The following is a 72,089-nucleotide window of genomic DNA, read 5'->3' as shown; positions in this document are numbered from 1 at the left end:
ATGCTCTAAACAACACATATTTCCCCAGAAAATGGAAAAAAGCCAAATTGATAGCTATTACAAAAAAAGACAAAGACGGCTCATCGCCCGCAAACCTACGACCCATAAGTCTCCTCCCCAACATAAGCAAAGTACTTGAAATAATCATAAACAACCCCCTAACTTCCATCTGCACAAAAAATGACATAATCGCAGAAAATCAATTTGGCTTCAGGCACAACCACTCCACAATCCACGCAATAAACAAACTTACGTCGGACATCTGCTGGGCCCTAAACGCAAAACAACGAGTAGCCGCCTGCTTAATAGACCTCGAAAAAGCTTTTGACACAGTCTGGATCCCAGATCTCATATACAAATTGATCAAGATAAACCTTCCTAAACATCTAATTAAAATAGTCTGGGACATGATCACAAGCAGAACATTCGTAATGACCGAAGGTTCAAACACATCAAGCAAAGAATTCTCCATAACAAATGGTCTGCAACAAGGTACAGTAAATTCCCCGCTACTTTTCAGTATTTACAATAGTGACTTTCTAAACCTCTTTAATTTCAATACATCCACCCACAAGCGCTCCATAGCCTTCGCAGATGATCTAATCATCTACGTAACAGGCCGCAAAACTAAGACAATAAAAACTGAACTGCAAGAACTTTTCGAAAAAATAAACGACTATTACCACGCGTGGAAACTAAAAATCAACACAAGCAAATGCGAAACCATACTATTCAGACCCAAGTTAAGTGAAATCGACCCAACAGAAAGAGAACACTGCCGAAAATTCCAAGTAAGAGAAAAAGCAAACAAAGGGGCACTCATACCACACAAAAACTGCTCATCCTTACGGCGTACTCTCAATAGCCTTAAGCACCCGTCATAAATCCGAGTAATTTGCTTGCTAAGGTCCTTCCGACTCAACAAATGTATTTTTCTCAATCACTTTTAGACTGTTATCTACCACGGCTTGCCAAGGGAGAGTTGGGTTTTTCCACGTACGATGCTTCCTAATAACAACTTTCTATCGAGGGCAGCTAAGACCCTTCTTAGTCCGCCAACCTTCGTTTAACCAATTAACAACGAAGCCTATTTCCCTCACTCTCTTAGCCAAAATCGTCATCAACAAATCCGATGGTCCCGTGCGCTAGACACACCCATCACTAGCTTTCCTCCGACACAGCATCGTCACTCAACTTCACTTCTTCTACACCGTTGGAAAAGTCACCTCGTTCTCTTACGACATCGGGAGAGTCAAGTCAACTAGTCAGTTTAACGCTAACGCCTAACGTGGCAGTCTAAGCATAACGCTAGAGTAGCATAATTCACGTAAACTATTTTAGTCGGTTCTCGGTATTGTCGAACATACATCTCCTCTACTAAATATATTATAGTGCTACGTCCACTAATACACTAAATCCAATTATAAGAGCCCTGCTCTAACGTACACATCTATCTTATCTTCGTGCGATAAGTGATTATCTATTTATCTATGCTCAACAGTGTAATCTAAGTGTTGGAAATATATAATTTACAATTCTGTGAATCACAGTGTTATACAAACTAAATCATCCCTATTATCTCAACGGAAATCAGGGGATCGGTCAATTCGTGGCGTCGATTGCTATAATCGTAACGGGAATTTACGACTCTCGTTGACGTCTCTCCTCGCGATTACGTCTCCCCGCGATTGGTCGAAACTACATAAAGAATGGTTTCCATCACGTAAGGGTTTCAAAATCATCTATTAAATATACATCTTTTGTACAGTTCGCACACCTGAAATTGCCTTTAGAGCTTACTAATGCCCCGCGTGTTTTTCAATGATATATTAATTTTGTATTTACCAATCTCGTTAAAAAGAATAAAGTCGTACTATATTTAGATGATATTTTAGTCGCTACAGAAACGCTTAAAGAACATATTTTGATTTTTTGAATGTTTGAAGAAATTTTTCATTTAGCTGTATAAAACGATTTACAATTCCATTTAGACAGATTTTCTTTTTTCATACCGCGAAGTTACATATCTTGGCTAACTAATTTTAATGAATCTAGTATTCGTTCCAGTCGAGACGGCATTGAATATGTCCGAGACTATCCACTGCCACGAACGGCGAAAGACGTACTGCATTTTGTGAACCCCGCAAGCTATTTTAGGTATTTTATTCCAAATTTTTCTATTTTAACGAAATCCCTATATGAATTATTAAGAAACGATGCGAATTTCCAGTTTGGCGCGAAAGAAAATACGGCCTTTACGTGTTTAAAAAGGTAAATTAGCTGATAAACCGGTTTTGATTATCTATTCCCCGATTTTAAAACAGAGTTGCATTGTGATGCCATCGCAAGTGATTTCGGCGCGGTATTAATTAAAAAACAAACGGACGGTTTCTTTCGACTTATATTTTATTTTAGTAAACGAACCACTATCGTAGAGTCAAAATATTGCAGCTTCGAGCTGGAACGTTTAGCCGTTATTCATGCCATCAATAGGTTCCATATTGATATTTATGGGATTCATTTTAAGATCGTTACCCATTACGATAGTTCGCGTCTCACGTTAAGCAAACAAACGGTCGACCCACGCATTGCGCAATGGGTGATCTTACAAAATTGAATGTGAAAATGTCACATGTTGACGCATTAAGCTATTGCTGCAGTGACCTTATCTTAGATCCAAACTCAAACAAATTGTTAAATCAGGAAATCCAACAGACAACTTTCGTTAAATACATCTGGAGTTACATCTGGGTCATAAGTTGAACTGGAAGAAACACATACAAGAAAAAACTAAACACTTACATCTAATCAGAAATTCCATGTAGCTCGTAGCAAGAAAATCTAAATCAGACATATGCAGCCTGGTCTTATGAACTACAAAAATGGGGCATGGTTGCCAAATCAAATATGAAGAAAACAGAAACCTTCCAATCAACTATACTAACATCGATACTAAGTACACACAAAATTCTCTAAAGCATATCACGACAAAATGGACAATTACATAAACTCGCTTGCCAAAAATAGTAATCCTTACTTGGGCTTTCGGTTCGGTTCGGGCCGAGGGTAACACACGGACGGAGATCTCTGTGGAAAAAGTGAAGTGTGAAGGGAAAAAGGAACAGGAAGCATAAAGAGGCATGAAGAAGGGAAAATAAAGAGTGAGCATACGAGGAGAAGGCAAAAGAAAAGCGAAAAAGGAGACAAGAACGAGAGAAAGTTACAAATAAGAAAAACTAGAAAAGAAGAGATTAGGAGGCTAGAAGCGCGGCAAAACAAAGTAAGGTAGGGAAACGGCAGATGGCGACAAACAGGGGAAGACCAAGGAGTACTGGTAAAGCAGTCTTCAAAAATACACTGGACAAATACAGCTCGACAGAAAAAGAGACACCAGCCAGAGAGAAAGTAATGGAGGCAGTGGTGGAAAAAATAGAGAAAATGGAAAGAGGATTCGAGGCAATGATCGAGGAAATAAAATATATATATATATATATATTGGAAAAGCAAGTGGAGGAGCTGAAGAGAGAAATGAAAGAGGAAAGGGAAAGAAGGGAAAAAAGGGAAAGAGAGACAGACAGAGAGAAAGGAGAGTGGGAATGGGAAAAGAAAGAATTATTGGGTAGAATCAGAAGAATTGGAGAGGATCAGGACAGGGCAGAGAGAGAGAGGAAAGAAGAAGAAACATAGTAATCAAGGGAGTGGACTGGAACGAAGGAAGCAATGAAGAGACAGTAAAGGAGTTTATAAACGAAAAAATGAGGATAGGGGCAGAAGTAGAAAAAGCACATATGATAAAGGTGGGGTGGGGGGGGGGGCAAGAACACAATAAAAGTGGCAACGATGAAATCAATGGAGGAAAAAATAAGGATAATGAAGGAGAAAAGCAAATGGGAAAAGCAAGGGGGAAAAGGCTGACAAAAAAAGAAAGGGATGGGAAGCAACACATAAGAAGAGTAGCCAGAGAAAGAATGGAACAAGGCGAATATGTAAGGACAGGATACAAGAAACTAACAATAGAAAACAAATGGTACAGGTGGAACGAAAACGAAGAGAGGCTGGAGGAAGAAAGAAAGAGAGGGGAAGGAAAATGAAAAAAGAGGAACAGGAGGGGGGACTACAATGGGGATGAAAACGTGCTTCTGAAATGTAGCAGGGTTAATAAGTAAGGACAAAAGAGAAAAGTTAAAATATAGACTACCCAAAGAATTCGACTGGAAATGCAGGGCAGCAATGACAGTAAGGAAAAAAGGAAGAGCAAAGGGAAGAATAACGACGGGTATAAATAAAAACCTAAGAGAAATAGGATATAAAGGAATTAGTGATAATATAGTTGGAAGAAAAATAATATAGAATTACAAGACGTATAGGATAATGATGGTTTATAATCAAGATACATAAGGGACATGGAAAAAAATAGAGGAAAGAGTAGACGGAAGAGAAGAGGAAGTGGTGATCATCGGCGGAGACTGGAACGCAAGAACGGGAGAAGAGGGAGGGTCGATAAACGAGGACGTAGGGAAAGAAAAAAACAGACGATCAAAAGACAAGACAATAAACATGGAAGGAAGAACACTGCTAAAGATAATCAATGGCAGCGATAAAGAAGGAGAGGAGCGGACCTATATTGGCGAGAGAGGAAACTCAGTAATAGACTATGTGATTGGCAATCAGGAGGCGACAGAAGAAATAATTTACATGAAAATAGGAAAAAGAACAGAGTCAGGCCACATGCCGTTAGAAATAGAAATAGGGGGGGGGGCGGAATTACAAAAAAAAAATGAGGAAAAGGAAGAAGAAGAGAAGGAGAAGAGGGAATGGACAAACAAAAGTGTGGAAAAATACTTGGACGAATGTAAAGACTGGACCTGCAACGGAAGAACAGTAGCGGAAATGTGGACAGAAATCAACAAGAAGATAAACGAAGCAATGCAAAAGAAGAAAGTAAAGATAAGGAATAGAAAGAGAGGAAAAGAGAGTAAAAGAGAGATGAGAAGGAAGGTGACAAAGTTTATGAAAGGAAAATACAGTAGAGAAGCTCTTATGGAGGAAAAAAGGCATTCAAATAGAGGTGCAAACAAAGAAAGGAAAGATACGAAGAAGAAGAAATGGTGAAAATCAAGAAGATCAAAACAGAACAAGAAGCGTGGAAATACATAAATAAATACAGAAGAAGAAGAGAGAATATAGATGAAGATTATATGAAATAAGCGAGGAAGAGTGGAAAAATCATTTTATGGAAATTTTAGAAGGAACAGAGCACAAAGAGGGCAGGAAAAAAGAGGAGCATCGAGCAGAAGAGAAAATAATGGAGGAGAGAGAAGATAATATATAGAGAAGGAAGAGGAAGAGGATATACAAACTAAGAAACTTGAAGGAGAAGAAAGCAATGGGGGAAGGCGGGTTAGAAAATGAAGTATGGAAGTATGCACCGAAGGAAGTGGGTGAAGCGTTATGGGCTCTGTTAAGGAAAATATGGAATGGGGTGGGGATACCAGAAGATTGGAAAAAAGGAGCAAATATGTCCGATATATAAAAAGAGGGACAAGAGAGCAGGGAAGGGTTACAGAAAAGTAACATTAATGGATACAGCATACAAGATCTGTGCAGGGATACTGCACGAACGACTGAAGGCAGAGATTGAAAACAAACTGAAAGAGAGCCAATTCGGATTCAGAAAAGAAGGACGCGGTATTTGTGATAAACCATATCATAGACAAACAGTTGAGTAGAGAAAAAGAAAAACTACATGCCTGCTTTGCGGACTTAAAAGCGGCGTTCGACAGGCTAAACAGAAAGAAATTGGAGGAGAAAATGAGAAACATGGGGATTAACGAAAACTTAACCAGAAGGATTAAAGAGATATACGCAGAAACAAAGAATGTGGTAAGAATCAAGAATAACAACACAAAAGAATTTTGGACAGTGAGGGGAGTCAGACAAGGATGCCCGTTGAGCCCTACGTTGTTTAACATCTACGTGGCGGGGCTGGAAGAAGAATTAAGGAAAGGACAAGTCGGGGGGGGGGGGGCATAGTGGTAGGAGAAAGAAAGGTATGGTCATTGACATATGCAGACGATATTGTGCTGATGGTTGATAGAGAGGAGAAGCTAAAGGAAATGCTAAAGAGATTCGAAATATTTTTAAAGGAAACCGAATTGGAACTGAGCACGAAAAAGGCCAAGAGTGTAGTTTTCGAGAAAAACGAAAAAACAAGAGGAGACAAAGAAAATGGAAATGGGGAGAACGAGAATTAGAAGAAGTGGACGAGATAAGATACCTAGGGTACATACTACTGAAAAAACGGTAGTGATGAGAAACACATAGAAGACAGGAAAAAGAGAGCAAGAATAGCAATGAAGAAAACATGGGGCGTGGAAGAAAAAATTTCCAAACAGGACAACAAGAGGAGAATGAAGATGTTTGGAACGCTGGTAGAGAACGTGGCGCTGTTTGGAGCATAGGTATGAGGCTGGAACATGGAAGAAAGGCTGGATAGAATACAAAGAAGATATGTGAAATGGAGCTTAGGTTTAGATATGACAACACCGAATTATATATCGATAGAAGAATGTAAGCTAACAGAAATCAAAGAAAAAGTATTAGGAAGAGCAGCAAGGTATGAAGGGAAAGCCATAAAGTCAAAAAAGGAACTAGTAAAGAAGTGCATAAAGGAAAGAGAGAGAAACTGGGGAAATGGCCAATAACGGAAAAGAGCAAGAAAGAGAAAGAAGGGACTAGAAAGGATGAGAAATGGAGGGACACAGATGGAAGTAAGAGAAGAGCAAGAAAAGATGACACTAGACCAAATTATAGAAGAAAGGAGAAAGAGAGAAGCAGAAGAGAGGGGGGAAAGGATAAGGGAATCAAAGTATGACAAACATTATAGAAAAATCGCCAAAGAAGAGTTAGCAAAATACTTAGAAGGGAGGATGAAGTGGAAGGACAGAAAAATATTAGCAAGATTCAGATGCGGAAACGAGACTAAATCAAGGGAATACTGGAAAGAAGAGGGAGAAAAAAGATGCAAGCTATGTAAAAAGAAAGAAGAAGACCTGAGACACGTAATAGAAGAATGAGAAATAACAGGAGAACCAAGGGACACAGAAAATAATAATAACAACAACAACAACAACAACAACAACAACAACAACAACAACAACAACAACAACAACAACAACAACAACAACAACAACAACAACAATAATAATAATAATAATAATAATAATAATAATAATAATAATAATAATAATAATAATAATAATAATAATAATAATAATAATAATAATAATAATAATAATAATAATAATAATAATAATAATAATAATAATAATAATAATAATAATAATAATAATAATAATAATAATAATAATAATAATAATAATAATAATAATAATAATAATAATAATAATAATAATAATAATAATAATAATAATAATAATAATAATAATAATAATAATAATAATAATAATAATAATAATAATAATAATAATAATAATAATAATAATAATAATAATAATAATAATAATAATAATAATAATAATAATAATAATAATAATAATAATAATAATAATAATAATAATAATAATAATAATAATAATAATAATAATAATAATAATGATGATGATAATGATGATGATAGTTATCCTTACTCATCCTCAATTATTAACAAATCACACACCCATACATTCTAATTAAAACGTTAAAAACCTTCCTTATTTTATTTTGTTTTTTTTTTTATTATGGGTAATAGCACAGAAATCCCCATGCTATAGTAATTAGCAAATGATACAAAAATGTAAGTATTTGTAGAAACAAATAAGAACGTTTAATAAAGGAAAAATTAAAAAGAAAATGATAGATACTTCTACCTCTCAGAGGGATCAAGCAAAAGGACCAAACGCATCGAGATCTACAGTAAGACACGGTAAACCGGCCTATCCTGTTCAATATCCATGTTTAGTGTCCTATTATAAATGTATGGCATGAACAAGAACGGCAATCAAAATAATAAATCAGCAATAGCATTCGTAAATGATATGTTAATTACATCAGAAACAATAAACCGTGACAAATAAAAATCCAGCTGCAAGACCTAGTCAAGAAAGTAGAAAATTACGCTTTCCAACACGGAAGCTAAGAATCTACACCCATAAATGTGAAACAATCTCGTTCAGTCCATATATTTCAAAAACTTCAAAAGCAAAGTACGACGTGAGAATAAATTCGAAAATATTCTTCCATACAACAGAAAATATCAACGGAAAATTTTCCGATGCAAACAAAGTTAGATGCTTCGGAGTCCATCTAAACTTCGGGTTAAATCACAACGACAACATAAAGACACAGTTATAGAAAGCAGATAAATTCTTCTTATACCTCATAAGACTACCTTACTCGAAAGATTCGCACAGATCAATGAAACTTCACTGCTACAAAACACTAATTAGACCAACCATTCTAATGTATGGTCGTTAAATCTGTTTCAATGTAAGTGTCAACGCCACGGAAAAATTAAGAATCATTGAAAGAAAATACATCACAGCATGTTTAGGAATATATAGATTGCCAGAATTGAAATTTAGCAAATATAGCAAATCACAAGCTATACGAAGAGCCCAAATTAATCCATATCGATTCTTCATTCTTAAATTAGTCAGACCACTGGTCAAAGATACACAAAATAATCATAAACTTCATCGTCGCCCACAATCTATAGTCAAACCCGTTATACCATAAACACATTCAAAAAACAGGTTATTTCCCCCCGGAATCCTTCACCTGTTTAGATAGCGTGAAATTAATCCAAAACAATAATAACTTAGCATTATTCTATCACTACAGCAGAAACGTAATAATAAAAAATACTGTACGATAGCGACATAGACCATAAGGATAGCAATATAAGACTTATGTATAAATTGTCAACCGTAGATTTAAGTGAGACACTCAAAGACAATAAAGATAAATATAGGTGGCTAACCACCGTAGAAAATTAAATTATAGCGATAAGAAAACCGTATGTTTAGTTAGTAAATGAACCAAAGATTGTAAGCAAAGATCACAAAAGAACAATGCAAATGTCACGTAAACTTGAGGGTTAGACGATAAAATAAAATAGCTGAGTCGTAACACAACTATTAATTTTGTTTTCATTAATCTTTATTATGAATTCAGCAATCACAATGAAATACACACTGAATTAACACACACAAATCACAATTCACTCCAATCACCTTATGTAAAACTTAGTTACACTGATACGTTAAGTACGCGACTGTTATAAGGATAGAGACCGGTAAAGATATGTTGACTATTCTAAGGATACGGAATAAGTGAAGTTTTACTGACGATACTGTGTCTGGGGAAAGCTAGGGATGGGTGTGTCTAAGGACACGGGACTATCGGACTTGTTGATGATAATTTTGGTTAAGGAAGTGAGGGTAGTAGACATCTTTCTCCGATTGGATAATAAGACGGTTGGTGGACCAGGAAGGGTTTTAGCCGCCCTCGTGAGAAAGTTGCTAACGCAACATACCAGACGCGAGGAAAACCTACTTTCCCTGTTAACCCGTAGTAAACAATAAACGTAAAAGGAAATCTAAGACAAGAGATACTCGCTTGGCCTGAAGGACCTTAACTATGAAAATTCCAAGACCGCTGGTGGGTACTTAGGACTACTGAGGGCACGCGCCAAGAATGTGCAGACATCTGGGCGCCATCCTGCCCGCGGTGTGTGGCCTGGTCTCTGATGTGAATTGACGTTATACAAACACAGTTAAATTAAGAAAATGTTCCCTGCAATTGTGTAATCATATATACGTAATTATATATCTCATACGTTTATTCTCTTTCTTCCCCCTCCTAAAATGTCAGCGATCCATAATACAATATCGGGCCTCCCTATACTAGTTTGTAAGTTCATAGTCTAAGGAATGGTTACATTGTAAGTCAATAAATGGTAGTATGAAGTGCAACGTTTATGTGAGCACCTATACTAGGCGTACATTACGCAAACATTAAAAACTTCCCACAAGCTGAGACCCTCAACTCATAAATCAAATTCTTTTTATTTTTGATTCATTGTGGTAAATGAAATCATTTACCAACATATTTGTCACACTTTTCTCATTCAGATAAGACCAACCACGATATAATTTGGAGCATATTTGCTTACTGAGTAAATGATAATTAAATACATATCAATAAGTAAATCTAACATCACAAATATATTAGTAAAAGTTTAATTTTGGAAAAGTTAGAAATAAAAAAGTTTTACTTTTGATTCAGCACATAGATACATTGTCTCCGCGCTATCTGCCACTGGACCATATTACACCACCACAAAATATCCCGAAGTTCTTGTTGGACTCAACGGGTATAACATCGCATATACTTTGCATATTTACTGCATAGACCTCCGCAGTTTATTTAATTTTTTATAATCATTGTAACAAAAGTTAGTGTTATAATTTCATTTTATTGCAGCATAAGTCCAGTTTTTGTGTGTGCAATAAAATATTGTTATACCACTATCACCAGGAACGATGTGTAAAAGTACACTTACAAGAAAAGATAAAAATTTATTTCACAGTTATACTTAAATGTGGCATAAAGAGTAATATCTGAAAGAAAATTTCAGAAACATTGATTTCCAGAATTATTTCATTACTTTCCACATACAGTTGTCAATATCCACAGTTGGCTGAATCCCACATGTAGAGTGTAATAAAAGAAGAACAAGACAATACGATAAAATGTTGTAAGAAGCAAGAAATTCTAACAGTGAAATAAATAAAAAAAAACAGAAAAAGATAAAACACATAATAGGAAACTACAACGGAACAAAGAAATCTCAAGAAAGTAGACAGTTACAACTAAAATGGTAGAGGAAAGAAACACAAGAGGAAAATTAGAAAAACACATCATAAACAGCAAAATGGCAACAAAAGACAAAGAATAGATAACAACAAATATAGTTGTGAACACAGGGAATAAAGGCATGAAATTTGAAATCCTGAAAAAGATAGATATGTTTAGGGAAATGAGAAATTTTTTTTTTTTTTTATTTATTTGTTGAAATTACAATCAATTCTCGCGTTGAGAAGAAATGAGAAATATGAAAGACAAATTAAAGGAGATAAGAAAGGCAAATAATATATTTAGTTACACCTAATACAAGATGTTAAGCTAGAGAAAAATAACGGGAGATAAGGAAATAAAATGGATAGAAAAAAGAAGAAAACTTGAAACTACAAGATAAGATAGATGAACTCGAAGGGATGACGATAAATTAAAAGTGATAAATGAAGCGGAATATATTCTAGAGATAAAAACAAAACACCATTAAAAGCTGTAACAGTTATACTTTCAGACCAGAAGAATAAGATGAGAGTATAAGTAAATGAAAAGATATGGAACATTTAAGGACACTAGATATAGCATTGCAAAGAAAGGACAAGATCATACATGATCTATCACAAACGCTATCATACTTTGAGAAAAATATATTTTTTATCTTTCTTAAAATCCTTTTTAAGAAGGAAAAATGATTTGAAACAAGAACAAAAGAAACTTTCAATCATTTTTCTTACCTTAAATCGCAGTGTAAAAATAAAGATGAAAAAAATGTTATAGCGGATTGTAAAGACAATACAATGAACGAGCATACCTTGTTGTCGCGAATTGAAACGTTGCTCGTCACCGTGTGTGTCTGATTTGACGTGCAACGCATTTCCTTGCGGAAGTTGAATTAAAATTAAATTTTTTATGAATAAAACATATATAATAATATTGTTAATAAGTTTTAAATTAGAATAAAAAATAGATAAAAATAGGATAAATATATATATATATATATATATATATATTAATATAAATTTTATTAAAAAATTATAGTTTAAGTAAAAATATTTTATTTACAATAAAAAGATTAATTATTAATTAAAATTTTAATAAAAAAATAATTTAATATAAATTAATTATATTTAAATAAATATATATATATAAAAAAATTGTGTGTTATATATATATATATATAATGTGTGTGTGTTATTATTAAATGTTGAATCATTAAAATTAAATTATATGGCGGCTTTTCATTCTTATTAGAGAAACTTGTAGTTTAATTTGATAATCCACGATAAGATAAACTGAAGTAGATGTTTATGTATTGTTGTATATTATTATATAAAATTAATTTTAATAAAAATTTAATAAAAAATTTTAATTCAAATCAAAATGTAGTATATTTAAGAATTTATGAGTTATAATAAATTTAATTTTTTAATAATTATATTTTAATATTAACTTGAAAGAGGATTCAAAAGTAAAATTAATAAATTAATTAATTTGAAAATAGTTTTGAAAAGTGTACAAATTGCCCGTCAATTTCATTTGTGGAATAAGTCGTAACATAGTAAAAATATTGGAAAATGTTCTTAGATAAAAAATTAGTTTTTATAATATTTCATTTTTAATGAAAATTATTTAAATTGAATTTTTTTTTAAGATAATAAATTTAATATTTTAGTTTAAAATTTATTAAATTATATTTTTGTAAAGTTGTATAATAAATAATTGTTAAAGTAATAATTTATGAAATAATATAATGATTTATAGATTTAGTAATGTGAATGAAATTTTAAAGAATTAAATAAGTAAAATAAATTTTGTACCTTTTGTATCAGGGTTAATATAATTTAATAATTTTATTATTCTCGAAAGAAAAAGAGTTAAATATATAATTATGTTTTTGTTGAATAAAAAATTATAATATATATTTAGAAATTAAATGTTAATCGATTTTTTTATATCTAGTTTTTTTTAAATGAATTTAATTAATATATAAAAAATATAAAAAATTTATTTTATAATTTTTTTTATTTTCATATAAAAAATTTATGGGATAATCTATAAATTTAAATATATAATTGAATTATTATTATTATTTAAGAATTTATATTATAATTATATTGATTTAGTAATAATTTTTATTAATAAATACTTAATAATTTAATGATTTTATTTTAAAAATTTAAGAAATTTATATAAAATTGAATAATATATATTTATTAAAAAAAATAATTTATAAATTATTTAAATTAAGTATAATGATTATATTAGTAATATTTTATGTTTAAAATTTTTATTTTTTAATAAATTTTGAAATATATATATATATAAGGAATTAGGCAAATTAAATATATTCACCTGTTTATCAAAAACATGGCTTATTGATTTTAATTTTAAGTCTATCTGCCCAATGATTTAATTATTTAATGGCTGCAGTATAATTGACTGTACAAAGGTAGCATAATCAATTGTTTTTTAATTAAAAACTAGAATGAAAGAATTAATGAGATATATACTGTCTCATATATATATATATATATATATATATATATATATATATATATATATATATATATATATATATATATATATATATATATATATATATATATATATATATATATATATATATATATATATAATTAATTAATTTAAATTTTTAGTAAAAATGCTAAAATATATTTATGGGACGATAAGACCCTATAGAATTTTATATTTATATATATTAGATTTTAAATTTTTTAAATATAAATATTTAATTGGGAGGATTAGTAAATTCATAAAACTTTATTTTAAATATAAACTTTAATTAAAGAATAATTAATGATCTTGTATTATAAATTGAAAGAATAAATTACCTTAGGGATAACAGCGTAATATCTTTTTAAAGATCATATTAATAAAGATGATTGCGACCTCGATGTTGAATTAAGATAAATTTTAAATGCAGAAGTTTAATAATTAAGTTTGTTCGACTTTTAAAATCTTACATGATTTGAGTTCAAATCGACGTGAGTCAGATTGGTTTCTATCTATAAAAATAAATAAATTATTTGTACGAAGGGACTATAATTTTTAATTAAATTATATTATTAATTTTAATTAATAATTTTGATTATATTAGCAAATTAGTGCATTAAATTTAGAATTTAAATAAATTATAACAAAATTATAATATATAATTTTTTTTTTAATTTTTTATTAATAATATTTATAATTTTGATTAGAGTGGCTTTTTTAACTTTATTTGAGCGTAAAATATTAGGTTATATTCAATTACGAAATGTCCAAATAAATTAATAATTAAAGGTTTATTTCAACCTTTTAGAGATGCTTTAAAATTGATATCAAAGGAATTTTTTTTTTAATTTTAATAATTTATATTTATATAGTCCAATAATTATATTTTTTTTATCATTAATATTATGATTTATTTATCCTTGAATATATTCTTTTTTTTTTATTGATTATAGAATTACTTTTTTAATATTAATTTTGAGATTAATGGTTTATCCAATTATAATAATTGGTTGAGTGTCTTTATGTAATTATTCAATTTTAGGTTCATTACGTTCAGTTTCTCAAATAATTTCATTTCAAATTTTATTATTTTTGGTTTTTTTTTTACTAATAATTTTAATTGAGAATTACTCTTTATTTATATTTATAAAATTTCAATATAATATATATATTTTTTTTATATATCCTTTATATATTATTTTTATAATTAGAGCATTAATTGATTTAAATCGAGTTTCATTTGATTTGATTGAAGGTGAATCAGAATTAGTTTCTCGAGTTAATGTTGAATATTATAGAAGATTATTTGTATTAATTTTTTTATCTGAATATTTAAATGTTATATTTATAAGATTATTATTAACAATAATGTTTTTTGGATTAAATTGATGATCATTTAGTTTTATTTTAGTTTATTTATTTCATTTAATTTTATTAATTATAATTCGTGGTGTATTACCTCGTATTCGATATGATAAATTAATAATAATATGTTGGGTTGAATTATTAGTGTTAATTTTAATATATTTAATATTAATTTATTTAATAAAAGAATTTATTGTTTCGATAGTATTTTAATTTGTATTTTAAAAAATATTTAATTTTTAATAAAATTTTTTTATAATAAATTATTATTAATTTTAAATTAATTTCATTAATTTAAAAATTATAAAAATTTATATGTATATATATATAGATTAAGTTTTTAATTATTATATTTAAATATATAAAAGTTTGTTTATATAAATTTAATTAATTAAAAAATTAATTTTATTTTAAAAATTATATTTAAATATGTGTGTGTGTGTGTGTATTTTATATATATATTTAAATATGTGTGTATATTAATAAATTTGTATCTATTTATATAAATATATTAATATTATTAGTAAGTTTGTGTTTATATATATATATAAATATAAATAAGTAAATTTGTGTGTGTATTTAAATATATTAAATATATATACATAAATTTGTGTATTTAAATTTTATAATATTTATATATATGTATTTATAGATATTATATATATATAAATTAAATTTTTTATTTTTTATTTATAGGTTTTATTAAATAAATTATAAATTTATTAGATAAATCTAAAATTTAAAAAAAATGTAAATATAATTAATTTTGGTTTAAATTAAATATATTATTTATGTTTAATAATTATAATAATTTAATTATATAATTAAATTTTAATTTATAATTAGATAATTGTTTATTTAAAGTTAATAGAAAACTTTATTTCTATAATATGATTTCAAGTCATATACTTATTCAAGTTTATTAACTAATTATTTTTTTTTAATAATATATCTCAAATATTATTTATAAAAAATGATAAAATTAAATATATAAAATATACTGATGTAAATAATATATTTAAATTTGTATATGGATATTCAATTATTTGTTTTCCTAATCAAGTAAGTATAATAAAAATGTTAATAAATCATCAATAAAAAATTTTATTTATAAAATAAAATGTATTATTTTTTAAATTATTTAAATTAATTAATGGAATTAAATATAAAATAAAAATTGATATAAAAAGTATAATTACTCCTCCTAATTTATTTGGAATTGTTCGTAGAATTGAATATGCAAATAGAGAATATCATTCAGGTTTAATATGAATTGGTGTAATTATTGGATTTGCTATTTTAAAATTATCTGGATCACCTAAGATGTAAGGTATTTGTAAGTTAATTAATGTAAATAAAATGAAGTTAAATAAAATATGTAAATAAATAATGAAAAAATAAAACGATGCACCGTTTATATTAATTAATCGAATTAATCATCCTGAGTTTATATCTTTTATAATATTTGAAATTCTATAAAATGCAATAATAATATTTGGACAATAATGTATTGATAAAAATAATCCTGAGATAATTTGAATTATTAAAAATATTCCAAGTATTGATCCAAAATTTCATAAGTAATTAATATTAATTGGAGTAGGTAAATTAATAAATGATATTGGTAAATTTATTATATGAATTTTATAAATTGATGAAATTACTTTTTTCATTTTTTTGCTCGTAAGTTTTTGTTTTTAATATAACAAATTTTTGTTATAATAAATAATATAATAATTAAGAAAATAATAAATATTAAAAGAATATAATAGTTGGGATTTAAATATAATGTTTTAATATTATAAATTTTATTATTTTTGTAATAATTAAAATTTAATATTTTGATATTTATATCATAATGATTAATTAAGAATAAAAAAGTTAATATTAAAATTAAATTTGTAAAAAATAAATTTAAATAATTGGTTTTTGTAAATGGTTTATTAATTAAACTAATAAAATAAGAAAATAAAATTAAAATTCCTCTAATAAAAATAATTAATAAGATATATAAGTTTAATGAAATTATTTGTTTATATGTTAATGATATTTATTTTTATAAAAATAATATAAAAAATTGAATATAATATTTGTTTTAAAGGTGATATAAAGGTATTTAAATAGAAATAATTTAAAATTAAAATTAAATTAATATTTAAATTTATAAATAAAAGGAATAATAGAATTATAAAAGTTTTCATTAATAATAAATTAATATATTAAAATTATCTATAGTTATATTAATATTTTTAAATTTGCAATTTACAAAATTAATGTTTTTATTAAACTATATATCTAATATATAAATTTAACCAAAAATAGTTTAAATAAAAACAATAATTTTGGGAATTATAGATATTGTTATAAAATTTTTTTGAAATTTATTGTATTAAGAAATTTAATTTTTTTAAGTTGGTTAATATTAAATTTATTTTAGAATTTATTATTTTGAATTTTGTTTTAATAATTTTAGTTATTTTATTAAATAATAATATTTATTTTTTTAATTTTTTAATTGGGTTGGAATATTTAATTTCAATTATTTTATTTTATATAATTTTAATTGATTTTAATAGATGAATTTATTTAATTTATTCTGTATGTGAAGGAGTTATAGGTCTATCATTATTAGTTAGAATAAATTATGAATTTGGTCATCAAAAAATTAATATTATAAATTTAATTTAAAAATGAATGAGGTTACAATTGTAATTGTTATTATTATCTTATTTAAGTTTATAAATTTTTATATTTTAAGAAATTTAATATTTTTATTGAGATTAAATATTTCAATAAATATAAATTGATTAAAATGAGTTAATTTAGTTGGAGGTTTAGGAAATAATTATTATTCTAATTATTTAATTTTATTTAATATTAATTTTTATAATTAAAATTAATATTTATAATAATAAATAATTATATAATAAATTTAATATATTTAAGAGAAGATTATATTATAATTAGAGTTATATTAATTAATTTATAAATAATATTAATTTTAAGAAAATTTATTCTTAATTTATTTTTTTATCATTTAAATATTAATTTAATTTATATTTATAAATATTTTGTATTTAAAATAATTTTATTAGGATTAATATTTTCAATATTAATATTAAATATTAATTTTTTTAAAAAAAGTAAGATATTTATTAAAAGATTTTTTATAATAGAATTTTTTTATAAGTTTATAATAAATCAATTAATAAATAAAATAATTTATTATGAATTTTATTTTGAGAAAGGTTTATTAGAAAAATTTATAGGAAAAATTATAAGATATATTTGTGATATATTAGAAACAAATTTTATATTTAAAATTTCTTTATTATTATTATTATTATATTTATATTTATTAATATTAATGATATTAATTTAATTTAAATTATATTCATATATTAAATAAAAAGAAAAAAAATTTGTTTATTTATAGTATATAAGTAGCTTATATTAGAGCATTAGATTGAAAATATTAGGGAAATTTTTTTAAATTTTTAAATAATATTTATTATATATATATATATATATATATATATATGAATTTAAATTTTAAATATTATTATTAATAATAAATTCTAAGAAATAATGATATTTTAAATCAATTATTAAAGTTAGAAGCTTTATTGAATTATTTCTATTTACAATTAATTTTTTATTTATTAATAATTTTATATTGAAAGTATAATGTTTTATTTAAACTATATAAATTAAATTAAATTTTAAATTTTGTATAATTTTTAAAATAATTTTTTTTATATAATATTTATATATATATATATTAATAAATTGGAATATTAAATTCAATTATTTTATTAACAATAAAATGCCTCTAATTTGGCTTCAATTTAAAATTTATTTTATTTAATATATAAATTTAAATTTATATAAGAAGTAAAATTTACTTTTAATTTCGACTTAAAGATTGATTTATTTTTTAAATCCTTATATATATATATATATATTAAAATATTTAATTAGAATAATCTAAAATATTCAATTTAAATAATTACATGATCATTCTATTAATAAAGAAAAAATTAATATTAAAAATAAAAAAATTATTAAAATAAATAAATATAAAAAATTTAATGTTTTGATATATGAAATTAAAGGAATTAGTAAAATAATTTCTACATCAAAAATTAAAAATGTTAATGAAATTAAATAAAATGGTAATGAAAATGGAATATTTATTTTTGTGATTGGATTAAATCCACATTCATAAGGTAAGTTTTTTTCTATGTTAAATTTTTTATATATTGATAAAAATTTATTTAATAAAAAAATAATTATTAAAATTATAAAAATTAATAAATAATAAATTATATTAATTAAATATATTAATTTAATATTAAATTTTTTAATTGGAAATTAAATGTAATTTAATTATACTATATATTTAAAATTTAATTTAATTTATAATGATATAATAAAATATGTAAATGAATAATCAAATTACATCAACAAAATGTCAATATCAAATAGCAAATTCAAAATTAATATGATGAATTGTTGAAAAATGATTTTTTATTATTCGAATTAAAGAATATAATAAAAATAATGTTCCAATTAAGACATGAATACCATGAGAACCAGTGGATAAAAAAAAAAAAAAAAAAAAATAGATCCAAAAATTCTATCATTAATACAGAAGAATGAATTATAATATTCAAAAATTTGTATAAAATTAAAATAAAATCCTAAAAAAATTGTTGATATTAATATTGATATTCTTGATTTAAATTTGTTATTTAATATATTATAATGTCTTAATGTTACTGAAAATCCTGATATAATTAAAATAATTGAGTTTAATAAAGGGATTTCAAATGGATTAAAAAATTTAATTATTTTAGGTGGTCATATTAAATTAATTTCAATTGAAGGAGAAATTGAATTATGGAAGAATGTTCAAAAAGATGAAATAAAAAAAAAATAGTTCAGAAATAATAAATATAATTATTCTAAATTTTATTATTGATAAAATATAAAAAGAATGTATTCCTTGAAATGTTCTTTCTCGAATAATATCTCGGAATCATATTATTGTTGATAAAATTAAAATTAATAAATTTAAGATTATAATTAATAAATTATTTAAAGAAATTCATAAAATTGTTCTTAATAATATATTTATAGTATTAAAAGAGACAATAATTGGTCATGGTCTAATAGTAACAATATGAAAAGGAAAGTTTTTTTTCATTAATTTGATTCAGAAAAATATAATGTTAATAAAATTGAGAATACATAAGCTTGAATTAAAGCTATTGAAATTTCTAGAATTAATAATATATTTTGAATTATTAAAGTTAATGGTGATAAAATAATGAAGTTTATTATAAAATTTCTTAGTAAAATAAGAATAAGATGTCCTGAAATTAAATTTGCTGAAAGACGAATTGATAATGTTCAAGGGCGAATAAAAAGTCTAATAAGTTCAATAATTACTATAAAATTTATTAAAAATTTTGGAGAATTTAATGGTACTAAATGTCTTAAAGTTTTTATAGGAAAATTAATAATTGAGTAAATTAAAAATCTTAATCATAAAGATAATGCTATTGATAGATTAAATATTAAATGTCTTGTTGATGTAAAGATATAAGGAATTAATCTAAATAAATTTAATATTATAATATGAATTATAATTCTTAAGAATCAAAAAATATTTATTGAATATTTATTAGTTATCATTATTTTAAATTCATTAAATAAATATTCAATAAATAATTTAAAAATTATTAAAATTCGTGAAGGAATTAATCAATATGAATTTGGAAATAAAATAATTGGTAAAATTATAAAAATTCAATTTAATTGAATATAATTATTAATTGAAGGATCAAACATTTCAAATAAATTGTTTATCATAATCATTTTCATTTTTTAATTAAATTATTTTTATTATTATTATTATTTATATTATAAATATTTTTTATGATAATATATAATAAAAATGAATTTCTTAAAATTATAATAGTAAATAAACATATTAAACATATTATAAAGATAACTAATCAATTAATAGGTATTATTTGTGGTATTCATTAGAAGTAAATTTTAATTACTATAATTGATTTAAAAGATCAATTCTTTATTTCAGACATCTAATGATAGAAAAATAATAATAAAATATTAATTTTAGAATGATAATCTAATGTTATTTAAATTAACTAATTTTTCAAATTTTATTTTTAATTCAATTTATAAATAATTCATAAGAAGTTCTTTCTAATATAATAGGTATAAATCTATGATTTATTCCACAAATTTCAGAGCATTGTCCAAAATAAATTCCTGGACGGATACAAAATAAATTTAATTGATTAATTCGACCAGGAATAGCATCTACTTTAATTCCTAATGATGGAATAGTTCATGAATGAATAACATCTAATGAAGAAATAATTATTCGTATAGAAATTTTAAATGGAATAATTAATCGATTATCAGTTTCTAATAATCGAAATTGATTTATTAGTTCATAATTTAATATATATGAATCAAATTCATAATTATTAAATTCTGGATATTCATAAGATCAATATCATTGATGGCCAATAGCTTTAATAGAAAAATGAGGATTTACAATTTCATCGATATAATATAAAATTTTTAAAGATGGAAAACAAATAATTATTAAAATAATTATAGGAGATAAAGTTCAAATAATTTCAATTGTATGATTTTTTAAAAGAGTTAGATTTAAATAATTATTATATATAAAATCTATAATAAAAAATGTTGTTAAAGAAATAATAATAATTATTATTATTATAGTTAAATTATGAAAGGAAATTAAATTATCAGAATAAAAAGAATTTGAATCTTGAAATGTAAATATATTTCATGTAGAAATTTTTAATAATTAAAATTTATTTGAATTTGAAATTCATTATATAATTTTATTAAATTAATTTATTAATAAAAGATAAAAATCTTTATAATTGAATTTTAAATTCAAAGCACTAATCTGCCATATTAATAATTATATATATATATATTATTTATTAATAAATTTTTAAATTTTAATTATTAAAAATATTTTTAATTTTATTATTTATAATTAAAGGAATTTCAATTAGTGAATGATCTAAGGGAGGATAATTGTTTAATCATTCTAAAGAAGATTGATGAAATTTAAATATAACTAATCGTTTTGAAATTAATCTTTCAAAAATAATAAAAATGAAAAATAATATTCTATTTATCGAAATTATTGCTCCAATTGATGAAATTAAATTTCAACAATAATAAGAATCAGGATAATCTGAATATCGTCGTGGTATAGATATTAAGCCTAAAAAATGTTGAGGGAAAAAAGTTATATTTACACCAATAAATATTATAATAAATTGAATTTTTAATCATTTTTGATTTAATATTAGACCTGTAATTATTGGGTATCAATGAATAAATCTAGTAATAATAACAAAAACTGCTCCTATTGATAGTACATAATGAAAATGTCCTATTACATAATAAGTATCATGTAAAATAATATCAATTGATGAATTAGATAATATTACTCCTGTTAATCCTCCAATTGTAAATATTAAAATAAAACCAATAGATCAAATGATTGTAATATTAAAATTTATTTTTGAACCATGATAAGTTGCTAATCATCTAAATACTTTAATTCCTGTAGGAACAGCAATAATTATTGTTGCTGATGTAAAATAAGCTCGAGTATCAACATCTAATCCAACGGTAAATATATGATGAGCTCATACAATAAATCCTAGGAATCCAATTCCTAATATAGCATAAATTATTCGTATTCCAGGATGACTAAGTTCTATTCGAATTAATAATCTTATTGAAGATCCAATTATTCCTGATCATATTGCAAAAATAAAATATATTATTCCAATGTTTTTATGATTAGTTGATATTAATCATTTTTTTTATTAAGATTTATAAATATAAAATTTATATAATTAATTTTGAAGATTAATAGTTTATTTAACATGAAATCTTAAATATTAATTTAATATAAATTAATTAATTAAATGTTTAATTATAATTATAATAATTTTAATTTAATTAAATTAAATAAAATTTTAAAAATTAATTTAAAAATTTTTAAATAATAAAGTATTATGTCTGAAAAAGAAATAAACTGTAAATTTATTTAGAAAAATTAAAAATTTTTTAATACTATTTTAAAATTTATTTTATAATATTTAATATAGTTTAAGAAAAATATTAAATTGCAAATTTAAAGATTAAATTAATAATATTTGTATTAAATTAAATAAAATAAATATAAAAGAAAAAATAAAATTGTAATTAGAATGTAGATTTTTATATGAAAAATTTCAAAATGTATAATTATTTTACTAAATTTAAATTTTAATAAAATATATTTTAGTAAAATGAAATAATTTCATATTATAATTATTCTTGTTAATAATAACAAAATTATTAAATTGTTTCTTAAATTTAAATTTAAATTATAAATAAATTCTCATTTGAATATAAATGAAAAAAATAATGGTAAAGAGGAATATATAAATAATAAAATATGAATATATTGAAAAATTTCTAAAATTTAAATTATTTACATTATAAAAATTAAAAAAATATATTAAAGTTGAAAATATACATAAATAAATTAGAATTAATAATATGAATAAGTTTTTATTAGTATGAAGAATAAAATAAAAAAATAATGAATTAAAAATTGATGAACATCCAAATAATTTTTTTATAGAGAAGTTGTATATTTGTATATAAAGCAATGAATGTATTATTAATAAATAAAGTAAGAATTAGATATGGTGTAATGAAAGTTATTGAAGAAAAAAAATAAATTGGAATAAATTTTATAAATGTTGAAATAATTAAAATTTGATTTCATGAAGATATATTATAGATATAAATTATTCAAAAACAAAACGGAAATAAACCAATTTTTAAAAATATAGATAAATTTATTAGAAAATTAATTATATAATTTTTAAAAATAAAAATTTGTGTATAATTTAAAGAAATAATAATAATAATTAATAATCTTGGAATTGATGATATTATAAAATATATGATTCTAACAATTTTATTATTTGATTTAATATTAATTATTCTAATTAAAATAATTGTTGAAAATTCTATTGATAATCATTTAATGTAAATTCTTGATGAATTTAATATAATAAAAAATAAAATAATTACTGATAAATAAGAGAATATATATATTTTATTATAAAAAATAATTTTTTTTTTTTTTTTTTTTTTTTTTTTTTTTTTTTTTTTTTTTTTTTTTTTTGAAAAAATTAAATATTGTATATAAAAATAAAATTTATATAGAAAAATTTCTATTAGTTTTTAACTTATTATATAAATAGTAATAGTATAATTTAATTATATACATAAATATTTTATCAAAATATATCTTTTATCAGACATATTACTTATATTTTTATATTTTATATAAAACTTTTTGAATTTATCGATAGGGTATGAACCTATAAGCTTAATTTAGCTTATTATATAGTTTATAAATTTAATTTTTAAAATATAATTAAATTTATTAAATTGTAATTTAATAATAATTTTAGAATTATATAGTTAATTTATAGGAATAAAAATTATTCAATTATTTATAAAAAGTTAGATATATTTTAAAAATTACTATTAAATGCAATTTAATTATTATATTTTTTTATTAGCTAATACCCAAATTGTTAATAATTAATTGATATATATATATATATATATATAAATAAGTAACAGCGGTCAGTTTGTGAAAAGTGCTCGTTAACAAATCTTAAATTACAACGAAACGAAATTGTTCAACACCTTAAAATTGAAAATTACCGAACTAAGTAGGAAAAAGGCCACAATGTTTGTAGAACCTCGATAAGTGTTCGCCGAGACAGTTTCGACATCTGGACTACGTCGGACAGTTTACGACGGATATCCGTCACATAAAAGGGGTAGAAAATAACGTAGCCGATACTCTATCTCGCATCGAAGCGATCGGAAAACCAATAGATCACCATACGCTAGCTGCAGCGCAAGAAAAGGATAGCGAGCTACGCAAAATTATCAATGCTGGCTCGAGCGCGTTGCAGCTGAGAAAAGTACGATTTCCCGATCACAACGTCGAGTTATACTGCGATATTAAAACCGAGACCGTGCGACCGTACGTACCGGAACCGTTACGCCGCACCGTATTCCAAGCGCTACATGGACTTTCCCACCCGGGGATGCGAGCTACGCGAAAATTGGTAGCGACGCGCTTCGTCTGGCCGTCGGTAAATAAAGATTGCCGAACGTGGACACGACAATGCATACCGTGTCAGCGCAACAAAGTCACCAGACACGTATCCTCGCCCGTCGGAACGTTCGGAACGCTAGCGGTTGCTCGGCGTCAAACATTTGCGTACAACGGCCTACCATCCAGCGTCTAACGGGATGGTAGAACGCCTACACAGACAATTAAAGGCGGCGATCAAATGCCACGACACGAGCAACTGGGTCGGAATTCTCCCGATCGTCTTATTAGGTATAAGAACCGCGATAAAGGAGGACCTAAACGCAACGGCGGCCGAAATGATTTACGGCACCGGCATACGTCTGCCGGCGGAATTCTTTTTGCCAACTAGTCAACGGGCCAACTTGGAATACGCGAACCGGCTGAGAGAACGCATGGAGAGGGTCAGACCACACCCGATTACTCGCCACGGCGAAAAGAAAATTTTCGTCTTCAAGGAATTAGAGACGTCGCCATACGTATTCGTGCGCCACGACGCGATTGGAGGACCATTACTACAGCCACCGTACGATGCACCGTATAAAGTCATACAGAGAGGTGATAAGACATATACGGTAAAAATAAATAATCGCGACGTAACGGTTTCCATAGATCGCTTGAAGCCTGCGTTTGTCATTCCCGAAGACCTCGAACAAAGGTCCGCCGAGACTCGCAACGTGCTAATTCCGGTAGACCAAACGAATGTCCGCGACGAAAGCAGGGCGAACGCCAATAACCAAACGACAAACGGAGAAAATACCCGGAATAGATACGTTACGCGGTCTGGGCGAAGAGTCCGATTTCCCGATCGGTTTCAGGCAGGTTTCGGATAAGTGTTAAGAACCGGCCAACGCGCACGCTACTTCGTAATATCCATATATTCTTTTATTTACGTAGCGTTATCACTGGTAAGGGGGTACTGTGGCGACAAGGACTATGGAACTTTCCAACGGCTCCGCGATACAAAGCGCTACGCTACGCCGTCGAAACGCGACACGACGCACTCAATCTGTCATCGATATCTTCACGCTCCTTCAGCCGAATTTCTCTTCAGCCGAAGGGCATACAGGCGCCAGCCACGAGGGCACTTATAACGAACGCACGTCAGTGGGGATGATGATATCGATGGGCAATGGAAAAAGAATCAGTTCGGTCGAAAAAATAAGCACATTCGACCACGAGCCGTGAGACGCGAAAGACGAAAAGAAACGGGTACGCTTTTATCGAGAAATCAACCGAACGACGCTATTGTTTATCGACGTTAAGAATCAGCCGATGTTATTTGCATTATTGGTTAAATATCACCTAGTGTACTTCAGTACCTATTACACCATTCCACCTCATATTCAAGAGATAAAAACAAAACACCATTAAAAGCTGTAACAGTTATACTTTCAGACCAGAAGAATAAGATGAGAGTATAAGTAAATGAAAAGATATGGAACATTTAAGGACACTAGATATAGCATTGCAAAGAAAGGACAAGATCATACATGATCTATCACAAACGCTATCATACTTTGAGAAAAATATATTTTTTATCTTTCTTAAAATCCTTTTTAAGAAGGAAAAATGATTTGAAACAAGAACAAAAGAAACTTTCAATCATTTTTCTTGCCTTAAATCGCAGTGTAAAAATAAAGATGAAAAAAATGTTATAGCGGATTGTAAAGACAATACAATGAACGAGCATACCTTGTTGTCGCGAATTGAAACGTTGCTCGTCACCGTGCGTGTCTGATTTGACGTGTAAGACATTTCCTTGCGGAAGTTGACCCTCTAGTTGTTGGCGCGAGGTTCGCCGCTAACGGTTGCTGCGATGCTGATGATGATGTGATCATGTGTATCACTGTATGATTTACTGCTGTATCTCTGTTCACTTGATCGTCCAATGCTCGTGATCCGGCTCGAAGGACCAAATGTTACGACCGTTCGCGTAGAGACGCGATCGCGAGGGAAACGTGTGAGCGGGAGACGTAAATTTTTGCTACGATTATGATAATCGACGCCGCGAATTAGTCGTTCCCCTGTTTCGTTTAGAATAACAGAGATAGTTCAAATGATTTTAACTTTGAATTAACACAGTTAATATAAACGTGTATATTTAACGATATTTAAAGTTATAATGAATACGTCACAAATGATTTAACGATGATACAATTAGTTTGTTACAGTAATTTGACCCGATTTTATGATATTTCTCGATGTATTCGTTAGACTAAGCGACTTTGATTTTATTCGTCTGAACCTTTCGATGCATCCCGTTTGAATTCTCATTTGCCACTGACTGCCCTTCCATTTGGTCCTTTGTCTTCTCTGGAAGACGACCCCCACTACGCTCGGATCACGCCACCGTTCGCGCCTATGATCACGTATACCAGCTTCTTTCTTTATGCGGATAAAATAACGCACCGAAGGCGAATAGATGTTTCTGGAACTCGCTGCTTGACGACAACTATGCGTTTATCGCTACTTTGTGTATATCTCGACGGTCATGTAAGACGATCTGTTTGCGACGGTTAGGAACACGGCCTACAGTAAGCCTTGGGGCGTAATAAACGGAGAGAATAAAATTTTAATTAAAATTAAATTTTTTATAAATAAAATATATATAATAATATTGTTAATAAGTTTTAAATTAGAATAAAAAATTGATAAAAATAGGATAAAAGATATATAAATATTAATATAAATTTTATTAAAAAATTTTAGTTTTTATTAAAAAATTAGTAAATAAAAATATTTTATTTACAATAAAAAGATTAATTATTAATTAAAATTTTAATAAAAAAATATATATGTGTGTGTGTGCGTGCGTGTGTGTGTGTGTGTACGATTACCATAGAACCGGACAAGTAACCGTGGTAATTAGATACTCGAGAAACTAATGACAATGATCCTAGGTTCAATAACGAACCCGCGGACAACGGGACGGTAGCCGTACGCACTCGCAAAGATCTAAGTCGGATTCTGTGTTAATAGTCGCTGGCGTTAATCTCTTTTTTTGTCGATGAGACCGCAAGAGAGAATGACTTTCCGACCCGGTGATACCCCAGAGGAAAACTATGACGGGGTGTGTCTAAGGACACGAGATCATCGGATTCGTCGGGGACATCCTACGTTCGGAAAGTAAGAGAAATTGAAGTTGCTGCTAATTGGCCAATCTCCATATCGGTAGTTAGAAAAGGATGCTAGCTGCCCTTGAGGGAGGGTTGCTAGTGGGAGACGTCGTTCGTGGAAAAATAGGTCTCTCCTGTCTTCCCGTAACTGGGACAAAGACTGTGTATCTGTTGAAGGATTTTAGGTAACTAGATATTAGTGTTTATGACGGTCCTCGGGCTAGCCGATCACGTACTGTGGAGACGCGTCGACATTTGGTAAACATCCTGCCCGGAGAATAGGATCTGCGTGTGGCGAGCTACGGGACAGAAACCGTTGGAATGTTTACTGCCACGTGCCGCTACAAATCTTTCTTTTAAGGAGAGCTATAGGAATACTCAATGCCTTTGTTAGATGGAGAGTTCGTCCCGTTGACCGCGGGCACGTTCGGCGACTAATTGTCGCCTTGAGCCCAAGCTCATTGTCACAAGTCTCAAACAAATACAATTGGTTAGAATGACGGCAAATCGTTTAGTTACAACTGTAGATTTTAATTACAACGTTTTTATGGATTTTCCCGAGGTTTCAGAGGGAAGGCACCGGTGTCCTCTTATCTCCGACATATAGATTATTTATATATATATATGAGTGTATATGTGTGTATAAAATATTTTAAAGAATTAATTATTAATTAAAATTTTAATAAAAAAATAATTTAATATAAATTAATAATATTTTAATAAATATTTTAATATATATATATATATTAATTTTTGAAAATTATTGTATTAAGAAATTTAATTTTTTTAAGTTGGTTAATATTAAATTTATTTTAGAATTTATTATTTTGAATTTTGTTTTAATAATTTTAGTTATTTTATTAAATAATAATATTTATTTTTTTAATTTTTTAATTGGGTTGGAATATTTAATTTCAATTATTTTATTTTATATAATTTTAATTGATTTTAATAGATGAATTTATTTAATTTATTCTGTATGTGAAGGAGTTATAGGTCTATCATTATTAGTTAGAATAAATTATGAATTTGGTCATCAAAAAATTAATATTATAAATTTAATTTAAAAATGAATGAGGTTACAATTGTAATTGTTATTATTATCTTATTTAAGTTTATAAATTTTTATATTTTAAGAAATTTAATATTTTTATTGAGATTAAATATTTCAATAAATATAAATTGATTAAAATGAGTTAATTTAGTTGGAGGTTTAGGAAATAATTATTATTCTAATTATTTAATTTTATTTAATATTAATTTTTATAATTAAAATTAATATTTATAATAATAAATAATTATATAATAAATTTAATATATTTAAGAGAAGATTATATTATAATTAGAGTTATATTAATTAATTTATAAATAATATTAATTTTAAGAAAATTTATTCTTAATTTATTTTTTTATCATTTAAATATTAATTTAATTTATATTTATAAATATTTTGTATTTAAAATAATTTTATTAGGATTAATATTTTCAATATTAATATTAAATATTAATTTTTTTAAAAAAAGTAAGATATTTATTAAAAGATTTTTTATAATAGAATTTTTTTATAAGTTTATAATAAATCAATTAATAAATAAAATAATTTATTATGAATTTTATTTTGAGAAAGGTTTATTAGAAAAATTTATAGGAAAAATTATAAGATATATTTGTGATATATTAGAAACAAATTTTATATTTAAAATTTCTTTATTATTATTATTATTATATTTATATTTATTAATATTAATGATATTAATTTAATTTAAATTATATTCATATATTAAATAAAAAGAAAAAAAATTTGTTTATTTATAGTATATAAGTAGCTTATATTAGAGCATTAGATTGAAAATATTAGGGAAATTTTTTTAAATTTTTAAATAATATTTATTATATATATATATATATATATATATGAATTTAAATTTTAAATATTATTATTAATAATAAATTCTAAGAAATAATGATATTTTAAATCAATTATTAAAGTTAGAAGCTTTATTGAATTATTTCTATTTACAATTAATTTTTTATTTATTAATAATTTTATATTGAAAGTATAATGTTTTATTTAAACTATATAAATTAAATTAAATTTTAAATTTTGTATAATTTTTAAAATAATTTTTTTTATATAATATTTATATATATATATATTAATAAATTGGAATATTAAATTCAATTATTTTATTAACAATAAAATGCCTCTAATTTGGCTTCAATTTAAAATTTATTTTATTTAATATATAAATTTAAATTTATATAAGAAGTAAAATTTACTTTTAATTTCGACTTAAAGATTGATTTATTTTTTAAATCCTTATATATATATATATATATATATATATATATATATATATATATATATATATATATATATATTAAAATATTTAATTAGAATAATCTAAAATATTCAATTTAAATAATTACATGATCATTCTATTAATAAAGAAAAAAATAATATTAAAAATAAAAAAATTATTAAAATAAATAAATATAAAAAATTTAATGTTTTGATATATGAAATTAAAGGAATTAGTAAAATAATTTCTACATCAAAAATTAAAAATGTTAATGAAATTAAATAAAATGGTAATGAAAATGGAATATTTATTTTTGTGATTGGATTAAATCCACATTCATAAGGTAAGTTTTCTTCTATGTTAAATTTTTTATATATTGATAAAAATTTATTTAATAAAAAAATAATTATTAAAATTATAAAAATTAATAAATAATAAATTATATTAATTAAATATATTAATTTAATATTAAATTTTTTAATTGGAAATTAAATGTAATTTAATTATACTATATATTTAAAATTTAATTTAATTTATAATGATATAATAAAATATGTAAATGAATAATCAAATTACATCAACAAAATGTCAAAACAAGAGAACTTTTATCGAGACGGAACCTACCAGAAAAATGGGAAGAAGTTGTACAACGAGAGGGGGATTACATTTTTTCATGAAACTGAAAGGTATGTAAACGATCTTAACATATATAAACTCTCGAAAAACGGCACGAACTTATGGGATGACCTAATAATTAAACAACTATAAATATATCAAAAGGTTATAATAAAAGAATGTAATAGAATATCTGATGTCCGTACTTGTAAATACAACGAAAAACGTAACGTGTAGATTGCAGATGTTTATGAATGTAAAATTTGCGAAAAGCATATGAAAGTTATACACATAAAATATACAAATATTGATATATGCACGAAAACTATGCGTATATGCACAAAGATATGTACAATTTATGAGTAATATGTCTAATATTGATTTATTAACGTTATGTGAATTGATACAAAAGGATATTTAAGAATTTCGTTTTAAATAAAAATCTATTTATGACAACGCTCCAAAATTCGCATTACGATAAATTACGATAAATTATAAATTGCTTTTCCGTATCTGCAGCACTCGAATTGTACAAGTAATGTGTGCGTTTGAGGGCCCGACCTTTTGGTCGACCGCGCCATACCTGCAGTAAAAACGCATACTGGCTTCGCATTTAGATGTTCACGTTCGACTTGGGAATGACGCGCATAGATGGTCGGCGCGCGACTTGCCCTCTCCTTGCGGATCATTGGACAAGTTAAACCTACCCTTTCGGGCGACAGCTCGCTTAGCTGGCGCCACGCGATACCTGCCACCATATAGCTCGGTCCCAGCAGGTTGGCTCTCCAGCCGATTATTCCTGCTCGGCAACCATTTTGTATGCTTACCGCTTGCACCGACGGTCACAGGTTTCCTCTCCAGCTCGCACGCTTTGTGCTTTTTTCTGCGCCCCGGTTCTTCGTTACTGTTGTTTTCTTGGTTCTATCTTGTTTATTGTTCTATCTTCGATCCAGTGTTCTGTTTGTTGTATCCGTTTATTTCTTCGTTGCGATTCTTTGTTTGGTTGTTGTTGTTGTCTCTATAAACTTGAAATATAAATGCAATTTCCTTTTAAATACAGTAACGAGGTTTATTCAATTTCGATAACATTGTATTAGTAAGATATCGAAGCTAGCAACTTTTCGTTGAAGTTTATTTTATATTTCTTAAATTATTCGGGTAAAGATAACTCCACACTGACGGCCTATTGTCCACAGACAGATGTCGTAGTAATCGGCGGACAATGTCTGTCAGTGAAACTTAAGGCGCGTACGGGCAGACTACAGGCGTCTGTAGACATTGCCTGCCGACAACACATGCCAAAACATGTATATAAACTGCCTGCAAGCAACGTCGCTTGTCCACTAGAAGTTTGCCGGGTATCACTGCGTATCGATGAGTCGAAGATGCCTTGGAGATGCAACACACGGATCGTTTAAATCTACCTGTAATCAAATCAAGCTAGCCTAAAAAAAGACAAATTCAACATTAAATTGTATCGGACATTTTGCTACAATTTGCTCAACTGATAGAAATCATGCTCAGGAACAAATATATGTCTTTGCTAACTTTCTAAATATATGTAGACGACGTTTTAAATTGCTAGTAGTTGAAACAAACAATATGATATATTTTTGAGTGATCTATAAGGATTTACAGGCCCACTGGGAAATCTTATTAGTGTTCTCTTGCACTATGTATTAAAGCGCATCAACACCGATAGAAGCACTGTACACGCGATATCGTCGCAGTGTCTCCTGAAAATCGGCGATAAGTCGCTCGAAACTTTACTGGAAACATTTCTCCATGTTCTACTGACAATCACATAGCATGTGTCATTGCTGGAATTTGATAAATTTGGTTGAGAACACGAAAGAATTTTCCGTTTACAGTAAAGCAAGGGACTATCGAGTTGGAACAGTTCGTGTTTGAAAATAGCGTTCTATGCTAAAATAGCGGTGGAAATTATACTACATGTAAAAGTGAGTCATAAAAACAAATACAATTTTCTTATTTTCTATCTTTTTTACTTTTATCGCAAGTTTGATTTCTATACATATAACTGTTTTCAATTTAAGGAGGAACTTATTTTCTTCAGGGCTTTTCATACAAATTTGAAAAATAACTGTTGTTTTTGATCCCTTATCTCTATCTTTATCCTTCTATTTTTGTGAGACTGTATCGGTTATTTATTCTTAATATTTACAATCCGAAGTCTAATTTATGTGCCGTATTAATTTTCTGTGAATAATTTAGAGATACGTAAAATCTTGCTATATATATATATATACTGTTTGGTACCTATTAGAAGTGCGTTCGATCTAATGTGGAAAATTCTTAATTTTAATAAAATAGTTTCAAATTGCTAAGGCTGGGGCAAACTAAGAAGTTTCTGGAATATACAGGGTAGTAAGTCGCTTCGCAGATATGTGTACATCGGGACAATATGTTACATATGTAATCCCTTACACAGTTTCATATTATCTTGTAAAATAATCATTCTTCTTTTAATATCAGTTGGTTTTTGTATTTTTATTTCATTTATCTCATAGATTATAATTCCTTTAGGAAATTTTTGCAAAAATTTTCGCAGGAAATTTTCAGAAAACCTTATTCCTGAACAAAATTTGTTTTGTACTACGAACTGTCGCATTTAAATAAGAAAAATTCTATTTATGTAATTTTGTTATTAAGCTTGTTCATATCTAACTTCAAATTATCTGTAGCTTGTTTATAATTAATTAAGTTTGAAATGTTTGTTTGTTAGTTATTACAAAAGGGTCATAGCTAAGTTTTTGAGTTGTGCTCAGGTTATTATAACTTCAGTTATTATGCTCTGAGCGTCATGTTGTTTCTTAATAAAATTCTTTAGTCTCAATAAACAATTTTCTCTGTTCGTAAAGATGGTGGTTGTTTATTTTAAGAATTTTGTTCTTAATTCCAAATATTGCGGACATTCTTTTATTATGCATTAGTTGGTATCCAATCTTCTTGGATAGGACGTATTGCATATTCCATTTCTATTTGTTTTATATTTTATCCTGTTTCCTAGACTCACTGCACAATCACGTTTGTCTCTCTGCTAATCTAACTTGTACTATTATTCTTTTAGTTATTAACAATAATTTCATATCTAAGCAACTCACTTCAATTATGTTTTCTGAGACGTTAGTATATTTATATACTTCACCGTTGATAATCCTGTAGATTATTCTATTCTCACCGTTTATTACGCCCCAAGGCTTACTGTAGGCCGTGTTCCTAACCGTCGCAAACAGATCGTCTTACATGACCGTCGAGATATACACAAAGTAGCGATAAACGCATAGTTGTCGTCAAGCAGCGAGTTCCAGAAACATCTATTCGCCTTCGGTGCGTTATTTTATCCGCATAAAGAAGCTGGTATACGTGATCATAGGCGCGAACGGTGGCGTGATCCGAGCGTAGTGGGGGTCGTCTTCCAGAGAAGACAACGAAAAGGATCGATGAGTAATCGGTCCCTTCTGAAGAGTCAAACGTTATAAATTGCTTAGTCTAACGAATTCATTGAGAGATATCGCAAAGTCGGGTCGAATTCCTATAACATATCAACTGTATTTATCGCTAAATAATTTGTGACGTTTTTATTATTACATTCATTATTTTTAAATATACAAGCTATATTAACCTGTTAATGCAGTGTTAAATTCATTGAACCACCCCTATTATCGTAACAGAAATCAGGGGATCGGTCAGTTCGTGGCGTCGGTTATCTAATTGCAACGGGAATTTACTACTCCCGTTGACGTGCTTTCTCGCGATCGCGTCTCTCCGCGAATGCTCGAATAAACACGGATTGTTTTTTAACTAAACATATTCATACCCTGTTTTCTCAAAATCGAAAGCTTAAAACATCCGTTCTTACTGATGTTATTTCAATTATATTTATATCGCGTTATTTCAATTATCTAATATATTTTTTACTTTTTTCATGTAAAATCATCATTTTACCAATTGTACCATAATTATTAGGAAGCTCTGTTAGAATTTAATCTTGGAATTGAGATTAATAATCTGTGGGACACAATGTTTGTGTTGAAACAATATAATGTGATATTTATTAAACAATTATTACAGGAATTATAAGTGTGTGTGTTCTGGAATGTAGACAGTTGGCTAGTTATTCACAGACTGACTGGCTTAGTGACCCATGGCCCTTGAAAGGGTTTTGAACCCCACTCTCTACGCAGTAATGAGTGTGACCTGTGTGGGTGTCTGTGTGTCGTCACATGTGCCACAGAACCTTCTAGTAGCTTTTCGACGTGCCCATCGGGAATGTTCCATCCATATTCCTACGCTTCTTCCGCCGAATTCTCGAAAGAGCATGCACGTGCTAGCCGCCGTGGTACATCTCACGAACGCACGCTAATGTGGATATCGCTGAACAACGAAGGAAAGAATCCGTTCGATCAATCACCTCATCTGTATGCGATTAATATCGTTGTATTCCAACAAACTCTGAACAATAACTTAAACACGAAACTGTAATTTGTGTCTTTGTAATTTGCAACGTTGTTAAAATTTTGTATCTCCCTTTGCAAATGCAAATAATTTAAATGAAAAAATACATGGTTTTTAAATCGTTTCTCTTATATTCGTAATAATAATTTCGTTCTACAGTGAATGCATCTATTATTCAACGACGTGATTTTCGGTTGTTTATTGGAAAGTTACAATGCTGCTGATCTATAGAATTAGTACTGACTGTTATAGTAATATGCACAGCGAGTCATTTGTAATAAATTGTAATTACTTGTAATGTATATCGATTGTAATTACTTGTAAACCACTCAATTCAGAAATGCATACATATGTGGCGGCACTCGACAGCACAAATACGACAACTCGACACTAACTAATACCAGACAACGGTAGCGCAGTAGTTAGCGCCTCGAGTTACGAACGTTCGGGATCTGGGTTCTTAAATCCCGGCGACCGTAGTCCGATTTTTCTTCCACGATTCTTAAATGAAAAGAAAATACAGCAGTACCCTAGCAGCGACATCTACAGCCAGCAGCTACAATTATCATTTGTGTCTTTGTTCTCTCCTAAAGGCCGTCCAAGGGACTTGAGAATGCAAAGAAGAAGTGCTGCAAGAACATAACAAATATATTTACAAACCAAAACCAATTCATTACAACGCTCATCCTTCAATTACATCCTCCGTCGCGAAAATCCTCCGCTTCCTTTCTGTCAATCCATCTTGCCCATATGTGGTTCCATAGCTGCTGAATCTTATATAGACAAACAACAACTTGAGTAAGCAAGGGGGATGGATGTAGAGCCGACAAATAAAGGAAAAGGAGAGAGAAGTGTTTCGTCCTTGAGTTTATCATATTGTGGTGGCCGGGGTATTCAACGCTATGTCCTCGATTCGCTCTAAGTACTCAGGTTCTAGACACCCTTGGAGGGCGGTGGATTTTTCTTCATCGCCCGCGATGCTCGCCGCCGCGAGCTATCTCTCTAGTAAGGAGAACCATAGCACTATCTTCTAGGGCATCGTCAAAGGCACGCGGACTACTTCACTGGTCGTAACTGTTTTATTCTTGTTTGACATATCGTTAGCGCGCCCGGAATCACGATCATTGAAATCTCATTAGCTCGATCACGTCGGGGTCACTTACACCTCACATATTTCAAATAAAATCTGCATAATTCTGAAGGAAACACAACTACATTTGGGTTATCTTGTTTTCACAGAAACCTGAGAATTGCTCAGAGTATTTTAATAAAATATTCAACTACTTTAAAACGCAAAAAATAGTTTATTGTATGGAATATATAGAGTGGTTCACGCAATTGTTTCGGCATAATTGGAAAATTCGAAATGTGTAGCTTTAAAAATATTGCAGAGGAAAAATCGGATTCGTCGAGGACAACCTTCGTTCAGAAAGTAAAGGAATTGGTCAATTTGTATGTCGGTGGTTAGAAAAGGATGCTAGCCGCTCTCGAGAGAAAGTCTCTAGTGGGAGACGTCGTTCGTTAAAAAATAGGCGTTTCGACCGTTCGCGGAGAGACGCGATCGCGAGATAGCACGTCAACGAGAGTTGTAAGTTCCCGTTACGATTAAATAATCGACGCCACGAACTGATCGATCCCCTTATTTCGATTATGATAATAAGGGTAGTTCAAAGAAATTCCACAGAATTAACACAAATAAATTAATGTTTATTTCAACAACTTATTAACTAGAAAGATATAAATGGAACAAAGAAAATGTAACTGCGTTTTGGTTGATAAGTAATGCGCGACATACCACATGTGTTGACGGTTCGACTTCTCGAAAAGTTCTGAACGCCTTTCGATTTTTTTCGTTTTTTCTGGAAGGCGACCCCCACTACGTTCGGATCACGCCACATTCTTTTACGCGAGGTAAAATACGGGCCACGAGTCGACGTTTCTGGAAGTCGCCCTGCTTAATGAACCACGCGCTTGCCACTACAATGTTTGTTTGCCGGGCAGACACGACGATCCGTCTGCGACATTATAGTGCCGCGATCGACAGTTAAGAATATGACCTATGGTAAGCCGCATGGCGTAACAATAGGTTTCCCCTATCTTCCCGTAGTTGGGACAAAGACTGTTTGTCTGTTTGAAGGACTTTAGTTTCCTAAGAGTTCTGCCGAATATCAATGGTCCGCCTGGCTTGGCGCGCAGGCTCTATTACAATGTTTGGGAACCCATCGTGACATATGGTGCGCCTGTGTGAGCTGATGCAATGAACTATGAGAAGAACAGGAAGATTATAAAACGGACCCAACGTACTGCCCTGTGCATTACATTTACAGCCTACCGCACTGTATCTCATGCGGTGCTTTGTGTATTGACCGGCAACTTACCGATCAACATTAAAGCTAGGATGTTGAAAGAATCATACGAGAGAATGAAGATTTATAAGAGCTTAGCTGTTGAAGGTGAAGTGATCGATAGATACATCATGTTAAAAGAAGAACTGGATGACATAAGGAAGAAAGCAATAATGGAGTGACAAGCGGAATAGGGCATTTACAAAGAGGACAACTTTACTAGGAAGTTGATAGGTAATGCGTCTATATTCGCCAAGAAAAGGAGAGACATCGATTACTTTACGATGCAAATGTTAATGGGGCATGGTATCTTCAACAGCTACAGAAAGAGGATCGGTAAGGGGGTCGACACTAAGTGTAGAGATTGTGGTGACCCGAACGACGATGCAGAACACGTCCTGTTCGTGTGTCCTAAATGGACCTAATGAACATAACGATCGAACTCGAGAATTTCCTGGATCTCCGGATAAGTGTGGTCAACTTGGTGGACACCGTGGTTACCAAGGACGAATACTGGACAAAGCTCAAAGCGTTCTGCAAATCGATAATAAATTACAGAAGAGAAATGGAAATGGCTATGGGGTCAGCGAACAGGAGGAGCGGTACCAGTATGCAACGTTAAATATTCGGAGACGCGGTTAATGACAACCCTGATGAATGCTGATCGGCTATGCCAGGGTTGTCCGTGTCTAATCAAATAAAGGATCGAGGGGTTTTTAGGGCGTATGGCGATGTCACCTTCCGAGTCCTACATAACCCAGAGACGCGGATCTCTCTGGGTACGCGTAATAGCATTTTTCCCTCTTCACGCAAAAAAACCGGTTCATCTAACAAATTTTTGTTTCATGACGACGGTGTCCTCGAGATAAGGACTCATGGTAACTACAACTGCCGTACATTCTCTACTATTCTCCTCGATAGGAACATGAAGAGATCCGTTCCTTCTTTCAACTACGATCGGATTTGCAAAGTCGGATTAAGACTGATCAATTACTTTGTCTTGCCGCATTTCTATATCTACTTTAAACACCTCCTGGTGTCTATTACAATCTTTTTCCTCTACTTTACGAATAGAAGCATTTCCGTCCTTTATGTTTAATTCGACGGTATTCAGGAAGTATGTGCCAATTATGAACGAGTGTTGCATCAAGGTATCTGAAACTACATGTATCGTTACAACGTACGACTCATCATCTATCACAATATTCGTCGAAAATTCTTCGAGTGTACAATTTCTTCCGGACCCGATACCAATTTTCACATACTGATTCGCTCTCATTAAAGTTAGTTCGCTACCGGTATCGGTATTGTCGCATTTCGATACGATGTGTCCGTACTCTCTACACTTAAAGCACTTGGGTCCTCTCGACCTATTCGGGCACTCTGCACACTCATATTCTTCGTCGCCGCAATTGTAACATCTCGTCTTCTTCATATCTCCAGATTGACTGGGCATCCTGCTCCTTTCAATTTTGGCTAGCTTCACAAGCAATTTTGCTCTGCGATAATTCTGTTCCTCGTACATGATTAATCTCTTCTTCAATTCTTTAATGGATGTAGTAGACTTATTGTTTTCTTCATCTACTATTCCTTCTACAATATGCTCCACTTTCGCCTCCTCTTCCATATCAACATGGCTGGCTATTTCCAGCATGCGGTACATATTCAAGCATGCGGTACAATTTATATTCTAGAGAAAAATGGCGCGCCCGGGCGAATAGATGGCGTTATACGCAATGATCCCAATTGAACTGAAAAGTCGTTATGTATTAAGGGACTTGTGTGTAGAGGATGGTTAATCGTGAGATTTTTTAGACGAGATTGCCCGTTGTAGAAACCGTCAAGTATATTTTAAAATGATTAAATAAATAAGAACAGATAATGTTCGCAAAGACGCTCGTATTAACGGATTCGCTAAGACAGTGTATAACCGCTCGCTCATAACTCGTTAGTAACTGATCAATACTCGGTAGATAGTCGGTAGAGTCATAGGACGTGGCGGATCGAGAGCGACTCGTGTTGTTGTGCCTCGGAACACGGACATCGCCTTGACGCACGAAACATATCGATAGGTAAACTCCGGACAAAACAAAGTCACCGTTATGGGCAATCGTCGATCTAAGATGAATTCAAATTTTCCGACTCCCCCCCCCCCCCCCCCAGTATAAATAAACGGACGTGATCGCGAGTTTGTATATACCGAGTACCTACGAATTATCGATCAATATCTACGAGTTATTATCCGAGTCATCCGAGTTATAGTTATCGAGTTTTTCGCAAGCGACCATACCCTAGCTTCGCGAATACATTTGTACGAGCGTCTCTCGACGGTATTTATATTTATTCGTATTTATTTTATTTATTCTAAATATATTTGAGGCGTTGCAGCAGCAATTTCTCGTATTCTCTAAATTATTGATCCTCACACGATCCACTACATGATCGATAACTCTTTACGATTGCGTCCGTTTAAACTGGTACAGTATAAACTGGTCGGAGGAGAATCGGAAAATTCAAATTCGTCTTCGTTCGACAGTTGCACGAAGCGGCAACATAGTTTTGTCCGGAGTTTATTTATTGCTACATTATGTATGTCCTAACGATATTGATACTCCGAGGCAAAAAAACAACATAATTTGAATTGTCCTCTAGCTCATGTACCGCTACATGTACTTTCAAGGAGCAAAACTGGCACAGTCCCGCTTGTGACGCGAGACGGAGATTATCGTTTCCCTTACTTTAACGCATTTTGCCATTGAAAGACACGAATTTCTGTGACTTGTTTTATCTCTGTTATAAAAGTTGATATTTACAATTTTGTAGTTTTTATGCAAACGTAAAAGGTAAGTAAATATTAATAAATATTATAATAATATAATATAGTACTGTATAATAATATTAATAAATGCTTCGCTATTTACTTGTTTTATTTCCATTAAAGTATATTGTATTTTTCATTAGAGTACTTTCACTTTTATTTGGTGTAATAATAAACATATACGTTAATATTCATTGACATTAGTGTAATTGTAAGCTTCACTGTAAATTTAATAAAATTGATAAGAACGGTATTGTTAACAGTGTATATATTTGTAATTAAACTAGATTTTATTCTCAACGTTATTTCATTATTTTATTATTGTTTCATATAAATATTTTTTTTGAAAAATAATTTACATATGCTTCTAAGTTAAGTGTTTGTATTAATTGTTACATATGTCATAATTTCAAGCACAATATTAAATTATGGTATGTATTATTAAAAAGTATAGTTTAATGTATATATTAAATACTTATGTAGTATCGTTGAGCTGTGCTCAGCGCTGTAGAGGTCGCTGTTGGGTACGGCCGCTCTTTTCCTCATTTTTTGTACCGTGGAAGAAAAATCGGACTCCTACGTTCGTAACCTAAGGCGCTAACCACTTCGTCGTCCGACACTAGTTAGTGTCGAGTGGTGCTATTTAACTATCGAGTACCACCACAGGCCCTTCTTTCCACGATACTACACTTATAAAGAATTTATTTGTAGATATATCGATTGTAGGAATATCGGTACTACATCAAAGAATCGGATGAAAGCACTAATTACCAAAGATATATTGAATATACGTTGCTTCGGTGTTAAAAAATCTGTTAACGACCATTTTGGAGATACTTTGCTCAAACACCACAACCTGGCCCTTCAACTTCAACTACGCCGAAAGTTTTGAAGAGCCGAGCAAAAAAAGAGGGTTGAAGGAAAGCTGCAATTAATATTAAAAAACAACAGTCAATGTTACTTGTTGCAAAATTACGAAGGCCATTAATTCGTGACGATGACAGTAATGTAAATGTTTGTATCATATTATGATGAAATTTAATATCTTTAATCTTACCCCAAATCTCATGTTACTGATCAATACTAACCTTTATATATAGTATCTAATAATGATACCTAAAAGATATCGGTTAATTAATATGTTGAAATCTAATCGCTTAATGTATGTACATTGTGCATATAAATTCTATTATAACGTAATTAAATATATCCTACATTTTTAGAGGAAACGTGAAAACCGATCTAAAAAAAAAGGAAAAGTGCTAGAAGTAGCTCAGAAGAAGAAATAACACAAAGCCCTACAAAACATAGTAAATGAGAAAAGTGTTTTAAGCGAAACAATTTCAAGGAAGATCGCGGGTACTTCACAGACACATTCACTATAAGAGAAGATGCAATACAGCCAGAAAAGTGTTCAATGACAACAAGAAATAGTAATAGAAAGAGAACTTTTTCACAGAGTGAAAACACGAAGATGCATCAGCTAAAAGAAGAAGATGAGTCATTCCCTGAAGTGAAAAAGTTTCAAGCAAATATTCAGAAACAAGAAATTAAAAAGCGGCAAAACAGATCTATGACATTGTGTTTCGATCGCGGAGAGACGCGATCGCTAGGAAGCACGCCAACGGGAGTCGTAAATTCCCGTCACGATTAGATAATCGACGCCACGAAATGATCGATCCCCTATTTCGATTAGGATAATAGAGGTGGTTAATTGAATATGACACTGATGTAACAAGGTGTGAATGACAGTTTATTCCAACAACTTTGTGAAGAAGATAGTTACGCTGGTGCGTATGTATAAGATAAGTGACTGACTGATCTTCGGGTGTAGACCCGGTCGAAGGATGTTGTATGTTTGAAGGTTGAAGAATCAGTGATGTTCGGTGACGATGCTGTAGCGGAGGAAAGCTAAGGATGCGTATGTCCAGCGCACGGGACCATCGGATTTGTTGTTAATTGGTTAAACGAAGGTTGGTGGACTAGGAAGGGTCTTAGCTGCTCTCGATAGAAAGTTGTTATTAGGAAGCATCGTACGTGGGAAAACCCAACTTTCCCTTGTCAAGCCGTGGTAGACAATAATCTTTAGAAATGATTCAGAAAACAGATGTTTGTTGGGTCTGAAGGACCTTAGCAAGCAAATTAGTGGGATTTATGACGGGTGCTTAAGGTTATTGAGAGTACGCCGTAAGAATGAGCGGACATCTGGGGCCTGTCTGGCCCGCGGTGTATGGCCGGGTCCAGGTAGAGTGTTGCACGACGCAACATATTGAGTGAAGATGAAATACAACCATCTTCGGAGGAAGAGAGAATGCTCTATTCGATCCATTTGAACAGGCAGGCACGGACACTTCAAAACTTGTTCAACTAGGATAACTAGAACGAAAACACGAGAACAAAACACTAGAGCTATTGCATGAACAAAAGCTTTGAAAAATGCAAACATTGCAGAGGAAGCGATTGCATATAAATCCGCTGCGTTAAATGTGCAGTTACACTCCCCACTGACCAGTGCACTAAATCACCGGAAACCCCAACGAAGTGCATCCACTGTCAAGGTGACCATTCTGCTAACTACAAAGGCCGCTCAGCCTACAAAACCTTATGTATAAATAAGTATCCCAAGCTTAGAGCCAAAGAGACAACCAATCAAATACCCAGTCTTCCGAAATTCACTACTACTTCAATCTCCTATACTACTCCCAAACAGTACAAGGAAATCAAAATAATCCAAATAACCACAGGGTCCATTCTCAAAATAATGTCTCCAATTCATAAAACACAGACAACGTCTCTAGTGTCACTGTGGCCCCGGGAATGCAGCAATAGGATAATCATATCTCACATACCTTAGCCATCGAAACAGTAACTAAGCAGTAACAGGATCCCTATGTGACCGGCATCCAACGATAACCCCTCCACAGGAGCCAACCCCTTGATATAAAAAAACCTCCCAAGTCAGTACTCGACATTCTATTCTGTTCTGTTATAACATTCTGTATCGTTACTTTGTCAGTTTCTAATAAATTTTGTAATAACGATCATAATTGGAATACGAATCTATTAAGGAAATTCAAGGATTTGGTAATACAAATAATTGACTATATTTCACACACAACAGCTATACATCTATATTACACTCTGAAGAACGTCTTGCACGCACGCTTGTCGCCAACCGACTATCCAGAATCTTTTAACGGCTGTCTTTTGTCTCAACTAAGACCTGGACGCCCTCTGACCCTTACACACACACTCTCATGTACAGTGTAAATGTATCACTTCCCTAACAATTTTTATGATTAGATTTAAATTATTAATATTTGTATTTTTAGTAATATTAATTAGTTCTTTTATTTAATTATATAGAATTAGATATATAAATTTAAATAATAAATATTTAATTAATCGTTTTTATTATTTAATATTAATGTTTTTAATATCAATAATTTTTTAAATTTTGAGACCTAATATATTAACTTTATTATTAGGATGAGATGGTCTGGGTTTAATTTCTTATTGTTTAATTATTTATTATCAAAAATTTTTATCATTTAATTCAGGAATAATTATAGTAATTTTAAATCGTTTAGGTGATTCTAGTTTATTAATAATTATTTCTTTTTTAGTAATTTTTGGTACATGAAATTTAATTTTATATAAAATAGATTTATTCATTTTATTAATGTTCTTTTTAATAGTATTTACAAAAAGTGCACAATTAATATTTATGATGTGATTACCAGCTGCAATAATTACTCCTACTTCTGTGTCTTCATTAGTTCATTCATCAACTTTAGATACTGCTGGAATTTATTTATTAATCAATTATGAGATAATAATTGATTTTAAATATAAAAGATTCATTTTAATAATTTCAAGAATAACAATATTAGTTTCAGGAGTTATAGCTAATTTTGAAATAGATTTTAAGAAGATTATTGCTTTATCAACATTAAGTCAATTAGGTCTTATAATAAGAATTTATTCTTTAGGAATAACAGATTTAACATTTTTACATTTATTTATTCATGCATTTTTTAAATCTATAATATTTATGTGTGTTGGAAGATTTATTCATTATATAAATGGTATTCAGAATTTTCGTTTTTATTCTGGTATATTTTATTTATATCCAATAAAAGGATTATTAATAATATTTTCATTATTAATATTATGTGGATTTCCGTTTTTAGTAGGATTTTATTCTAAAGATTTAATTGTTGAATATTATTTTTTAAATATGAAAAGAATTTTTAGTACAATAAATTTAATTTTTGGAACAATTTTTACAGTATCATATTCTTTTCGTACAATATTTATAATAATGGGAAATAATTATATAATAAATTTAATTTATTTAAATGAGGATTGTATTATAGCTGGAATTATATCAGTAATTTTAATAATTATATTAATTTTAAGAAAATTTATTTTTAATTTTTTCTTTTATCAATTAAATATTAATTTAATTTATAGTTATAAATATCTTGTATTTAAGCTAATATTATTAGGATTAATATTTTTAGTATTAATATTAAATATTTATTTGAAAAAAATTAATATTTATCAAAAGATTTTTTATAATAGAATTTTTTTATAAGTTTATAATGAGTTATTTAACAAATAAAATAATTTATTATGAATTTTATTTTGAAAAATGTTTAGTTGAAACATTTACAGGAAAGATTATAGGATATGTTTGTGATTTATTAGAAATACATTTTAGATTAAAAATTTCTTATTTATTATTAATATATATTTATTTATTAATATTAATAATAATAATTTGATTATAAATATATTTATAATTAATTATTTAATTATTATTACTAATTTATATTTAAATTAAATAAAGAGAAAGATGAACTTGTTTAATTTAAATAGCTTATACATTTAGAGCATAATATTGAAAATATTAGGGAAATTTAAAAAATTTTTGAATATTAAAAAAAAATATATTTAAAAATATTAATATGTATGTCGGATTAGCACTGGGAGTAGGATTGTGGGCGTCAAATGAATCTTCACGGGAATTAGCCATTGGTACGGTACACGCAGGTGTAGTTTATTACAATAATAGAGTTATTACAGTCTTGACAATTGATCACGACAATTGGCACTCGCGACACTAGTGACGATGGTCTCAGGCCCGATAACGAATCCGCGGCCAACGGGATCACAAAAGAACGTGTCGGAGATGAAAGGAAAACCGGAGCCTTCCCTTTGCAATTTTGCGAGAGTCTTCTGGTGCTTTAGCCTGGGTTTTGTCATAGCTGTAATTAAGCAATTGTTGTCATTTGTAATTGTTCGATATATGTGATGGCGAGGGTGGGTTCGAGGTGGCAGCTGGTCGCCGAGCGTAGCCGCGGTCACGGGATAAACGTTTTGCCTGACGAAGGTGTGGATCGGTTGTATTGTTCTCCCTAGAAATCACATAGAATTGTACTTTGGAGATGTCGATATAATGGGACACACGTTGTATTAGGAATCAGACTCCAGACAGAGGCTGCCTAGCAACGACGTTTGGATCTTTCTCGATGCTTCCAAAGAGTATACAACAAACTCTTGGCAGAGTCTGCCTAGCAGCGGCGATTGGAAGCTTCTCGATGCCTCCAGCGAGCATATAACGAACAAAATGCAGTCGTACAGCGAAAAAGATTTTCATCAGATATTCATTCGTGTGATCGCCTTGGAAAGTGATACATCGAGCAATTTACCGAGTGCCTCCGCAATCGTATTTTTTTTTGTGTTTAAATTATTCTACGCATAGTAAAGAGTTATCCCGTTGACCGTGGATTCGTTTGGAATCATTAGTTAAACTTATCATTTGTTAATCTTATCATTCATTAAACTCAATATTCATAATATTTTGTAAAATCTTGTATATTCGCGTAAATATAATCTCTGTTTCATAAAACGATGGCTAATTCAAACGAAGAATCGTTACACGCCTTAAATTCTAATGTTAACCCGACATACACACACACACACACACACACACACACACACACACACACACACACACACACACACACACACACACATATAATATTTTAAAATATTAATAAAAAATAATAATATTACTATAAATATTTAATTATCTATAAAATTAAATTATAAAATATTAATACTTAAATATTCTACCCTTTATTTTTAAATTGTTTAATATACAATTTTTTTTATTTTGAAAAAATGGAAATTACTATAATATAAATTGTATAATATATAATTTAAAAATTTTTTATTTATTATATATATATATTAAATTATAAAATATAAAAAATTTTAATTATATATTAATATAAATAAAAAATATTAATGATATTATAAGATTAAAAATATTACAAATTTTAAGATTGTATTTTTAATATTAATAAAAAAATATTAATAATATTACTATAAATATTTTATTTATAATATTTAAATAAATATAATTATTAAATTATAAAAATATTAAAAATTTTTAAATTATATTTTATAGTTATATATAAATTATATAGTCCTAATAAAAAGATATTAATAATATTATTATACATATTTTATTTATAATACTTATATAAATATAGTAATTATTATTATTATTAAATTATAAAAATATTAAAAATTTTAATTTAATATATATATATTATTTATTCATTAATACGTTCATGCTGTAATACACGAACATATGCGTTACTCTGCTACTCACGATGCATCGTAACAAGTATGCATTTTTGTATGAAAAACCGTTTATTTTCATTTTATGTTCGTTTTTAAAGTCAGATGCGATACGAAATAACGTCAGTGTTGTTTTCTGGCTGCTCGCGAACATATGATATCTATTCCATTTTCAAATTGATTTTATCTACACGTTAAAGCGAGCTGTGGAATAAATCAAACTTGCTCGAGCCTGCTTGAATCTCTGTATCATTGTATCATAATGTGAGAACTTTCAAAAGCCTAAATCTTGGCAGTCTGACGATCGAGAATATTGCTATCGGAAGAATCGCTCTCATCCGTAAACAAGATATTTCCAAGGATTGCGTTATAATTTTCTTAGCGGCTAACCATCGAATATTCGTCAAACGACATAATTTCGCACACGGCGAACCTTATAACGTACACCTTTTTGGCGTATTATTTTTCCCACTTTTTTTTTTTTTTTTTTTTTTTATTAACGTGGAGGACACCAGGTCGCTTCTGGGAAAAAGCGGCGTGGTAGTGGCGGACGCCAACGGACTAAAACCTCCATGATGACCGTCCCGGCAGCGATCTAGAGGGGCCCGGGAACTGGTGTGAGGGATACACCCCCCCCCCCCCGCGCTCAATACACCCCCTAATGGAGCGATATGCGGCCACGTCACACCGCGCCTCGTCGCCGGAGCCGCCGTGCCAGACAGTCCGGTTCCCCTGCCGGGCTGATTTGCTGCCCCGGGGCGCTGAGTTGCCAGCGCCTAAGTTTGCACCCCACCGGGGGGCGCGACGGACCTAGCGCGCCTCACCGAAGCGCTTCCATGGCCTCTGCCGCGCCCTCGCCGGTCAATTCTCTCAGGGTGAGAGTATTATTTTTCCCATTGCTGCGTGTGAAACCCCTATTGGACAAACTGTTCTTTGCAATACATCGATGGATAAATACGCGCACAAACACGCAATACGTGCAATAGAATGCTCGAGGTCAATTTTGTGATCCTCTTTTTCAACAGATCTTCGCAAATCCGAAGGTGTAGAATTACCTCCCAAAGACATAAGATGACAACAAACACTTTCTTGACACACTGTATAACATTGAGGTATCCAGTTTTGCCACATACAATTTTGTCATTGTCACGTTTGACTTTGCTCATTGTAAAGTCAAATTTGCACACTCCATCTGTGAAATAGTACGAAGAAATCATAGTGACTTGTATTCCTTATGATATCATGATGCCACATAATATATAATACAATACAATAATTCGCGAACAGATCACTCGTTAATTGCTTTTAAAAGAATTACCACGGAAGCTTCCTAACACGCTACCCGGGGGCTAGGGATTTATTTCGTCGATAAGTTAGGTTATTAAACTTATGTTCTTTCATTGAAGACATCGATGGACGCTGTGTTCCAGAAATGTGTTCCAATCACACTTGGCGAAGCATAATAGTAATTTACAATAACAAATACTTAAGAATGCCTAATTTTGTTAAACATAGGGTTCAATTTACAATTATGTAAATATTACTTCTTGAAAGTAACTTCTTAATCAATTTTAACAAATTTTGTAAAATCATGTAATAAATCTTGTTATTTATCATACGCGTGTATTAAGCCAATTGCCAACCGAACATGTTCAAACTGTATTTTTTTCAAAACGGGACCTTAAGCTAAAAAGCTTTATTTCACATATTCGACTTGTTCTTGTATGTGGTATCAGCACCTAGTCGGATGCCCGCGTTATGCAGGACACCCTGATGGCGTTGAACGCAACGATTCAAATTGAACTGAAAAGTCGTTATGTTTTCAGAGGACTTGTGTGTAGAGGATGGTTGATCGTGAGATTTATTAGACAAGATTGCTCGTTGTTGAAACCTTCAAGTATATTTTCAAATGATTAAATAAATAATTATAGATAATGTTCGCAAAGACGGTAGATACTCGTAGATACTGATCCATAACTCTCGTGAACTCTTTACGATTGCGTCCGTTTAAACTGGTATAGTATAAACAGATCGGGGGAGAGTCGGAGAATTCAAATTCGTCTTTGTTCGACGGTTCGACGGTAACGTAACGGCGACATTGTTTTGCCCGGAGTTTATTTATTAATATATTATGTATGTCCTCACGATCTTGATACTCCGAAGCAAAAAAAACAACAACATGATTTGAAATGTTCTCTAGCTCATGTACCGCTACGTGTACTTTCAAGGAGCAAAACTGACACAGTTCCGCTTGTGACGCGAGACGGAGATTATCGTTTCACTTCCTTTAACGCATTTTTGCCATTGAAAGACACTAATTTCTGTGACTTGCTTTATCTCTGTTATAAATCTCTCTTTATATTTAAAATTTTATAGTTTTTGTGCAAACGTAAAACGTAAGTAAATATTAATAAATATTATAATAATATAATATAATGCTATATAATAATATTAATAAATACTTCGCTATTTACTTATTTTATTTCCATTAAGGTATATTGTATTTTTCATTGCATTACTTTCATTTTTATTTAGTGTAATAATAAACGCATACGTTAATATTCATTGGCATTAGTGTAATTGTAAGCTTCACTGTAAATTTAATAAAATTTATAAGAACGGAATTATTAAAAGGGTATATATGTGTAATTAAACTAGATTCTATTCTCAATGTTACTTCATTATTTTATTATTGTTTCATATATATATATATATTTTTTTAATTTACATGTGCTTCTAAGTTAATAGAACTAAACACATGTGTATGTATTAATTGCTATATACGTCATAATTTCAACCATAATATTAAATTATGGTATGTATTATTAAAAAGTATAGTTTAATGTATATATTAAATATATATCATTTATTCGTAGATTTCAAATATGGATACTGGATCAAAGAAGGAGATTAAAGAAATGATTACCAAAGATATATCGAATATACATAATTATTCCTTGGATGTTAAAAAATATATTAACAACCAGCTTGAAGACACTCTGGATTATTTACATGGTTTAATTGCTGAAATACCACAATCAGTCCCTGGCCCTTCAACTACAAAGAGGCCGAAAGTTTTGAAGAAAAAAGGTTATCGCCGTAAAGAGACTATCCCAGAAAATGATATTATCAATACTGATAATACAGTAACAGATTCAGCAGTACATGATAAAACAGAAAATAAAGATGTAAAAACTGGGGATGTGCTGGAAACAACAATTGACCGAACAAAAAGAAAGGCTGCAATAAAAGCTGCAATTAATATTAAAAAGCAGCAGTCAATGTCACTTGTTACAAAATTACGAAGGCTAACTCTTGATGATGACAGTAATGTAAATGTTTGTGTCATATTATGATGAAATTTAATACTTTTAATCTTACCCCATATCTTATGTTACTAATCAATACTAACCCTTATATGTAGTACCCAATAATGTTTGATATCGGTTAATTAATGCGTCAAAATCTAATTGCTTATACAATTGTATGTACATTGTGTATATAAATACTACTATAACGTTGTTAAATATATTCTAAATTTTTAGAGGAAACGTGGAGGCCGACCTAAAAAAAAGGAAAGTGCTAGAAGTAGTTCAGATGAAAAAAACACAAAAGGTCCTACAAAACATAGTAAAACAAAAAAGAATGTTTTAAGCGAAACAATTTCAAAAGAAGATGCAATACAGCCAGAAAGGATTGAACCATTAAAGTCTTCAATGACAACAAGAGATAGATAGACAACAATATAAAGAGAACTTTTTCACGGAGTGAAAACACGAAGGGTAAATATTCTAATATTATTGATGATACAGTAATTCCATCAGCAAGAAATGATATTGAAGATCCTTCAATGTGCGAGGATGCACTTGAGAAATTTACTCCTCTTATGAATTCCACGATGGACATCAATTCTACTTATACGCAGAAGATGATGGACGCTACCGCAATTGTAGAACCTTTATCACCAATAAAATCAAACGAAACTGTAGTAATTAATAAAAACTTGGCTAGTAGTATAGGAAAAAATAATGAACCTAAATTTGCATCACGGTCGCCAATAACTCTGCAGGAGGAGGTTCAGCAGCTGAATCAAGCGATTGGACTCACCGAGTTCGAAGAATTATTCGCAGAAGATGAGCCATCCCGTGAAAGGGAAATGTCTAATAGAAACATGACGAAACAGGACATTCAAAATGAAATGAAGAAAAATGTGCCCGTAAGAAGGAGAATCGAGGCCTTTGAAAAAGAAAAAATTTCAGAAAAAGCCATTGTACAAAAACTGGCACGAAGATCTGTCGAAAAAGCAAAAAAAATCTTATTAGCGAAACAAAAGAAGGAGACTCAGATGATGACATCGCAGGTAACATTACAAACAGTATCAAAGTATTCTTCTGTTATAAAAACACAAGCTATTATTCATTCGATATTTTATCCAAAATATAGCTCCAAACAGCAAGGTCCACTTCTGTTTTGCACAGTAAACCTGACGACGACACATCGGACGATGAAGCCAGACCAAGGCGTACAATTCCACATTAGGCGCAATGTAAGTGTTGTTTTACTTAATGAGTTAATAAACATTATAATGCATGGAGTACTCGAATTTTTATCAATCTTAGCGTACATACGCGAAAATGAACTTGCAATGCAACGATAAATTCCGAAGAAAGCAGTCTATAAATTCTTTGATAGAAGAATGTGCACACCAGATTTAACTGAAATGTTTGAAAATATAGATAGGAGTAGATTACAACGCACGTCCAGTGCAATATGGAAGACACCACCGCGTTATTCCATGATGGAAAACGAATAGAAGTTATAATTTGTTAAACTGAATGTTGTTGATTTCAAATTGTGCCTTAGAGCAGGAATACTTGCCATACCTTGCGTGTAATATAAAAATGATGTTACATTGCAACTATCGTTAAAAGATGTATGTGTTCTTAAAATATACCAATGAACGTAAGACTATTTCACTTTTTATATTTTAGAATGATCATAGGCATATATTACTTTTATTATACTAATCAAATTTTACCATTTTTTCTTATTTATATGTATCTTCTTAAGAATTAATAAATAAACCAATTAATAAATAATTGTTTTGGTACGACTTTTTAATGAGAAGTAAATTTTATTAGATTTGCCTTATTATCACTGTCGTGTAATAATTCGCGAGATACGCGTGATATAATTCGCACGATTAAATAGCACTGGTGATTTCGTCTCTTCGTGTAACGAGGAGGGTCTGGTAAATGGGTCGACCGTGGACGTTCAATCTTGTAAGAGAACAAACGGCGGCACCGTATCGTCGAGCATTTTTCTTTCGGTCAACAGCCATCCATTTTATATTTAGCACATTCGGTTGCGACGCTAAATTTTCGTTACACCACCAGTTGTTTCGTCTGAAATTCGCGTGACGTAAGTGCATTACACTCTCGCACCCGTCAGCCATTCCTGCGACCACTTCGCGTGCGTTAACTCGATAATATTTCGTCTCTGTTACCTTGTCGCCGTTGCTGCTTGACACATCTCGCTTGCTGGACGACTGATCGATGAAAATTAAAACGGGACGCAGATTTACCGTATCGTTATTTTTGTGTCAGGTATTCTCTTTTTGCCGTTTCGGCGAATTATTTTCATTTCGAACTTTTTTAGTCTTATTGTTACGTCGATTCTTATATTTCAAGATCTAGTCTTGTACGTACGTTGGGAAGCGCTTTTATTTATTGATTCAATAAAGAATATCGTTGTAGGTGTCATACATGCGAGTAAAAGTAACGAAGTACGAGCAGTTTCACTGTAACATACTTCCTGATAATTTCTCGTTATTTATACCATAAGAAAGTATCAAAGAGGAACTCTTATCTCGAACGTGGATCTATTTGTCGATAATGCATGCGTGTAATACTCGAGTGTCGTTCATACAGCGTAAATATACGTGCAGATACGTAAACCTTTTATGATTTTTGTATCAAAGGCAGACCTGCTATAATACTCGCAAGTGAAATATAATTCTACGAAAGAAAATGGAGCAAAAGAGTTTCGTTGGTAATATATTCTTCCTTTTTCATCACAAGTTTCCTCTTTGTTGTGCTTCTGTTACATTATAATCCTGTTAGATTTACGCGCGTAAAATTTCACTTTGTTGCACTATATCTCATCATCGCCATCTGCCGAACACCTGTGAGAAACGCGGTTTACTTTGTCTCAAAGTGAGCAAACGTCTAATTTCACAAATTGGATTTTCATCAACAGCGAGAAGGGCATATGCGATGTAAAGGAGGCTGTAAGGGCGTCCTAGGGCTTACGGTGGTTGTCACGATGCCGGAAGTGGCGCCGAGCAGACACGTCAAGGGAGAATCAGAATCGCTATTGGGAAAACCATCACGAACATTTGTCCTTCCCGCCACCAAAATTCTATCTTCTGAGATATTTTTCGCGTTTCCGAGGTCATCGCCACTCTCCTTAACTTTGCCTTACGATGTATAATATCTCGATGTTACGGTAGTTAGAAATTTGTATTAATTTGGAGAACCTTGCAAAAGTACGCAAATCTGCTACGATAGTCGGATAGAGAATATCGGCAGAGATCTGTTCCTTTATCGTGAAACTCTCTCGGACAACTTAGATGCTACCAGATATCGATTTTCGCATCCAACCATTTCGTAATAAACGTAGATCATCCAAGAAATTTCTCAATTGTCATCCGTTAATTTCGCGCAACTTTTGCTTTATTTTAGCTATGTGGGAACCTATTAGTGCGCAAATGTTACCCCGAAAATGTTACTCCTCTGTGCCAAATATCGTTCACGTGTATAATCAAAGTTGCATAAAACCGCGTACAATTGCATCAGGAAATTTCTAATAATTTGCTCGTCTCGCAGGACGAAAACAGGCTCACGAAGGATCCCTCTGTCCTGGCTATCGAATGTACCGCAAGCACGTAGTTTCAAGTGTCCGTTCTCTAGAAAATTCGAAACAATTTATGGTCGATGGTCGAGTGAACGATGCAACGGTCGAGTCGGAAAGATCAGAAAGACAAATCGTCATAGTTCGAACAGACCGGGAAGCAGAAACGCACTTCCATGATCATTTGTATCGTTGCTCGATCTGTTGCTGCTCAATGACCGACCAAGCTGTTGATTTTTCTTTTTCTGCGATGCTACTATATTCTACACTCTATGCTTTATACCGTTCTTTTGCCCGCTATTTACCTTGTACGCGAACTTTTTATCGCTAGTGGATTGCAAAAATCCTTTTTTATCACGAATTTTACGTGACAATGCGTAGGTCAAGGTGGACGTAAGACAAAGGAAGGTGTAGATAAATAAGACAGGGTGTATTTAAAAATAATAAGTTATTTATTACAGTTTATTTAATATGTATACAGGCTATTCGTATTATAGCAGCGATAGCTAGTGTTAAATTAACAATGACAGTTTCTATCGTAGTTAATATTATATTGGTTATTGGCCATGACGAAGGCAAATTTTGATAGCCCTGGTCGAGGTCGGTGGTCTGGATCTATAACAAATAGTACTATATTAATATAGCAAAGAAATGTCGTAAATATCGATATCATTTGCAAGGCGATTCTTTTTGGGCATAGTGAAATTATGTTGATCAGTTTGTGGATATTATGTTGAAATTAGATAATAAAGTTATAGATTTACCCGTTTTAAGGGATTGTTCAGGCGCCGTTAATTCACTGGATATGTCGCCCTGAAGCAGGATGTTTAAATTTTAGATCATATATTGTACTGATAGGAAGTATTTTATCGATACAATTATGAGTTTATTTGATTAAAATATCTAACGTAGTGTCTAGTCACCAAACGAATTAGTAGATCAGCCGTGAACAATGGCAGTAATTTGTATAATAACAAAGGATAAGCCAAATATAGCAGAATGACTCATCGGCTAGCGGGAGGTTGTGTCTAATTATCAAAAGCGAAAGAAATATGAAAGATCCTAGTTTGTAAGACTTGTTGACAATCAATGTCAACAATTTTTTCGTTTGGTCCATAGAATGTTTTGAGTGGGCTGTATTTCGACACACGACAAAATTGATAACGTAAATAAATCTTATATATTTGTTTCAAGAAATGATAGCTCGTTTGTGAGCGGTATCTTTAGACAGGTTGTTGAAAACTGGATGTTAATTCGGATTTTATATTTTCAATAACTTCGCATGAGTATTTTAGTCAAATCTAGCACGAATCGAACAGGTGAAAACAATCTATACGGCGTTCGTGCTGAGGTTGTATGGTGATAGGTGCGTAAGAAACTACTCTTGGTGTTTTTAACGAACAATAGTTTATTTAGAACTAATCAACAATCAGAGTTAACAATTAACAATTAACAATTACACTTAACAGACAACTGGTAACAACTAACAAATAACGATAGACACCGAGAGATCATTCGACGCGTTGCTATGCAAATAGTACCGAGGAGTTACACATTTAATGGCGTAAGACAGACTGCCTGTGCTTTTGTTTCGGATCGCGCAGATTCTTCCCTTCGTAGCCCATCGATATCCCCCACTAGCGTGCATTCATTAGATGTGCCGCCAGTGCTGGCACGTGTATGCTCTTCCGAGAATTCGGCGGAAAGAGTGTGAAGATATCGATGGTACATTGGGCACGTCGGTGTTGCGCTTTGGCGGCGTCGCGCTTTGCATCCGGAGCCGTTGAAAAGTTCCGTGGCCCGTGCCGCCACAGTGCTTGGCAGGTTTTTATTTTGTTTACCTAGTGGATCGGCATGATAGAGTTTGAGACATGTGGAAAGTACGGCTTCCAGGCAAGCAGGGGCTGATTCAGCGCATTAAAATAAGAAGAAAATTTCGTATAAACGTTTTCGAGTAGACGCTTGCTTTGTGTCACAGTACTTTCTTACCTATCTTTAGAGAAATTACTCGAATCGACCAGTTCCAGTTTCTACGGAAACGCGAATGCGTCGCGTCATAGATCGTCCATCTTGTTCGAACAGCTTACACGAATTTGTCGAAAATTTTGATCGTCACGTCAACTAACGTTTTATAAGTAAGAGATTTTAAACGTCCCCGTATTTAATAATCGAACGGATTCGGATCCGAAGAGCGTATTGGTCCGGAAATAAGGCCAGCACGATTTATCTATTTTCCAAGAAATCGTTCATCTGTGTAATGTTTAGCATCGCAAAATAAGCTATAAGCGGAACGTATGGTCATATTAGGCATATTATGTTATATAAAATTTTCTTCTTATTTCAGTATTCAGAATCAACCTCTGCCATATTTTCCACCTGTTCTGATTCACCTTGTATAATATATAAGAATGATAATTGCAAATATATTTGTATAATAGCTCTATGATAAGCGCTTAATAATACATACAGTGAACTTGTACAGAGTAACGTTTGCTGACTGTCGGAGGCACATTGTTGCTGTCTATGCAAAGACAAGTGCCCATTTCTTGTCGAAGAACTCCAGTCAATTCTAGCGTTTCACCCACATAAGTTTTCAACGCTGAAACATGAAAATATATAGTCGTTATTTTTTAGCTTTGCCTCTATTTGATCTTCATCTTATCTGCTTACGCGCTTAATAATAGAACTAGGTTTGGTCTACGTAAAAAGTAACTTCTTTTTATTAAGACTCATATTTATTAAGATTTAATAAGATACAATTTATTAAGATACATGTAACGAAAGGCAGGAAGTAGTAACATTTTACGTGAATTTGCATGGATCGAATATGCTGATGTGCTTACGAATAAGAGAGTATTGATCGATAATTATTAAAGCCAATTGTTTGTGACATGGAAATAAGCAAAAGTCATTTTTAAGTTTAAAGATCTTTAGTTTAGTATTGAAATGTGTTTAATGTATTTTAGCAAAAGTAGATAAAATAGGAATATTAAAAAGTTGTGTTTTGAAGACAAAATTTGACAAAAATGATGCATATACAAATGCTATCTGTGGTCATTAATATATTTTTTCGTTATCGACAGAACATTTTCCCTTGATTTTATTGACATATTGGATTAATCACTTCTTTAAGTTACTCCTTGTTGAAACAACATCAAAATCGTATATTGTTTCATGCTAAAAAATCTACTAAATCCATTGACAGTGAAACGATATTTCGTATACGGTTCTTACAAGAATTATTATTATTTAAGACTTAGGAAAACGTATATACAGTAGCCACGCACACTGTGCGTATTTCTGGCGCGCGTTTCCGTTCAGTGACAGTACTTCGGCGGACTGGATTGCCGAAGCGAAAGGGTTAAAAATATACGATAAAATCACATGTAGCTCTCTATTTGTCTAGTCGCTTTTGTAGCAATATCACTATGTCCTCTGACATACTTGAGGTTTCTTACAATTCACAAATTAAATGAACAACTGTGCAAGCGAAATCGCTGCTGTAGAATCCCCGCTTCTGTAGAATCAGTCGTATGGATTTCAAAATTTAGTGTGTCGCCGGGATTAGCGTTATCCAAAGTATGCCACAGGAATAGAACATAAAGATATTTCTCAAAATTTGTTATTGCTGGTATGATATTGCTGAAATACAAGGCTGCAGTTTCTTAATGTCGTCAAAACATTCAGTTCTTTTTTGGTCAGTCACTTTTCGCGTGTGTCACGACCGGCATACTTCAAATCCGACGGACTGACGATAGAGATAAAGATGTGGCGGCACTCGGCGACAATGTATATCGCTGATGTGCCTAATGAACCATCAACATCCCAACGGTCCTTCCACCGAAGGTTCTAGAAGAAAGAGCACGTGGCAACGATCGCGGACGCCTAGCAAATGCATGGACGGTGGGGATGTTGAGGGATGACAAAAGAAAGTAATCGGATCCGATCGAAAGTAAAATCATAAGAGTCAGTCTTAGAAAGTCACGCCTAGAGTTCGGAAGTAGATTGTAAAGTGTATTGATGTTAGAAAAAAAATAAAGTTTTCTTTTTTTATTTTTTTACCTCAAATTCCTTTTTTATTTTGTTATTTTACGTGACACGTGCTTTGTATTGCTCTGTCGAATTTGAAAGTTTCTATTACGATAGCGGATGGTGCGAAAGACGCAAGTTTCTAGTATTTTAGAGATGTCTGAACGTCAGCTGCGTGATTATGTAACAAAAAATGGAGATATCCATTGAAATATTTTAACACGCAAGAGATTTCATGTTAAGACAATACACGCAAAGTAAATACACACGAATATAATAGTATATCCCTTTCGATGTCATTCGATTTTTGTGTCATTCATTTTTTCCCCGATATATTTGAGCGATTCGAGATAAACAGGATACACTTCTAAACAATTCCTCTCAAAAGTGGCAGGAATTAATATTTTTTCTACTGAAAACAAATAACTGGAAATATTGAAAATGTAAAAGAATAGGAAGCTTAAAATCCGTTCACTTGTCGATGCAATGAGCAGAACAATACATATTTGCGATAATAAGAAGAATATCTCTAATGATACTGTAGTATCGGGGAGAAGGGCCCAAGAAACGTCGAGCTAACTACAGACAATGTCGCGAGAGCCGAGGCGCTGTCGGCTCCATCAATGCATTACCGGGTCCTTCAAGTAAATAGCCTTGCCGAAAAGACCTACGTGACCCTGGCTACGAGCGTCTGCAGAACACGTGTGCGGTGGGCCTAGCAAAAGACAATAGAGTGCTACAACGGCCAGAGAGTCAGTCGAGAAGGAGAGTGCGAGTTGAGCGGATACGGAGTGTGAGTCGGCGTGCGACGATATTGTAGTCGGTCCTTTTGTTATTGAATATCACTTATTAAAATACACTAAACTTTGAACTCTACCATCATCACTTGTCCTTACTCTAAGAAACCATCAGTTACTACAATACTTTTAATACATCAAAAGGCAAATACTATAAAAAGATTCGACGCGCTCTTTGAATACAGCTACTATCAAGATGTATAAACATTAGTACACATAATTAGCCTAGATCGTGTCGAAGTAGTAAGTACGTATGTACTTTTGACGAATTTTTAAATTCAAAATTCTTTTGAAATCACATTTAAAATACAGTTATTCTTAGAATATGATTTAAAATATAATCTTCTTTCTACTTTTTGCGTAATTTATTACGTAAATCATTACTAAAGAAAGTTACTTTCCAGTTGTGTTACAAAGTAATCCACTTTGTACACAGGTATGTAATAAATTGCCAGAAACTTTGATGAGAACGAACTTTTTATTAAAAAAAAGTGACATCTTTCATGTATGATTTCCTCTTCAATCTAATATTTGCTTGGTAGTAGTATATCAAATATTTTTGAGCTAAAAGTAAGTAATAAATATTCGGTAGGTTTATATGCGGAATGCATAAATAATTGTTATGAGTATTGAAAGTATTACATTTTTCTGTCTAAATCGTTTCGGTTCAATTTGGAAAATCTTATTCTGCGTGTGCAATTCATATCAGCAGCATGTCGACTCTAAAGTTTCATATCACGAAAAGAGTTTATGCAAAAGACGAATAAGAGTTAAGTTTGACATCGAGTAAAGAAAACCCAATTTGAAATTGATCTAACAGTGTTTTTCTAAATTATTTCTAGGTATTGTTCAATTTGTTCTTTTCTCAATATTGTTGGATTTAATTAACGCAGCGTCATATTTACGCTAATATCTGCTTGTTAAGCATAATTTTAATATATAATAACATGATCTATAACTCTTTACAATTTATATTTTATCATGGCATATGTTTTAGGATATTCTCCGGCTTCTTGTAATTTTTATTCATACCTATTCCACGTGTATCATGTTCTCTTTATTAACTTGAAACGTTTTACACGCACAGGTGTACGCGAGTACTATCAATTACACGTACATACAGAACTTCCTCAAGCTAATATTATCAACTCTAGAGCTATTAATAAATGTTCATAAAGGGGATACTTCTTCACGACATGTAGTTTAATAGTTTATTAACACATTGACTGCCACGCGTGTTTTCAAAAAAATCTGCGTCAGGCCACGCGTACAGCAGTACCAAGCGTTCTCTGCTAGGTGCTCCTATCGATATTTTAGTAATGCGAATCGCTCAAGTGGTGGTCTCAAGAATGATCTTTCGTTTCGCTTGTTCGCTACATTAAAACCGCTAGCTGTTGTCGAATATAACGAAGGAAAGTGTGGTATAGATTATTCCGACCAAATGGTTTCTTATGCCACCACAATTAGAAAAGGAATCAAATGGTACAGAAAACTTGGCATTCAATTCCTTCTGGGAATTTCTGTTGTAAACGCTTTGACGGTTTACAAAATTGCAACAAGGAAAAATATAAATATTGGAATATTGTTATTTTATAAATTTATTATTATTATGTTATTTTTATTTATTATTATATTATTTTTTTATTATTATTATTATTTATTATTATATACTGTTATTTTATAAATTCAGAAAGATAGTTATATCCACTGTATATACTACGTACATATATGTATAAAATATATGATTTTTTAGGAATATCTCTCTACTTTAAACTGTTACTAGCAAAGATACTTTGCAAGTAGCATTCTTATATGTTGGATTACAAGCTATTTCAATTAGCCTTGTAGTGAATATACTGTACAATATTTGTAATTTTAGCGAATGTCGTGATATTGTTCTGTAGGAGTACCAAAACATAGTTATCTTCTATTAGCAAATAAAATTCTATTTTTGATGAAATTTAGTAAAAAATATTAAAGTATCCGAGGAACAATTTCTTTTGCCTGCAAAAGTCACTTTGAGCAGGTGAAATCGAATCCTCAAGATTTTGATTAACTTGTGATGATCCGAGATACAGTAAAACTTTGCATCGCTCTATTGAAAAATATTTGTGCGCTAGAAATAAATCTCGAGTAAATAATGAGTTTACTATTTTAAAGATAAAACGTGTAACAGGCATTACATGTAAGAAATACAATGCGGGCGAAATAACAGCTCACTTAACATTTCTGTTAATTTCTAAATACATAGGATTTTTCACCAGATATTAGCGCTTTTATTGGAACAAACAAATGAAAATGAACAATTCCGTGTAACATATTTCGGAGCCATATTGATCTGATATGTCAAACATATACATTGATATTTCGAAAATTAAAAATTATTTTCTAGAGTTGACATGTTGTTTTTCAGGTAAGTAAAATGTTTTTTAATGTATACTATATCTAATTTATTAAGTGTAATTACCAGTTATTTGCCCCACTTTTATAATTTCCTTTGTATATTATATACATTATAATCTAAAACGTATTTGTTCAACGTATTTGTCGTCCAATACCGATGATTTAGTCATAGACCGAATTTCTTTTACCTGTAAGTTCAATATTTTGGCAACTGAGACTAAATTAGAAGGTGTCCGTTTAATTTTTCTTCTACTTTTTCCATAGAAAAATGTCTGAAAGTCCAAAACAGAAAAGAGAGAAATGGTCAGAGGAGAACATGAATGGGGCTTCGAAGCTACTCTTCAAAAATAAAATGGCCCAAAGACAGGTCACTGAAGCTTTCAATGTTTCAAAAACGACGAATGTGAAGTCTGGGCACACGTCGAATGCGCAGATCAAGAAAATATTAAGTGTTTTCCATACGATATACATAAAAATCAAATTTGAATAAGAATATGTATACTGACATCTAGAGGACTTTTTAAAACATTATTAACCATTTAGAGCAAAAGATCAAATAATTAAATAATTGATCGGTACTGGACGACAATTTTTCGTTTCCTACAAATTCCGACATTACTATTCTTGCACATTGTCAATTCGTCAATTCGTATTATTGAATTTCATAAAATTAATTTTCCTACTTTTATCAAGTTCCATTTGTGCTATAAAGTCACTTTGTAAATTTTCATTTTTACCAACTCTAGCACAAGGTACTGTGCGACTCTCCCCTGCATCTTATTTTGTATGTGATTCGAAATCCAAATTATTCGATATTTTTCATACCAAACTACGATAAAGATTCTTAACAATTTCTGCAAGATTACCTATACTAGCATTTATGACGTTCCTGTCTCACAAGATCAATAACCAAGCCTTTTCCTCGATTCTTTTTCTCTGATGAAACGTTAAATAGTTTTCTTCCTTCTTTCTGTCCGGATGAATTTTATCTTTTTCGTAGGTCATTGATATCTGGTCGCTTTTTTAAATTACTTTTTCCGTAGTTTTCATGTCGCAATAAAGAGATTAAAAAATGCTGGATCAAAATTCTTAATGCTTTTCTCACCCACTCCGTACTGTTATCTTTCTGTTCATGTTCAAAATAGCGAATAGAGGTACATATAGAGGCGAATACTTCTGTGTTTAGTCTATTGACACCCCCTCCCTCTCGCCCCTTGATAAGGTTGACTCGTGTTAGATTACAATATCAGTTTGCCTAACAATCAGAACTACATGGAATTTTGGGGATATACAGGCTGAGTCTTCAACAGCAAACCACCTGAATAATTCTTTCAATTTTTTGAGACGCAGGGAAATGTTTGAAACAAAAGTTGTTTGGTTTCGAGGAGGCTATTACGCGATGGAAAAAGTTTTTCTCAGATGGACGCGTTTACGAGTTTTAAAGAACACTTTAATAGGCTTCGTTTTTTTTTAAGTGTAGCCGTGTAGTTTTGAATACCTATTTGTCCCATTGTTGCTCTTTTGAAGACGGATTTAAATATCGCGGTCATTTAAGGTCACTCAAGGTCATAAAACGTAGTAAAATAGTCCAATCGTAATGTGTGTCCAGAACGTAATGTTTCAATATTCCGAAACAAAGGAAAATGGATTTACCATTTTCAAGATAAGCGGCCCGTTTATAAAACACCATTAAACTAGGAGACGCAATCAATTGGAGAAAAGATAAATTTTCTGTGACTACTTATCGTACTCGAATTCGACTCTATATCTTCGTTACTTTGTCGAAATTGCTATGTATAATAATTATTAATTATGAATAACGAAAGAAATCCTTAACCGAAAAATACTTCGTTATTCAGTATTCGTTGTTTAATATAATTATAAAACACCAATCAATAATAACACAGGTACTTCACAGTGAGATATTTGAATTATTCGTCTAATATAAAGAATAAGAATTTTGGAACAAGAAATTAAACGATTAGTACAAACATTCGATAATTGCACGAAAAAGTCCTCTACGTAGTTACACAGCCGTCGTGTCCACTTTGAGAAGGACAGATTTCCCTGAGGTATCGCGGAAATTTGGCGGTCCATTGCGATCAAGCAGTGTAACATGATCCAATATTATCAGTTATCGTTGAGACAATGTATCCGAGTAATCATTCAAAACTGAAAATTGCCTTATTTTAGGCTTTTTAAAATTAAATTTCCGCTAACGCATTTGTAGGATTTCCCCGACTAAAATAAGATCAAACATGATATAATATGAATAATATTTAATTATCAATTATTAAGTAAGCAAATATGTTCCAAATTTTATCGTGTTTGGTGTCATTTTAACCAGTAAAACGCAAGAAACATATTAGCAAAAATTTCATTGATCAAAAATCGCAAATAAGAATCTTTCAACTTATCGCCAGCCTTTAACGAGGCTCTCTTTCTCTTTCATTCGCGTTGTCAATTTTGAGGAATAGAGTCTCCATAATTGTAACGTTTCAGTCCCGATTTTTGTGCAATTATCGAATGCAATTATTAAAATTGTATACACGACATATTACAAACATTGAATCGAATTTTCTTTTGCAAAACGTTATCGAACACGAAAAAACGAACACGAATAATCGAATCGAAAATTACTAAACGATCGGCTGTTGGATAAGTGTTTACTAAGAATCTGACTAAGTACACTCTCTTAAATGCAAATGACTCATTGAACTTTTTTGATATTAACTTTTTAATGAACGGCAATCCTCGAATAAAATCTTACTCAAACTGATAACATTAACAAAATATTTAAAAAATGTCAACATCGGCGGTATCTCCTTTTTTTGTAAATATTTGCCGGCTATTGAATCCATTGATTCTCGATTGCCTTATCTGTTTGCTTGTGTATATCTTTTATATATACATAGATGGATACACAAATAAGTTTCGTCTATGGCGAGATCAATTTAGCCACCTGAGTAACCAGCTATCTTTCGAATCAACAGATACAATACCGATACAATGATACGACATGCGATGTACATACTCGAAACGTTACAGATTGAATCAATGAATTAATGAATTAATGAAGAGTAGCTGCTAATCATTGGTAGGATACACGCTTGTTAAAGATCGAAGATGTCCCTGAATTAATTAGCTTTGAAATTAAAAGGTTAGGTATGTGGGAGATTTTGCGTTTGAGGAAAATTATTCGAAGATAGCAATATGGTTGATGATACGGAAGTGTAGGGGTAATAGGGTGAATGCAACGAGCAATGTATAATAAACAATTGATAATTGGTAATAATGTATAAATAATTCGTAACGATTAAGAATAGAAGCAGATAGTAATATTTAATTAGAACCCATGTTTTTTTTTCAACTTCCAATTTATGTTCCTTTGATAGCAAAAACTAAAATAGAATTGATTATAATAAATTTTGAATATAGAGATTGAAAATTGAAATGGTTTATCAATTGGGCTGATTTCAAACTAATCTCGTAAAAAAGTTTTAAAGGGGGAAAATATAGCTTTAAGAAATACGCAATTAGTCGAGTGTTTACGGTACGTGCCAATAACAAGACAAGCTTTTGACTTTTGGAGAAGTCGACTGTAACAAAAATATATTATATTATATTATATTATATATTATATTATATATTATAGCTATAATTTTAGCAGATACTGTTTATCTGTTTCGTTTTGCGTGTTTTAACGTCCTCATGGTGTATCGTATAGTAATTAATGCATCAGATTATATACATATTGGTGTTTGTAGGTAACACGTTATACAGAGTGGAGAAGCAGCATCAAATTGTCACGATTGCAAAATAAAATGAGTGAACGGCTGGTGAACGAGCAAAATACTCGTACAATAACAAGTGAATGTAAAGGGAGCTCTAAATTCCAAGAAATTCCATTTTATCAGCCGAACAAAATGTATAATCTGATAATGTTTTGAGGATAGTAAGTTAGGCAGGCGAAAAAAACAGGTGTTAACGATCAAGTATAACAGATACACAGTAGTAAATATTCAACAATTTTTCAACCGTAATGTATTTATACACAAATCTGCGTACTTTGTATCAAAGTTTCTGTTGAAAATGACAACGTGAGTTCGTGCTCGCCATCCATATGCAGATGCGTTAGTGATAAGAAATAGTAACTAGAGGATGATGCTAGTTACAATCGATAGATTTAATCGATAGGCTTAAGATGCTTTTTTGTTTTTATCCCTAGTTTTTGTAAGCGTGTGCAATAAAGGCTTTTTTTTGGCTCAGAACGGTGTAATAGATTTATCCATTCAATAAAATAATAACTACTCTGATCTTACCTCTGAGTATAGAAATAACAACAGTTTCGATACGTATATTTTTATGTACAGCATGTATAAAAAGTGTCAGGGCGTATAAGTGTCCACTAGCGTGATTTCGGAGGATCGGAGCCTCTGGATCGATTGATTCATGCAAAATTTTGTAAAAATTGACGTTTGCTGGCACCGTATGCTACTTAGCACGAGGATCAAATGAAACTTTACTGGGAAAGTATATTTGGATACCATGATGTGCAAGATATTATTCTTGTATATGTAGGATTTGTATACATTTTAATCAATTTACTTTTTTTAATCAATTTAATCCTCATTTTATCAATAAATCCAATTATTTTGCCATCTATCTCTATTACCGACTATCGAATTGTTCGTTGTTCCAAAAATGTGTTGCGCGCAATACTGGGCACTATTAAATAAATTTTCATTTAAATAATTGTTTAAATGTTAAAAGACAGAAATAAATTATTTACAATTTCAACAAGTTTACATATATTATTTAAAATAATGAGGTTAATTGTTATTTACAAATTTTATTTTCTATTTATTCTAAAAGAAAGCTAATAAAATCAGAATCTTTGTTTGAAAGTCTTTTTTCACGCAGTAGATAATTCTGTAATAATGTGAAATCACGCTGATTGCTCCATTCTGTTTATCACGGGCTATCCCACCTGCTAACGAAAACTTGTTTTCTCGTTGATGTCACATTGCTTACTTTCTACCTGACTGCGAAATATAAACTTGTTGCGAATAATCTCGATGTAAGACCCAATGAAATTTCAACGTCATTTCTCCAAAAAACGGTTCAATTGCGACTCATAGCTTATTTTGAAAAGTTGTCAAGTTGGTCCTCGCGATGAGTAGACGTTTGTAAAACTGTATCATCCAGAGTTGTAGAATTAGGGTGGTCCGGTCAAATAAATGTATTTTTTATATACTCTGTACATATACAGGCTTTTCCAGAATAATTCCATACCGCCAGACAGGATAAGACGTTAAACAAGAAAAAAAACATTTTTCTTTTCTTCAGCTTATTTTTGCGCGTAAACTTTTTGTATTTAAAACTAAAGTTTGAAATAGTTGTAGATACTCTGTCACACTGAACGTATTTCATTGTAAGCTAGCTCAAGCAGAAACAAAGCCTTATACAAGAAAACTTCATCCTCTTCCTTTGACTTACTTTTGCATACAGAAAAATCTGCAGTCTAAGTGTGCTATCCTGAGATTCCTTGATTATACATATCTTTTCTAAATTTTTCGTTTCTGTTAACAAAACTTCCATAAATGATAAAGTGCAGGTATTTCTAAAGGGAAAAAATGTAAAGAAACTAAAATTAACGCCCAAACACCCAAAATTTCAACATTAACCCGCCATATATATATTGTTAAATATGTAAATTCGCACGTTCGTGGGGAGACGCGATCTCGAGGAAGTGCGCCAACGGGAGTCGTAAATTCCCGTTACGATTGACTAATCGACGCCACGAATCGTTCAATCCCTTATTTCTTTTGGGATAATAAGGGTAGTTAACTTGAAGAGAACGCTGCTATTAACAGGTTATTATATATGTCGGAGATGAAAGGAAAACCGGAGCCTTCCCTTTGCAATTTTGAGGAAGCCTTCTAATGCTTTAGCCTAGATTTTATCATAACTGTAATTAAGCAAATGTCATTTGTAATTGTTTGACATTTGTGAAAGCGAAAGTGGGTTCGAGGTGACAACTGGTCGCCGAACGTAGCCACGGTCACGGGATAAACGTTTTGCCTGACGAAGGTGTGGATCGGTTGTATTGTTCTCCCTAGAAATCACATAGAATTGTACTTTAGAGATGCTGATATAATGGGACACACGTTGTATTAGGAATCAATCTCCAGACAGAAACAGGTCGTCCCATATAACGTAATACGTTATAACGTCATCCCATATAACGTAATAAGTTATAACGTCATACCATATAACATAATACGTTATACCGTCATACCATATAACGTATTACGTTATAACGTTATAACGTTATAACATATAACGTAATACGTTATAAAGTTATATCATGTAAAGTAATACGTTATAACGTTATACCATATATCGTTACATATGTCACGACCAGCATACTTCAAATCCGACGGACTGACGATAGAGATAAAGCACTCGGCGACAATGTATATCGCTGAAGTGCCTAATGAACCATCAACATCCCAACGGTCCTTCCACCGAAGGTTCTAGAAGAAAGAGCACGTGGCAACGATCGCGGACGCCTAGCAAATGCATGGACGGTGGGGATGTTGAGGAATGACAAAAGAAAGTAATCGGATCCGATCGAAAGTAAAATCATAAGAGTCAGTCTTAGAAAGTCACGCCTAGAGTTCGGAAGTAGATTGTAAAGTGTATTGATGTTAGAAAAAAAATAAAGTTTTCTTTTTTTATTTTTTACCTCAAATTCCTTTTTTATTCTGTTATTTTACGTGACACATACATCGACACTCTGTGTTACCACAGATTTTATACGAAATAGTGAAATTGGAAATCGAATACTGTATTCAGAGTTAAAATATAATGCTATATGGAAATGAAATAGCACTTCAAAGACTTGATAGATTTCGTTAATAAAATAAAGCAAAATAAATCTTTAATTCACTCACTACGAATTTATGGCATTGATTAAAATCAATGAATGTAGAGTTACTTACGATTAAGGGTACAACTGTTATAAATTAAGAGCATAATTACATTGAATTAATGGGAAAATGTTGTTATAAATTATTGGTATAACTGTTAAGAATTAATGATGTAATTGTTTTAGATTAATGGCTTAAATGTTATATATTAATGGCTTAGAAGGTATAAATGAATAGCTTAAATGTTATAAATTAATAGTTTAAATGTATAAAATAACAGTTTAAATGTTGTACATTATTGGCTTAGATGTTGAAAGTTAATAGCTTAAATGTTATAAATTAATGGCTTAAATGTTATAAATTAATAGTTTAAATGTTATAAATTAATGGCTTAAATGTATAAAATAATAGTTCAAATATTGTAAATTAATGGCTAAGATGTTGTAAATTAATAGCCTAAATGTTATAAATTAATAACTTAAATGTATAAAATAACAGTTCAAATGTTGTAAATTAATGGCTTAGATGTTGTAAATTAATAACTTAAATGTTATAAATTAATAGCTTAAATATTATAAATTAATTTCTCAAGTATTGTAAATTAATGGCTTAGACGTTATAAATTACTAGTTACAATGTTGTTATTTGATATTTTTTTTTATTTACCTTATATTTAAATTCTTCTTGGATGTTCACTGTCCGGAATTTCAGACACGAAAGAGCTCGCGCGCGACTTCCGCGTTCCTTATATATCTTGACAAGGTGTCGAGATGTCAATCAAACGTTAACGATCTCTTGACATAGCAAAGGACGGGTTTTCCATTATAACAAAATCAAATTGAACAATTTCTTAATTTTTATCGTAAATTGGCGCCTTCGACGATTTAATACGGTATCCATTTTTATCATTTTAATAGTTTCTACAAACTAAGACTAAATTCACACCTCCTTGATACTAGTTTTCGACTATCAATTAGTTTGAACAAAAAGGGAAAAGAGCCTAACGGCAGTCGATGACGTTACTGTGAAATATGTTATGGTATTTAAATAATCAGCCAGATAAAATTCATATTAATCATTATATTATATTATCGATATTCGTTCATTTACTCGTGCTAATTACAAAATAAAATGTTCTCTTTTCTTGAATAACACCTACATCACCGTCTGCGATATTTAAATTTCTTATTTAATGCTTATTTAAAAGTCAGGTACCTTTTTAATTCCTCTCAAGGTAAACGAGTAAATTTACTCGTTATAGTTGTAACATAAAATGGCTATTTTCTTCAATACCACTTGCATCGCTGTACGTGATACAAATATTAATTATGTATCGAATAATATGTACCAATTGGCTGTAATCGCGGTTAGGTATTTCTTCGTTTGATCTATCAAAAGATCTATTAGGCTATTAGCGAAACACTTATTGATTCCTCAAAGATGTATCTTAACTTAAATCTTAAAGATTAACTAAATGATTATATTTGATTAGTATTCGACAGTGTCTATCATATTCAGCCATCTTCTTTTATAATTGATACTGCTCGGATCAATTATTTTATAATAAATTGCAGATTATGCCACGGTATATTATAAGATATTTGTCTATAGCTCTTTTTTTCTAATTCATTGATTTTATTATTAGTCTCGTTGGTTTTTCCTGTGAGTATCTGCTGTACGTACATTGGAAATACATAATGGATACGTACATTATATATATATTTCAAAATATAAAAATAAAAAATTAACAATACTATTATAAATATTGCTATTATAATTAATTAATAATAATTTAATTAGATAATTAAATTAAAATAATTTATAAATATTTAACGTAATAAAATAAAATTTTTTAATAAAATTGATAAAAATTGAATTATCTTGTATATAAGTATATATTAATATATAATTATTAATTTTAAATATATTAATTTTAAAATCTTTATACATATATTTAATTTTATAAAAAAATTAAAATATAAATATAAATATTTTAACTTTAAATTGAAAAAATGTATTATATATAATTAAATATTTATATATAAAAATTAATATAAATTATAAATATTTTATTATCTTGAGATATATAATTAAATTATTATTAATAATAGGTAATATTAATTTATAATTATTTATTTATTTATATATATATATATACGTCGGGTTTACATTAGAATTAGGGTTAGGGGCGTGAAACGAATCTTCGTTTGGGTTACACGTTGACGTTATGCAATAGAGAAGACATTGACTAGTGCAAATACGATTACCATAGAACCGGACAAGTAACCGTGGTTATTAGATATTCGAGAGACTAATGACAATGATCCTAGCTTCAATAACGAATCCGCGGACAACGGGACGGTAGTCGTACGCACTCGCAAAAAATCTAAGTTGGATTCTGTGTTAATATTCGCTGACCGTAAGGAGTTAATCCTTTTTTGTCGATGAGACCGCAAGAGAGAGAGACTTTCCGACCCGGTGATACCGCAGAGGAAAAATATGACGGGGTGTGTCTAAGGACACGAAATCATCGGATTCGTCGGGGACATCCTACGTTCGGAAAGTAAGGGAAATTGACGTTGCTGCTAATTGGCCAATCTTCATATCGGTAGTTAGAAAAGGATGCTAGCCGCCCTTGAGGGAGGGTTGCTAGTGGGAGACGTCGTTCGTGGAAAAATAGGTCTCTCCTGTCTTCCCGTAACTGGGACAAAGACTGTGTATCTGTTGAAGGATTTTAGGTAACTAGATATTAGTGTTTATGACGGTCCTCGGGCTAGCCGATCACGTACTGTGGAGACGCGTCGACATCTGGTAAACATCCTGCCCGGAGAATAGGATCTGCGTGTGGCGAGCTACGGGACAGAAACCGTTGGAATGTTTACTGCCACGTGCCGCTACAAATCTTTCTTTTAAGGAGAGCTATAGGATTACTTAATGCCTTTGTTAGATGGAGAGTTCGTCCCGTTGACCGTGTGACACCAATTACCTCTCAGAGAAAAGACATCGACTCCCGACTGTCGGACGCCAACGCCGCGACGCATCTTAGTCCCCATCAGAGATAAGGCCCCAACACCGACTTTCGGACTCCTTGGAATCCACACCAAACCCCCCAACATCCCCAAGCCAGGGTGTATATAAGCCGAGACTTCACCCAGCCCGGGGAGTTCTCGTTCTAGTTGCTGTTCTTGTACAACACCCCTTTCTCTGTTCAACGTTATTCTCCTGTAAGTGCCAAAGTCATAATAAAGTTCGATAAAAGAAAATTAATAGTTGGGCTACGACTCAGCTTTCTTTTCTCTCGCAACCCAAGTACCAACTTTACGTGACATTTTGGCGATCCGTGCCAGGATCCATCAACTTCAAGAAAACGAAATTACGCATTTCGGCATACGTGCATCATTGACGATTGAGGGATCAGCGTACTTCTGCAGATCAGCTCACTTTACGTGAAAACGACTTCTACGGAAAGCGGACTACGGTCATCACCAAAACTGAAACTGGTCACGAAAAGAAGAATATTCAGGTAAAGAACTGGATTCTTTTAAATATTATCGTACTCGTCGCAGTAGCTTCGCTAGTACAGACTCCAACAACAGTACAATAACCACTATGAGCAAAAAATCAGAAGACACATCTTCTGTTAGCCCTATGGCTACTGGTGTGGATCCAAGTAT

At 30.6% G+C, this 72,089-nt stretch overlaps 2 long non-coding RNA genes and 2 pseudogenes across 2 annotated transcripts; 2 read left to right on the top strand and 2 right to left on the bottom strand.

The window, feature by feature from the left end:
- Positions 1 to 19,880: 19,880 nt before the first annotated feature.
- Positions 19,881 to 21,598, bottom strand: LOC126875876 (cytochrome c oxidase subunit 2-like; annotated as a pseudogene).
- A 28,470-nt stretch (positions 21,599 to 50,068) lies between these two features.
- LOC126875854 (uncharacterized) lies at positions 50,069 to 51,615 on the top strand (annotated as a pseudogene).
- A 3-nt stretch (positions 51,616 to 51,618) lies between these two features.
- LOC126875898 (uncharacterized) lies at positions 51,619 to 52,447 on the top strand. Its single transcript, XR_007693756.1, has 3 exons — positions 51,619 to 51,699; positions 51,783 to 51,885; positions 51,959 to 52,447. It is a non-coding gene; the product is annotated as an uncharacterized LOC126875898 (long non-coding RNA).
- A 3,186-nt stretch (positions 52,448 to 55,633) lies between these two features.
- LOC126875896 (uncharacterized) lies at positions 55,634 to 69,124 on the bottom strand. The gene is made up of 3 exons (XR_007693754.1): positions 69,082 to 69,124; positions 56,719 to 56,850; positions 55,634 to 56,092 (listed from the first exon to the last, which is right to left on the bottom strand). It is a non-coding gene; the product is annotated as an uncharacterized LOC126875896 (long non-coding RNA).
- Between the last annotated feature and the right edge of the window lie 2,965 nt (positions 69,125 to 72,089).

Source organism: Bombus huntii, unplaced genomic scaffold, assembly GCF_024542735.1.
Source record: "Bombus huntii isolate Logan2020A unplaced genomic scaffold, iyBomHunt1.1 ctg00000059.1, whole genome shotgun sequence".
Classification (NCBI taxonomy): domain Eukaryota; kingdom Metazoa; phylum Arthropoda; class Insecta; order Hymenoptera; family Apidae; genus Bombus; species Bombus huntii.
The sequence above is the reverse complement of the archived record's forward strand: the minus strand, read 5'-3'. Positions and strand labels throughout refer to the sequence as shown.